At 41.8% G+C, this 72,089-nt stretch overlaps 1 protein-coding gene and 1 long non-coding RNA gene across 5 annotated transcripts in view; both read right to left on the reverse strand.

The window, feature by feature from the left end:
* LOC120398531 overlaps positions 1-438 on the reverse strand; it is a 13,182-nt gene extending 12,744 nt beyond the window's left edge. Inside the window, exon 1 of one of the 2 annotated variants that reach the window (XR_005594505.1) lies at positions 278-438. This is a non-coding gene — a long non-coding RNA (uncharacterized LOC120398531). Of the gene's footprint in view, positions 1-196 lie in introns of both variants that reach the window. The other variant, XR_005594504.1, reaches the window with a different exon arrangement.
* A 14,876-nt stretch (positions 439-15,314) lies between these two features.
* Positions 15,315-35,407, reverse strand: NAPG (NSF attachment protein gamma). 3 transcript variants are annotated; one of them, XM_039525734.1, is made up of 13 exons: positions 35,257-35,390; positions 33,856-34,023; positions 33,597-33,664; positions 31,911-31,995; positions 30,920-30,937; positions 29,562-29,592; positions 25,073-25,182; positions 24,864-24,930; positions 24,294-24,364; positions 21,291-21,369; positions 19,525-19,604; positions 18,315-18,444; positions 15,315-17,154 (listed from the first exon to the last, which is right to left on the reverse strand). In XM_039525734.1, the coding sequence occupies exons 2-13, from the start codon at positions 33,861-33,863 to the stop codon at positions 17,005-17,007; spliced, it is 897 nt and encodes a 298-aa protein (XP_039381668.1). In that variant the 5' UTR covers positions 33,864-34,023; positions 35,257-35,390; the 3' UTR covers positions 15,315-17,004. The 3 variants fall into 3 exon arrangements, with proteins under 3 accessions (XP_039381668.1, XP_039381667.1, XP_039381669.1); XM_039525733.1 differs by lacking the exon at positions 33,856-34,023 and having other exon boundaries at positions 35,257-35,407; XM_039525735.1 differs by lacking the exons at positions 33,856-34,023; positions 35,257-35,390 and adding an exon at positions 34,528-34,653.
* Between the last annotated feature and the right edge of the window lie 36,682 nt (positions 35,408-72,089).

Below are 72,089 nucleotides of genomic sequence, written 5' to 3' on the forward strand. Positions count from 1 at the left end.
CTTATTTTACCACCTAGACTCTAAGCTTTATGATGAGTGGTTATTGAAAACCAGTTTCATCAAACAAAGGTTCTTTTGATCCCAAGAGATTAGCTTCATAGCCAGGTCAATATATAACTCAGATCTTACCCAATAATCATGCTGTTTGTTTACAAGAGAAAAACATTTGAAATGGTTAAGGAAATCATATACATACAAACAACTGAAAAAGTTCTTATATCAGGTTTGAAGCAGCGATAGAATAAACTGCTAGTTTGTAAGTCTCTCTGGAAATTACTAAATAGCCTGGGGGTCATCAGTCCTTGTTTAGAGCTTCCTTGTTAGAAATCCAGTCCAAAGAAATGAAGACAAAGTGGAGATGTTTCCAGTGTCTTTTATACCCTCTGCCATGTGGATGGAATTTTACTATCCCAAACAAAGCCCACAGCACAGTTTATAGAAAAGTACAGGCACAAGACAGAGTCCATAGATCACTCACCCTTACAGGGCTTGCTGACTCACAGGGGCAAGCCACTAGCTACTTGGAGGCTAATGCATTTGCAGGAAGAGCCATCTGGGTGGAATGAGTTTCTTCTGTGGCCCATTATGAGAATTAATTGCCTCTGATGGGCCATCAAAACAAAACTGTCTGGCTTCAGTGTAGATGTTACCTGGTGTTACCCCAGGAACAGACACATTTGAAATACTGGTACATGGTCAATATTCATAACTTTAGGTATAAAAATGATACATGCATTTAAACAGGATAATCATATTTGATGTATTTAATGGAAAAGTTACAATCTATGACATACTTTGTATAAGATTTGTTGCAGTTGTGTAACAGCGGTAGCAACAATGATATACCTGTTCATATTTCAATCATACAGCATCACAGCCCCTCTAATTTTTCTGTCTTACTTAGACCTGAAGGTGAAGTCTTTCTTACAAAAATATATGGCTACTGAATGGCAGATACAGAAAAAAGAGAGTGGGAGAATTAAATTATTACTTGTAAAAAAATTTCTCTTCTTCAAAAGAATAGGTCCACAGATCCTCAGTATGGAGCTGTACCTGTAGACGGCAGAATCAAAGCTGATTGAATGGCTGATTAAGAACTAGCCCCCGCCTTCTGAGACCCTCCCCCTTAGTATTGAGATACTTCTAAATCTAGTCCCCTGCCCCCTCTGGAATCTGGATCGTGAAACAAAAACCAAATCTCTTGTCTTGCATCAGCTCAGCACCTTGCAAAAAAATACTCAGCAACAAACAAATTTTAACTACTGCAAAGCACTTTAACCATGAGTTAAACACAGCTCCCTTAATGGATTGTCAGAGAGGGCCAGATCTTTTACCTTTCCCTTCTAAAGGGGGACATTTTTCAGGTAAACAGCCACAAATTCTGCCATTCTTTCTCAGGGCGAGGTCCACAGATTCTCAGTGTATTTTCTCAGTACTGGCCCACCTGCAGTACAAGCAGTGTTCTGTTAATCTGGCAGTGGTGGCATGGCTGATCACAGTGTAAGTGGGGTCTGAGTTAGCCCAGACATTTTTGTACCATTTTCTGTCAGCTTCTTCATTCCTCTGATTTTTCTGAGATGTTCTGCCAGAGAAGCCTGCCCAGACATGTCACACTGGAAGCCACTGCAGTCAATAACCTAGGATCAGAGGTTTTTAGTAATCTTGCTGAAGAACTCCCATCCCATCCCCAGCAAATAATAGCTCAGTAAGGCATAGAATCCTAAAAGGTTGTTTGGCTGGTTCTCTCATTGCCCTGACTGTTACAGCTCTGTTGCAGTTAAGGGTGGAGGGGCAGGAATTGGGAACCAAAATCAGATGGGGAATCCTGAACTTCTGCTAACAGACACATTTTTTGACCTTGCCCTTTTGAGAGTGGATAGAAGGGCTGTAAGTAAGGTGGTCAGCCACATGTTCCCAAAATACCCGACATCTAGTACTTCTAAGATTAAGCACCAGCTTTCTCAGTTTCAGGTGAGGGGAGGGAAGGTGCTCCACCGCAGGTCCCGGCCCCACCCCCACCTCTTCCCAACCTATTCTGCCCCCTCCCTGGAGCGTGCCCCGCCCTCATGCTGCTCCCTTCTCCCCAGCGCCTCCTGCATACCACGGAACTGCTACTTGTGGCCAGTGGGAGGCACTAGGAGCATAGGTGGCAGGTTTGTAGAAATTTTGGTGGTGTCCAGAACCCGCCCCGCCACCTGCCTAAGGCTCTGGGAGGGAGTTTGGGTGGGGGGAGGAGGTCTGGGGTGCAGGCTCTGGGATGGAGTTTGGGTGCAGGCTCTGGGAGGGAGTTTAGGGGCAGGAGGATGTGTGTGAAGGGGGAGGGGTTGCACGCTCTGGGAGGGAGTTTGAGGATAGGAGAGGGTGCAGGGGTGAGGGGTTTGGGATGTGGGAGGGGGTGGAGGGCTAGGACAGAGGGTTGGGGTATGGGGTGAGGGGCTGAGGATGAGGGGTTCATGATGCAGGAGGGGGCTCAGGGCTGGGGCAGAGGATTAGGGTGAAGGGGGATGAGGGCTCTGGCTGGGGTTGAGAGGTTTGGGGCGTTGGAGAGGCTCAGGGCTAGGGCGGAAGGGCAGGGTAAGGGAAGCCTGCCCTGCCATTAGTGGATGGGGGGCACTAGGTCCCTGCAGCAACAGTTGATGCCAGGAGCCAGCAGAGCAGAGTCAGTGTGAGTTGCAGGCTCCAGGAGACGTGAGTGGGGATGGCAAGTAGGGGCCGGTGGACACTCGGGGGAGGTGCGTGGTGGCAGCATGTGGGGCCAGGGGTCCAGGCACCATGAGTGTATATAACTTGCCACCCCTGGCTGGGAGGCAGAAGAACAGATCGGTGGGGCCACTGGCGCTGCTGGGGGGAGACGGAGGACTGATCCTCAGGGCCACTACTTTTTTTTTTCCCTATGGGTGTTCCAGCCCCAGGGCACCCATGGAGTTGGCGCCTATGCTTCCAGGAGTGATGTTGGCCCACCTTTGCTGACATGATGGTGCATGTGACATCCCGCAATAAAGATGGCACACACACCCCATAAAAGCATGCCATGTTGTCCCTCCTGCATGATCTCATACGTGCAATGCATACAAGGTCACACCGCACAGAGGGCATCATTTTTAAGAGAGAGAAGGGGCAGAGCAGCATTTCACATCTGATACTGGACAAAACCACATCCAGCTGAGTACTAGAAGTGTATGGGGGACCAACCTTTCAGAAAGAGGACCATCCAGTTTAATACTGGATGAGTGGCCTCCCTGATGAGGGCTTGGCTACACTTGCAGCTGTAGAGCACTTTAAGTTAAACCAGCCTTCGGAGAGCGCACTAGGGAAAGCGCTCCAGTGTTCAGACCCCCCCCACCCACCCTCTCTCTCTCTCTCTCTCACTCAACATTAGCTGCTTGTTTTTTCCTCAGACCAGATGGTACATGCAAGTGTAGCCAAGGGTGCCTGTGCCTCACAAGATGTCACCCTCTGAGGAAAAAGCATTTTTGGCACCAAACTCAGGAGCGCCCTAGCCCGGAAGGAATATTTTCCTTAGTGGGAGATTCTCTTCTTCTCCCGTCCCTGCACAATCCCCAACTTCCCCTGGGTCTAGGGGCTTGAGACCAAACTGCCCAACTAGGAAAGGGGGGTTGGATGGTGAGACCTACGATGCCGGAGGTGCATACCCAAAATGGTCTGAGCTGCTGCTCCTTGCTCCATCTGTGGGGAACTCCTGGGGAAGGGAGGAGGAGCAAATCCTTTCCAGTGCCTAAGGATGAAAGGAAACCATTCCTTTTGTACCCTCTGGTAGGGGATACAGAGCCGGAGCAGCACAGCCTTAGACTCCTCTTATTTGGGACCTTCTCTGCCATTCTCCTAGCAGCTGGGTTGGGGGGGCTGATGTTCTGGCAACTCCAGGCAGAAAACAAACTGCCTATTCAAGCTTTTTCTTTCCTTCTCTTTCTTGCAGTAGGTCCTAGGTGCCACTGCCCTGCCAGTAGCTAGTGGAGGCAGGACAAAACTGAGGAGGTCTTCACAAGGTGGGGACTAGCCACTCATCAGCCATCCAATCGGCTTTGAATTTGGTTCTGCCCACTACAGCTACAGACAGGTGATGACCCTCAATGAAGTTCTTTGGACCTAACCCAGAAAGAGAATTATAAATTTAGAGACCAGTCTGGACAGAGAAATACTAAGATTACCAGAGTATAAGCAGAGTACCCCACTCTATACTCTGAGGTTTTAGATACCAAATATCTCCATTATCAAGGCCTTAAAATATTCTGCACTGCCTTAGTAGTCCTGCACATCTGCCTTAAGAATGCACCTTCAAAGCCCACACAGGCTAACTACTGTATCCTTACATGCCAAAATGTGTGCTCTGGGCTCCAGTAGCATGAGAGAACCATAATTCATTCTTTCTAGCTGTTCAACTTGGAAACTCATTTACTGTCAGAAGACTGGTGCCAGAGAAATACTGGACAGTTTTTGTCAGTAAAATAAGACACGTGGCATGTACAAGACATATGGAGCACTGTCCACCTTTACACTTTAAGAGTTCTTTGCTAGGCTATTACAAACACAATTACTCTGGGACAGTTGTTGAGAAATGCAGCAAAGAATCCCTGGTTAGAAAGTTGTCAGTTGTACAAAAAAATATCCCTGAACCCTGCTGTAGGGTTTTCATCTTTAATTCCTGAATTGTGGTGTGTTGGCAACAGAGGAGTGACACAATTCTTGAGATGCCACAGCCTGGGATTTCTTGTTTGTGGAGTTGTGTGCATGTATCATGCATGTAATAGCGGCATACCTCTCTCTGTTGTGTAGACATGGCAGCTGCCTCAGTTTTCCACCACTAGTATAGCCTTCCTGGGATGGAAGAGGAGAGATCCAAGTGTAGATTCTGGTCACCATTGTCCCAGAAAGCTGTCATAGGCTGGGCCTTTTCTCTTGTGATCAGATTCACAATAATAGAGAGAGTTTAAAAAGGAAGATTAGCAGACAACTCTCCCTTGCCTACAAACCTCATCTCCTGCTTGGTACTGCTCCAGTGATGCAGTAGAAATGGAGAACTACCCTAAGCAATCAGTCTGGGACTCCCCTGCCAGTAGGAGAAGAATCGCCAGTGGTGTAAAGCTGGAGTAGCCAAACTCCCAGTACCTGCTTAGGCATAGGGGTCATGTTAAGGCAGGGGTCGGCAAACTCTGGCACGCGGCTCGCCAGGGTAAGCACCCTGGCGGGCCGGGCAAGTTTGTTTACCTACTGCATCTGCAGGTTTGGCTGATTGCAGCTCCCACTGGCTGCAGTTCGCCGCTCCAGGCCAATGGGGGCGGCGGGAAGCGGTGCGGGCTGAGGAATGTTCTGGCCATGGCTTCCCGCCACCCCCATTGATCTAGAGTGGTGAACCGCAGCCAGCAGGAGCCACAATTGGCCAAAGCCGCAGATGCAGCAGGTAAACAAACTGGCCCGGCCCGCCAGGGTGCTTACCCTGGTGAGCCACGTGCCAGAGGCTGCCGACCCTTGTGTTAAGGCATAGCGGGAGTGCAGTGAACTCTGGAAATCACCAGTGGACAGAGTGATCACTATAGAAACATTTTAGATACTGTAATTTAGAGTAGCCCTTTGGCCATTCTAAATTGCCCTGGGGGCCATTTCAGCCAATAGCTAAGTTTAGGATTAGGCAAAAAGAAAAGACAGCCACTATCTCCTCCCTCCACTCCTGGGTCCTCTGCCAAAGCACAGCACAACTGTGACTAATGATCTGGCCCTTTATCTGTGTTAAGTCTCATACATACAACATACAAAATTAGATATTTTTAGAATATAAAATTCAAGTCATAATGGTAGAGAATTCCTAAATCTCAATGGGAACATTATCTGTAGTAACATTAAGATCTAGCCACAGTGACTATTGTATATTATTGTATAGTTAACAATGAAATATCTTGATTCAGTTGTGTAGTAATCAAATTGATATAACAAACACATAAAACGACTTGAAGATAGGAAGCTGGGACGCAGTTTAGAGGATAAGACAGACAGGGGAAATCTCTCTTACTATGCCATCCACAGAACAACAAGAAAATGTAGAGAACCATTGATCTGTCCAAGCATGCAGCACTTGATTTGTGAGATGTTCACAACAGGTCCCCCATGCATATCTTTTTTTTTGCCAAATTAATACTCCACCATAGGAAATTAAAAAGTGAGCTATCCTAGCTGGAAAGCAATGGTCCCTTTCAATACTTACACACTTCACTATATAAAGTTGACACAGATTCCAAACTCTGCAACACCATCTAGTGATCATAAAATAGTAGTGCTTTAGTGAAAATTACAATGCTTAGGATTGATTAGTTCAACATGTGCAATTAAAACGATAAAAGTGAAGTGCAAGCAAAACAATTTTAAAATACTCATTAAATTCACATACAGTAAGCGATGGCTTTCGAGCCACACAGAGCTCTTCCTCAGGTCTGGGAAAGGCAATAAGTGTCACAGCTAAATGCAAGGTCGAACAGATAGTTTAGCATAAAAGTAGTTAGCACATATTCTAAGGGACCATTCAAGGCGAAGTGGCCCTTTAACAGTAGTCATAGGAAAAAAAGGATAAATTCATAAAATTGCTAGGTTTCAAAGTGGTAGCTGTGTTAGTCTGTATTAGCAAAAAGAATGAGTACTTGTGGCACCTTAGAGACTAACAAATTTATTTGGGCATAAGCTTTCATGGGCTAAAACCCACTTCATCGGATAAAAATTTTTTGATAAAGTTGCTAGACACTAAAAATCACAATCTCAATAACCACAAGGGTATTAATGGGCCATTTCATCTTGAATAGTCCCTTAGAATAGGTACAGAGCCGGCCCCAGCTTTTTTGCCGCTCCAAGCGGCGAAAATAAATAAATAAGCAAGCCAGTTGAGCTCCTGCCAAAGAAGAAGAGACTGAGTGAAGGACCTGCCGCTGAAGCACCGCCGAAGACCCGGACCTGCCGCCCCAATACCAGATGGAGTGCCACCCCTTTCTGTTGGCTGCCCCAGGCATCTGCTTCCTTCGTTGGTGCCTGGAGCCGGCCCTGAATATGTACTAACTATTTTTATGCTAAACTATCTGTTCAACCTTGTATTTAGTTGTGATACACGGCAAGAGCTCTGTGAAAAGAACAAGGAGTACTTGTGGCACCGTAGAGACTAACAAATTTATTTGGGCATAAGCTTTTCTCTGTCACCAACAGAAGTTTGTCCAGTAAAAGATATCACCTCACCCACATTGTCTCCTTAGATTCTTGACATTCAGGCTCACTAGTCAGGGGGTATCCTAACAACCAACCAAATGCATTAGCTGATACCAAGGCAGAGCAGTAGGCAACAGCAAGGATGGGAGATAAGTGTTAAAAAAGAGGGAAGAGAGGAGGTGAAGAAGGTTTAGCTTCCCCAGACACATGGATACTTGTCTTCTGTAGGACAGCATATGCTCCAGCTAAACTGAAGATACTGCAATTCAAGGCAACCAAAGCACTGGGGACAAAACAAGGTTTTAGAAGATGCTTCATTTGCAATAATTGCTATACATGTTATTTTTTCCTCAAACACATAAATCAGTTGTAAACAGTCTAAAAGGTATCGTTTAATAGTTGAGAGAAAGTGAGAACTCTTTGGTTTATCCAGTCTTATTATAGTATTGGCTTGGCCTCAGATCAGGAGTGCACAAGTAACACTAAATCTCTGAAGTGGGGGTTGGAATTTAAACCAAGCTGATAGATTCAGCCACACCATCCTGGTAACACAGATAGCAGGAAATCTAAAGCAGCTTTTGAAAATCTGTAACAAGTAGATATTAGACTAAAGAAGAGAGAAAGGGAAATTCCTCCTTGAGATGACCCCCCACTGGGAACTCATTCGTGATGTCCTGATAGCAGTGGGAGGCAGGCCTCAGAATGAATTATAGTACACTTTAATGTGCAGAAAATTAGAAACCCATTTGTCACTAGACATACAGGTTAGCTAATGATATTTTGGCAGTGTATTTAAAACCAAATCTCTTTTTTAAAAATTATGTTTAAAGGGGATGGATTGCTATAACAAAGTAAACTAAGACTATACAAAATTCACATGGAGTATGTTTATTTTTATATTAATTTTACCCCAGAGGAAAAGAAGTAGAGCTTCACATTTTTTTGGCAATCACTTGAAATAACTAAAATAGGCTCCAGGTTACTCCTGTTTCTGATTTATTACAGTTAATTTTATAACCTGACAAGAGGATAAGCAATAGCTTACGTATTGCCACCACAGGATTGCATACTTTAATATTAAAGTGTTATCAGCATAAAATATGGCCTTGTATTCTTATTGACCTATTCTTAATCCAGACATGAGACTGTTCTCACATAGCATTGTTCAGGATTGCAGAAGAGACATCAAATAACCAAGAAAACAGGGGTCCACCTAGCAACTCAACCTAACTCAGAATGAGGAAATAAGTTCATTAGTTATGAGAGGCTTTTGCATCTGAACAAAGCAATTTACGAAGCTAGGACCAACTTAATCTAACCTAAGAAGCCAAAACCAGATTTATTTAGGGTCCAGAAAAGCCAACCTTTTTCATCATGGGAAAAGCAATAGCCAACAGATCCCTCAAACCCCACCCCCCACCCCCATGTGTCTACAAACTAATGCAGATTATGTGATTTTGAACAAAGCCAATCTGGTTCAGATATATAAACAGAGGGCAAAAACAGTTTCTAATCATCAAACCAAAATCTTAGCCAAAGTTTTACTATCCCAGTTTGTTACAGATGTAAGTCTATAATTTCCCTATCCACCTGCAGGGTTTTTTTTAAAATCAACTGAAATTCAGGCCGTGTGTAAAGTAGATTGGTGTGGATATTAGATCCAGCTTCTTTACGTGTAAAGCAAGTCATTGTCATTCTGAAAATTATGCCTCACATTTTTTTAGTTTAATTGTTCTCATCTACGTAGCTGGGAATAAGAATTCCCTCTCCTGCAGGAATTACTGGACTTCATTATTTAGGAGGCCCAACTAGATAATCATAATTTATCCCCTTCTGGCCTTAAAGTCAAGTTCTTCTGGACAACTGCTAACATTTTTTACTATGTTTTTCTGTACTTTTCCAATATCCTTGCTCATGACCTGACCCCCAGGACACCAAAAAAGTCATTCGTTATTACAGTATAAACCTCTAATATTTTTTAAAAAGCTTTGCTTTTACTCTGTGCTAGTGCTTGTTCACAGCACCAGATGGATGATTAACTTTGTGCTACATAGAACGTTGAGCCTCAAACGTTCTTCAATCTTGTGTGTGTCAGCACGGTTAGTTTTTTAAACCATCACAAAGCTCAGTTTTCTATAAGATCATGGTGAAGTTTTCCAGCAGTTACAATATGCACCTTAGAGGCTTTTAAGATCTGAAATGTGCAATGAAAAGATCTTTGTTCACATTCTATATTAAAGAGGGCTCAGGAGGAAAATTCCCCCATAAATTCTCATGGTAATGTTACAGTTCAGGTAGAAAACCCTCCTCTTCAGTAGTCATGTAGGGCAGGTACCAATGCTTCACACTGAGTAATTAACAGGGCAGCTGGGTGCAGTTGCCATCCTTTTATCACAAGGAGTTAATTTGACAGAAGACAAGCATTATTTGTGGAAACTGCAAATGTTCAACCCAGACAGACCCTGACTATAGAGGTCTCATAGGATAGCTGTTGTGATGGTGGCTTTATACCCCTCAACCTGTGGTATAAAGTCATCATAATTGGATGTTACCTCGTGTTATTACACCTCTAAGGGAAATTTGACCTTAAGCATTAGACAGCATATTCCAACAGAGAAATGGTTTTTATACACGAACACCACTGCAAAGTATGGCCTTTGCACAAAGCCATGCAAAAGTGTCAGAGTATATGGAGTATTCACTCATATTTTGCTGAAATAGTCACTCCACTGACAATGCAAGTAAGATTTTAATTTAAATAATGTATTGGCAACTTATATTATTAGAGATAGGGATACCTCTTGGTCATTAAGTAATTAAGTCTGCATTAGTGTGTGTGTGTGTGTGTGTGCGCGCGCGCGCGCGGGAGAGAGACACATTGCTACCTTGTCCATATCCACATACGGAATTTCAATTATTTGTGAACAAATGGAAAAATACAAAATGTACAGACTGACCCATGTCTTTCCCAGAGACAATTGTATAGTGCCATAATTAACCCCCACCACGGTTGCTTAGCCTCCTGATACTGAATTCAAAGTGCCCTTGAAGACTTTTAAAGGCACCTTTGCTTCTGTTGTCAAGTACACTGGGCAGGAAATGTTTTTGTAGCTGACTCTAGTTAAAATTTGCCATGTATTTTTCTTATTTGTCTCATTCTTAATCAGACACGGTAGAATCCGTATAGTTAAGAGATCATGCAATACAAATAAAGTCAGAAACAAAATCAACTGACATGATTAATATATAATCTTTTTATCTGAAAATTAAAGAAGTAAAACAGGAATTTTATGCATTTCAGGAGGATGAAAATCAGCACCATTTGCTAGCAGGAAAAAGGTTAAGAGCGAAATGCTGAATCTTCTAAAAAGGTGAAACTCGCATCTGATTTGTGTGTGTTAAGTTTATAGGGATAACCAGCTGCTGAGGGAATAAATCACTGCTGAGTGTTTTAATAAGGTCCAATGAAAGCTGATTTACTAAATAAAACTACAAATAAGAAGGAACCTAAATAGCAGTGTCCACTGCCATTCACACTGAAGTCAGAATACCTAGTGAGTCCCTTGTTCATAGAAAAAAGCTGCAAAGTCATTTTGACACTAAGAAAAAAGAAATTCAACCCGAATGCCCATTTGTTCCAATCAAAGCAGCACATATGGTTCTTTAAGCTCATCTCTAGATTTGAAGCTCTGATCTTACATTAGTAAGCCACATTGGAATGAGACCAGGACACTTTTCTGCATACAGCTTTGAATATTCTCACTTGTTGTGCTTGCTTAGCACATTAAGATTACTAAGTATATCTGTTAGATTTTACCTTAAAAAGTTGTTTTTGCCTGTTCTGCTTTGTCAGATATTTACAGGAGAACAATACATATTCAGGGATTTAAAAAAGAGTTAGGCTGACTAAATTAGAAATGGTTACTTACCAAAGTAAGTTTTGTTCTTTGAATGTGTTGCCTCCACAGACCCACACTAAAACGGTGTACCCTGTGCCACACACAGCAACAAGAAACCATTTCAAAGCAATTAGCCTACAGAGGAGGAGTGTGTGCATGAGTACCAGAGCCTCCCACACAATTGCCCTCAGTTCCTTTTTAAGCATGGACACGTCCTTTAAACCAGGGGTCTCAAACACGCGGCCCGCGGGCCACATATTTTCTGTGACCCGCGAGGTCCTCGCAGCCTCCCTCCCCCCACCCCCCGCCCTCCTCCAGCATTTATCTAGGTGCAGGGCAGGGCAGGGAAGGGCGCCTGCCCTGCCCCTGGTGCGCACCGGGCCAGAGCCCGCCCGCTGACCTCCTCCTGCAGTCAAACCCCCTGCCACACCCCTCCTGCACCTTAACCCACTGCCGAGCCCCCTGCCGCAGTCCGACCTCCTGCCGTACCTTGCACCCGTCCTGAGCCCCCTGCTGCACTCTGCACCCCAATCCCCTGCCACACCCCTCCTGCACCCCCTGGGGGCAGGGAGGGGACAGAGTTAGGGTGGGGATTTCAGGGAAGGGGTGGGAAGAGGCGGGGCAGGGATGGATCTTCATGGAAGGGGTGGAGTGGGGCGGGGCCAAGGGTGGTGTGGGGGAAGGTGTCAGTAATATGGCCCTCGGGCCAACGTACTAGTCCTCATGTGGCCCTCGCGGTCATTTGAGTTTGAGACCCCTGCTTTAAACCTCCAAAGCAGAAGGGAGTGTGTACTTGTGTTACAATAGTGGTTGGATTCTCTCAGTGAGGACATCTTTAACTATTCAGGTTGGTCCTCCCACGCCACCAACATTCTCAGTTCCATTGGGACTAAGGCACATCCAACTAGCCCTTGCAACACATGTCCATCTAGACACTAGCTTATTCTTTCCACCGCTCCAGCCAGGTGAGCTCTGTTTCTATCTAGATCAGGGGTAGGCAACCTGTGGCACGTGTGCCAAAGGCGGCATGCAAGCTGATTTTCAGTGGCACTCACACTGGCCACTGGTTCGGGGGGCTCTGCATTTTTATTTAATTTTAAATGAAGCTTTTTAAACATTTTAAAAACCTTATTTACTTTACATACAACAATAGTTTAGTTATATATTATAGACTTATAGAAAGAGACCTTCTAAAAATGTTAAAATGTGTGACTGGCACGCGAAACCTTAAATTAGAGTGAATAAATGAAGACTCGGCACACCACTTCTGAAAGGTTGCCAACCCCTGATCTAGATACTTACACAGTCCTCATTACCACAGTTGAGCAGGTTATCAGCAGCAGAGGACTGGTTTGAAGAAAATGAAGCGGAACTATTACCTCTCATCAACAGTAAGAATACAGCCTATCTGCAATGCAAGAAGCCAACAGACAGCACCAACGTGAGACTTCGCTATGCAAAAACCAAGATATAGCGAGGAAGCAAATGCTGTGCAAATCATTACTGAATCAAGCTCTGTGAAGAGATACACACAGCCTCAGACACAGGAAACCTCAAAGTCATCTATGACGGCCTGAAGAAAGTTCTAAGTCTCACTTTCAACAAGGTTACCCCTCTTATGTCACACAGCAGTGAAATCATTACCGATAAAAGCAAGCAGTTGTCTTGTTGGGTTGAACAAGCTATACGCACAAGAAAGAATCACCACCAGCGAAGTGCTGGACCAAATACAAACTCTACAGATCATGCCAGAGCTAGATGTGGAGCCCACCGTAGAAGAGCTAAGCAAGGCCATTGATGTTGAGTCAAGGGAGAACAGCAGAGTCAAGGGAGAGAATTAGTTCAGGAGTGGGTGGATCGGCTTATGTGGCCTGCATCTTGCAGGAGGTCAGACTAGATGATTATAATGGTCCCTTCTGACCTTGGATTCTATCAAATGGCAAGGCTCCTGGAAAAGATGGCATCCCAGCAGAAATCCTCAAGTGTGGAAAAAGACAGCCTGTTACCACATCTTCACCAGCTGCTGCTTAAATGCTGGAAAGAGGGTGAGGTAGCACAAGAGATGCATGACGCAAAAATCACTTTGTACAAAAATAAAGGCGGGGAAAAAAAGGGCAACTGCAACAACTACAGGAGTATCTCGCTACTAAGTGTAGCGGGAAAAGCTTTCACAAAAGTCATCTTAGTGCGCCTACAACAGCTGGTGAATCATGTCTACCCTGACTCAGTGTGGATTCAGAGCTGGAAGATCAACCATACACATAATATTTTCTCTGCGTCCACTCCAAGAAAAGTGCAAAGAGCAAAACCGACCACTGTACATTGCCGATGCATTCTTTGCTATCTCTTTAAAAAAAATTAGCTACACTCAATCACGTGAAGAATAACTTGATTTGGTTTTACTAATACAGTACAAAATACCTTTTAAAAATGAATTCTCCTTCTAGCTTAAAACAGTATTTTTTTCCTATAGCATTATTTTAAAAACAAACTATAAACGAAAAGTTTTCTTCCCATTTCTAGAACACAAATGAAATGGACAGACAGTTCTGTCATCCTAAAAATTACAATACAGATCTAGCAAATGAAGTCAACAGAATACTATTTTTAAACTCTACAAGGGGATTCAGATATTCTATATTATTTATGTACAGTATGTAATGTGCTGTCATTCTTCTACCATCTTTCATACAGCAGTATGACACTTGCTACAATTGTGTACTATTTAGAAGAAATGGATTCTTGCGATTATCCAACAAAGGAATTCATGCTGAAATTGGAAGTCCAGCTGATCACCACAAGAGGAAAAGCTAGCATAAGTTTGTAATTTCAAGTTTTATTTTTATATTGGTGAAACACAGAACCTCTTCCGAAAGAGGCAGCATCTGCAGAGCTGTTACAAATACGCTTCATACGCTAATACACCTCACAGGTTTGGAAAAAGTATGGATAAAGCACAATTTCACATTGCATGAACATTTTACACTGCATCTGGGCATACAAATTCAGTCATATTAAAGGTAATTTATAGATCTGACTTCACATACAGTGAATAATATTTCAGCATCTTCATGCAAACTTACTTTTATTTTTAAATAGTTGGCATCATTTTTGGAAATTTTTTTTTACTGCAAAACAGTATATTTTAACTTTAACTTATTATTTAAGTGATAAAATACAAAAAAGTACCAACTGTTTTGGAAAGTAGAAACAAACATTAAATATATAATATAGACATCTGTTTACAATTACACATTTACTAAAGGCAGTAACATTCCTATTACACTTTCATTACCTAAAACAGGGGAGAACAGATAAAAAATAGACTTTATCTAGTTTTCAACAATAGCCATCTTTTCATATTTCAGTCTTGAAGGCAACATTGCAATCAAATATTAAATTTGTATTCTCTTTGATGCATACAAGTCCCTTTCATTTTAATGAGTTTTGCTTGCATAGTACAAAGATTTTTTGCCCTTAACGTTTCTTAATCAGTACACGAGTTTTAATTGGAAAACCGCTATCAACATGGAAGGAACTGTCTAGCTAAAACCTCACCATAATACTTAGAAAAATTAGTGGTTAGTGTCTAAAATTGGTTTTGGACAACACAAAAAACAGAGGTTACAAAAGTACTTTGTTTCAGAAGTGAATGCATAGACTTGTAGCCTTATCTTACGTAACATGTTAGTGTTTTATCACTGGGGTAGTTTAAACAAAAACGGCAGTACTTTGTGTCTTACTAACATATACAAGCACACTAATTTTCTTCACTTATGCATGTCACACTCCCCTTCCTCAGATATCCCAGATTATGTGTAACAGGTAGCCCTAAATTCCCAGTGTAGTCAGTAAAGTTCTCCTCACACAAAAGTACATCAATGATATCCTACAAGAGCCCCTCTTCTAGAGCATAGTGTACGCCCATGAGCAGTCAAGGAGTCAGAACTTATTGAGTTCATTAGAGTAGTAAGCTACTCCAAGAGTTACATTTATTAGTACTGTTCAAAGGACAAGTTGCACATCTTCAAAGCCCTCTCACCAGTCTTGATAGAAAAGCAAAAACACTCACACTTGCTAAAATTTTATCTTTGATATTTTATAGAAGTCAAGGTGTGCAAGCAAACTTCCAATATCCATGTCCCTAGTATAATGTGACCAAAAAACCCAAAACCAACACACACACAGGGAAAGCTCAGCACTAAAAAGGGTATTTTCAAACAACCTCACATTTCAGATCCAAGCTTCAGTCCATTACTACACAATTTGGACACACAATCAGTTTTTAAAAACATCTATCCTAGCATAACAGACTAACATTGATTGATAGACGCTCCCGTTGATGGGAGCATCTATCAACATTGTATGTCATACTAGCTTTGCCTGACCAATGTGGTACCTATTCAAAATTTGCACATTCTTTCACAACGTTCCTAAATCAGATATCAAAACTCAAAAAAGCTTTTTCACACTTGTACATTTAACAGAATTGTTCCAAGAATTCTCAAAAATTTCTGAAATAATTTGATGGCTTAACACGGTAGAAGCATGGTATTAGCATTTATACCTTGCTTCTGGTCTAATGCTCACTGCAATTTAGGAGTCATGGTGCACTGTGCACATCATGAATCCCTCCCATCAGATTCTGGATGACCTCATCCTATAGTAGGCCTTCATGGGTTCTTCTGTGGAAATTTCTACAGAATTGAAGTCTATGATCACCTGTTGGGCATAGAATAGTCAAACTGGAGTAGTCAAATTTAGTTTGATCCTGAAGAATATGCACTAGATTTTTGTGATGATTTACACTTAAGTTCTTCAAATAACTTTGATGTGTTGTTAATGGGAACTTTGGGCCAAAGCTACAAAATGCAAAACAGACCACTTACTGGCTACATTATGCTTTAAATAACTGTAGAAGAGTACTGCTGATTCCAAATTCAAATAAAACAACTCAAATTTTTGAAGAACGGTGTTGAGATATTTCCAAAATATCACTTTCACTTAGATTTTTGCTGATTTCTTTTTCTGCAAAGGCTTTATATTCAGCAAACAGCACATCTATCTGCAGTCTTTTTTTTTTTTTTTTTTAAATTGATTATGGTTGGCTCCTTTCTCCTTTGCAATATGTACATTACAAACAGCATCTCAATCTGCATGCAGATGTAACACCAAAGATCTATTGAGAATATTGTTTCTTTATATGAAAGGCACCTATGGGAAAATAATGGGGCTATCTGAAGAAACTTGCAAGGTGGCTTCATATCAGTTGTCTTAGTATTTTCCAAACCCTTTTACGCTTCTGGATAATGCTTATAAAAATAAGGCATTTAAAACAAATCCCTCTACAGGTTAAAAATGTTTTCAGAATAAATGGAATGGTCCACACCCAAGAAGCTTAAACTTGTGCAAATATCTGATCTGGTAAAGAGTTCGTCTTCTTTATTCAGATATTCAATGTGCTAAAAACTACACCAAGCTGAATAACCTTTAAAACTGCCAAAGTGGAAAGAAATCAAATATGTTATAGGGAACCAGAAGAACCAGTCAAAATATTCTAGAATCCAATGATTTGAAACTAGTTGTTTCAATACTTCTCCCCAATCTGATTTAGTTTCTTTTAACCCATGTGCTTTTTAGAGAACAGACAACATTACTCAAATATTTCAATCAGAGGAAGGTAGTGCACTCAGGACGTTCTTACCATGTATGGAATGGAATCCAGAAATGCTTCAAGAAGTGGTGGGTTATCATGCTTTTTTGTAATAGTACCCAAAAGCTGTCAAGTCTATATTAGCATTCCAATATCATGATTGCAATGAAGCGCTGGTAATTCTATCATCTGTGAATATGCTCAACATCCATAAACAGCAAGTCTGATATTTAACATTGAACATGTTTACAACTAGCATAGTCCTCCAGAATATTCATCATCTTCCTCCTCAGCATGGGAGCCAATAGCAGCCGGTCCTCCTGCTTTGTCCTGTGTAGTAACTGGTGATTTCTTCTTAGTTCCCCCTCCTGGGACGGCCAAACTAAGAGCAAGCTTGGCATACTGACAACAACAACAACAACAACAACAACAAAATGATGACAGGTTTAGTGTCCACATTGTCATAGGGCCAAATCCTACTTGCCTTTCTTTAGCTAGAAAGAATCACACTGAATTAAATGGCACTACACTCTTCAGTAAAGTGAGCAGGAGTTGCCTTCAGTCTATTGACTACACTCAAAATGCAACAATCCATTATTTTGTAACATTCTGTTCCAATAGCATAAAAGAGACCTAATGCATGTACTATTCTCTCTGTGCTAAAGTGATTAAACATGTACTATGATTTCTGCTCCTTTATAGAATAATCATTGCCGTGTTGCACAGTACAGAAGTACTAGAAGTTTAAGATAAGCAAGTCTCGTCAATGCAGTTTTTTAAATGGGCAGCACTGCATTTTGTAACTATTAACCACCACATAAGTGGCCTTTTACAGACGCTTTTTCAATTAAGATGGCATCATATTTTCAGATTTTAAAGTTATATTGGATGAAAATTAATATTGTTAGAAAACCTACACTAGGATGATCAGAAGTTTCTATTACTGCCTTTCTGTCTTAAGTCTTCTTTCTACAGTTTGCAAATATGCAGGTATTAAAAAAAAAAAATAGTATTTTCTTGAAAGGAAAAAAAAGACATCTTTCTTTAAAATAGCAAATGGCCATGGGAACTCACTGTAAAATTACAGGACCACTCTTGAGAACTGAGCAGTGCTTGCAACTCCTCTTTATATCAATAAAAGTTGAAGGTGCTTAGCATCTCTCAGGGCCAGTCCATGGATTTCTAGCTAAAATGGACTTGTACGAATAGTACCGTATTTCTGAGCTGAAGCATTGACAGCAGAGTTTTCAGCCCATGTTGAGGACTGAAGGGAATTGAACTCAGATGCTATTCAACAGCATTCCAGCCAATTTTTCAGACAGACTTACGAATGCCATAAGAAGCTGTTCATTCATCTGACCCTTGCAGATAAGAGGGAAGATCAGAGGAATGTGGAAATTTACAAGTGGTGAGCAGTAAAGTGGAAAACGTGAGAAGCTGGAGGGTGGGGAGAGCAAATCCAGGACAAACATACAATAACTTCAGTTTTTTCCTGCCAAAACAGTTCTCTCTTTCTTACCAGGAAAAAGGTTTATGAAAATCCATATGAAATGTTAACTTACATCATTGTCCATATACTTGAAGAGTGGTAAGTTACAGACATAAGAAACTTGATCCTGGTCCTGGTTGTCATATCCTTCTAGAAGCTGTTCTAGTGCTGCACAATCTTCACTTTCACTGAATCCCGGTATACTAAAGGAAACAAAAGTTTGTTTAAAACATTTAACTTATCCACTCACAGCACTCAACTCTTTGTCTATGTTTACATATCACTGATTAAGAGTAGAGGGACAGGCAGCTGTGTTTATATAATGTTATGGTATTGCTTAAAAATAAGTATCAAAACCCAGGCTGAATACAAATGTCTAATGGCCGTGAAAATGTATTTTTGACTGTATGATCATCTAACCATGTAAATTATAAACAGATCTCATCTATTTTTTTTAAAACATTTAGTTGTCTGCTTGGGACTAGTTGTCTGCATGGTCCCAAATTGCAGAAGTGCCTTAAACCTCATGAGTTTCTGTTAACTAGTCGTAATATTTTTTTCTTTTACAGTGCATGTATGGAACCATAAGTGTTTGAGATTAGGCAGGGTAAAGACTTAGGTTAAAATGATCCATTTTTAATTATCTTCGGATATTGTGCATTTTGTATTTTAAGTCTAGAATTTTAAAAGTGGCAAGAAAATGGTAACACAAAATAAAAACAGTAGATTCAATTGGTGACAATCAAAAAGTCCTTTATCCGTACTGAACAGTTACAAGAGCTAATCCTTCTCTGTTCAGTGTATGAAAGAGACAGATACTAAAATGAGGAAGTAATTAAAATGAATGATTTTTTTTAAAGTGAAAACTCCAACAGCAACAACTCTGTATTGTTTATTCAGCTTTTATTAAAGCTAAGCAAATAGATAATCTGGGAAAAAGGAACAGAAAATGGAAGATTAGTGTACTGAACAAAATTCTTCTTAAGCAAATAGTAAAGCAATATAAATATTTTCATTGTTTATTTTAAGTTTATGCATGTCTTGCTGTTAAACCAATAGTATATTAATAACTACAACTGATCATTTGAAAACAATAACATTGTTTTTCAAATGGTAGTCTTCAAAAAACACTGCATTGTTGTCCATAAACCAAACCAACAGAGTACAGGCTTCAAACTTGTGGAAATATAGAATTGCCACATGGCTCTTTCATAAATATTGATATGAATTAATTTTCAACATAACCAAAATTTAAGGTTGAATGAGGCAAATATATGCCTTACCTGTAACTTTCCCTAACACATCGTTCTGCAGCAACATAGTCATGTCTATGAAGATGAACTAAGACTTGAGCGATAGTTTTCTAAAATAAAAGAAATGACTGATCACTCTTTAGTAACCAAATATAAGATATTTTACTTCTATTATGAATTCAATACCAAAAGTCCTGTAGATTGCTCAGGATAGGTATAAAAAGAACACTAGAACCAATGAGGCAGTCAATTGGTCTACACTGTTCCCTGCTCCACATTCCCAAATGAAAAAAAAGTGATGGGCTCTGAAAATATTGATCTACATCAGCTGCGGATCTATCATAAGAACATAAGAATGGCCTTACCGGGTCAGACCAAAGGCCCATTTAGCACAGTATCTTGTCTGCCAACATTGGCCAATGCCAGGTGCCCCAGAGGGAGTGAACCTAACAGGCAATGATCAAGTGATCTCTCTCCTGCCATCCATCTCCATCCTCTGACAAACAGAGGCTAGGGGCACCATTCCTTACCCATCCTGGCTAATAGCCATTTATGGACTTAACCACCATGAATTTATCCAGTCCCCTTTTAAATGCTGTTATAGTTCTAGCCTTCACAACCTCCTCAGGTAAGGAGTTCCACAAGTTGACTGTGCGCTGTGTGAAGAAGAACTTCCTTTTATTTGTTTTAGACCTGCTGCCTATTAATTTCATTTGGTGACCCCTAGTTCTTGTATTATGGGAATAAGTAAATAACTTTTCCTTATCCACTTTCTCAACATCACTCATGATTTTATATACCTCTAATCATATCCCCCCCCCTTAGTCTCCTCTTTTCCAAGCTGAAGAGTCCTAGCCTCTTTAATCTTTCCTCATATGGGACCCTCTCCAAACCCCTAATCATTTTAGTTGCCCTTTTCTGAACCTTTTCTAGTGCCAGTATATCTATCTTTAAGATGAGACCACATCTGTATGCAGTATTCGAGATGTGGGCGTACCATTGATTTATATAAGGGCAATAATATATTCTCAGTCTTATTCTCTATCCCCTTTTTAATGATTCCTAACATCCTGTTCGCTTTTTTGACTGCCTCTGCACACTGCGTGGACATCTTCAGAGAACTATCTACGATGACGCCAAGATCTTTTTCCTGACTCGTAGCTAAGTTAGCCCCCTTTAAAAAAAAAAAAAAAAAGTGGTGTAGAGGAAGAGATCAAAGTGGACCAATTCTGTTGTAATCTTAGATTATCAGAACATAGAATAATTTTCTCTTTCAGTTCTAAATTTGTAAACCTAACAAGAATTTTGAAACCACAAACCAATTTTTTGCTTATGTTAAGCATATCTCGTCAGTAAATCCTATCATTTGTCCAAAAAAAGTTAACACATTAATTCAAAATATTTAGCCCTACTTCCTGTCATCAACACACATTTATAAAATAAATTAACATGTCTCCCATCCCACATAGCCCAAAGAATTAATTTAACTGTATATTTGTAGGTTCACCTACACAGATATTTTATCTTTAGCATTTTCAATACAATTATCAGAAAGCACTAACAACCATTCTGATTATCTGTGACAGCTATCGTCAGCATTTTCAAGACAGTTAAGGGGGTGGGTGAAAGGAGGGGATAGCCATCCAGGAGGTGCCCATCCAGTAAAAAGTTTATCCTGGACTGCAAGGCAAACAGTGCCATTCAGTTAGAGGTGCTGCAGACCCACAGGCCAATCAATTTCCCTTTGCGCATTTCTATTTTATAAACAGGAAAGAAACATTCACTCAGGTCTTTACCTTATAACATGTTGCATAATTTTCAATTTCTTTATAAATATTTTTTTCCTTCTGAATAGACAATGCAGCCTCATCTAATCTAGAAACAAGAACAAACACAGAAGGAAGTGTAAGAAAGCCGTGTAAAGAAACCAGTGATTAGAGCCTTCTGATGTGCGTATTTTAATATTTGTATTAAAAAAGGCACCGGAGCTGTAAAGATATTTCAGTAGTCCACATGAAGCCTATTAAAAAGGAGTTCATATTTGCGTCTTCTAAACAATTTTTTTTCTCCTCACTGAAAAAAGCCACCATTTTTGTTTAAATCCACTGGCATTAAGAATCAAAGTAATCTAAACACTAAAGCATCAAGTCTTAAAGTTTTCATTTGGTCTTCAATCTTGAGGGCATCACTGTAACATTGCAAAGGTTAAAAAAAATACATCTTTCAAAAATCCTGTTATTTTTGAGTTACCAGGTAGAATACTAGAGTAAAATCCAGAAATCAGTGCTTCAGTGTGAAAGCAATAAATGCCACATGCCAGAAAAGTTTAGTTTTATGTTAATCAGAGCATCAATAAATTTATGTACTATTCTTTTCTAGCATTTCTGTCCCCGTCATTGCCAGGTCCCAGACCTATGTGAAAACAAAAGCTGTAATCTTTGAAGTCAACCTAGCTCATTCAAGGAAGTCACAATCCAGTGCACATTACTTTTTTAAATAAAAACATTCATGGTGATGAATTGTGGGTACCCAAAACCGCATAAAAGATGTGGACAGGGCTCATTCCTGTAAAGAGCTGAGCTCTGGTCTAATCTGGCATTTAAATTCTTGCTGGATCCCACCAGGATGTTCAGCACACTATAGGTGTAAATCCAAATAATGCAAAAGAGAAAGGAAATGGATTATTTACTTGCAAATATCTTGGTAATCAGTTATGATGAGCAAGGATCATTTCAGGCAGTGAAAGTGCACACAGAGCCAATATTTCCAACCAAGCAGTTGTACATGCACAAACTGTTGAAATATAGCAACTATTTTACAAGTAACACAACACAACACTACAGCTGTTGAACAGGAAGTAAACACTGTATCCAACTGAAACTTCAGAGTAAATTTAGGTAGGAAGTACATCAAGGCTAATGATCCAAGAGTTCACACTGGATATTTGAGGACAGACGTGGTGAGGATCTTCATGATACATCTCATCCAAAAGGTGACACTTTTAGCAGCACAGTATCAACATCAAGCTGGAGCACTAGTTTGGCACTGGAAGGGACAAATGTCAGCTACTGAAACATCAATTTATCTGAGAATGTTTGGCACTACCCTGATTCTTAACCAAAAAAAAACAAAAAAACAAAAAAAAAACCCACAAACCTCCCCGTATACCTACAGTATAGATTTTAAACCACACAGACACGCTTATCATAATCTACATATAAAATTAATGAAACTCAAACTTTAGTGGGACTGTCCAAGTTCTCCATCCTTTTTATGCCTGAGAAATATACTTGCAATGTGAACACAAATGTTTGTAATAAAAAGGACAAGAGTGGGTCTTTTCAGACAAAACAGTAGGTGATTTCAGGTTGCAGAAAATAACAATAAACCTGCCTAATACCCTGGAGAGGCATTTTTAAAGTTTTGCATACATTTAAAATTTATCAAAATACTTGCTAGTGTTTTGTAACATGGATGTAAAAACGATGCCATTTAAGAGAACTTAGGAACTCCACCTTCATGGTCTACTATTTTACATTTTTAAGCATAAAAGAATTGTTCGGTTTTGGAAGAGGCATGTAATCAAGAAGCACAGGATTTAAAATTTCATTAGCCACTCTATTAGAGGTTCATATTACATTTGTCAGCTATATATCACTAACTTCATACTCTAATTAATCAAGCTATTTTGGATGCAATTTACTATAACTGAATGTACTGAGGACTTCACATGGCAGCTAAGTGATTCAACATATCTCACAATTCTTGGCAATCATAATTCATTTCTCTACCAAAGTTTTTCTTTCACTGAAACTCACAAAAAAATAAAAAAAATTGATATTTTAGACTACTCTTCTTCTGACATCCACAGAAGTACAGTAGGACCTCCTTGATCTGCTCACACAAATTATGTCTAAGTCTGCTATTGTGATTGATGATGAAAACACAACAAAAAAATGCTTCATAACTGATTTCCACTTTAATTATATTCAAGTTACATGATGTTGCAAACCCCAAGTGACATCAGATACAACGTGACCTCTATAAATCAGTATGACAATCAAGCTAGCCTCACAAACATTAATGTACACATCTCACCTGCCAGTCCTTCCACCCCTGTAATAAGGGTTTTCCTTGTTTCTTTTTAGATTACCATTGTTGCTCGCAATTACAGCACACACTCAAGGCTTGACAAAATTTAATTAGGAACACAGACTCAAAGACAGCCTTATCGTGAGCTATAAGTTGTAGTTATGCTAAATCATGGTAAAATTTGGTACTACTAACCAATAGTATTATAAAAACAGGTGAACCTGAGGATTCAAAGTCAAACTCTTCACCCTTGATTCAGAATCAGACACCCATATATGGGTTGCTTTGGTTGGGTAAGTCACTTAATTCCCCTACTTTAGATTCCCTCATGTGTAAATTGGGTAGAATATTAAGTGCTTACTACCAAGCGTTGTGGGGAATAATTCACATTGATGAACTGTAGAGATGAAGCACACCAGGTTCTCAGTAATTCATAGATCTTCTTCACTGAATTATTAGGAGGAACACTAAAAAATTTATAGCACCAAAAAACAAAACAAGAAAAATCACAGATGAGTTTTTCAGCACTCAGGTATAGCCAGCAGAAACAAACTGGATCTTAGTCTTGACGGGCATCAACATAATCTTCTGTTTCCAGATAGTGACTTTTGAAGAGGCAGTACGTAGATTCAGTGAAACTCAGCAGTAAAGATTACAATAATATTTAGAGGAAAACTTAGGTTTTCAGAATATAAAAAGAGTTATACCTGCGTCCTCTGACTAAAAGTCTTGAGGCTTTCCCTAGTAATTCTACAGCCTGCCGTAAACGTTCTTCATTCTAAAGGAGCAGAACAAAAACAAAAGGTTTTACACATTTGTGGCTTTAATTCTATGCAACTTCTCTCTCTTTTTTTTTTATAAATGAAATACAAACATAAGGCATGAGCTCAGGTTAATGTGGGGTTCTCCCATGGCCTTAGTACTTTTAGTCAGCAGAGCTCCCTCCCTCTGGGCTGCCCAAGAAGTGGGAGGAAGCTGGATAGGAGATTAAATTCAGATCCTATACGGTGGGGGTGGAGTACTGGTAGGGACTCTTACCCTGCACCTTTACATTAAATATCCCAATAGGATCTGCGTGACTTCCTGTGCAACATTATTCACCCACTGCTGTGACAGAGAACAAGATAGAGCTCAAAACTCAACCTCACCTTACAGTTATCTGTGTGCAGAGTTATTTTAGGCTGACTGACCTTGAACACTGCTTCCTTCTACTCAATCATTATTTCCTTGCCAATCTTTATTTCCTTTATTGTTCAAATTAAAATGGTAGTACTTACTTCGAACACTGATGCTGTCTGCTGATAGAGTTGTACAGCCTTTTCTGGGTTCATACTTTCTATTAGCCTGAAACAAACACAAGCCAGCATTATTATTCTTCAGCTCAAATAGTAAAGTTTTCTCCTAGTACAGGATTCAAACAACAGTCTGTAAAAAGAAGACACCAATGTTTTGTGATTTGTCCTAGCTACCAATATTGCAGGCTTACTTTCCAGCCCGTTCCAGTGCAATAGCTGCTGTGTCAGGTGTTCCATTCTCCAGGTACATCATACTGGCCTTCTCGATCAGCTGAACTGCTTCAGGAAGTTTTTGCATCTCCTGTAAGAAAAAGTTGGAAGAATAACAGTGTCAGGAACTATGCTAATATATAACAGACCAAATGAAAATACACCTCTACCTCAATAGAACGCTGTCCTCTGGAGCCAAAAAAAAAATCTTAGCTCGTTATAGGTTAAACTTGCTTTGACCTGCCCGAGTGCGCAGCCCTGCCCCCCTGGAGCCCTGCTTTACTGCGTTATATTCGAATTCATGTTATATCGGGTCACGTTATATCGGGGTAGAGATGTATTCTGTATTGCATAGCGTTACATCTGTAGAGTTCAGCTCCCAGCAAAGAAAGCTACAACATCCACAGTACAAACAAGCAACAAGAAACCCAGCCTACTTTCCCCTCCATCTGCCTATAATAAATCAGAAAAGTTGGCTGATTTTGTTCTTTGGATTAGCCACATGATGAAATATCTACATGAATACTCACACAGTGCAGCTACAAAACCAGAGCAGACAGTCTTGTTTCCCTTTGTAATGTTTCAATTTTAGAATAAATAAATCAGTTCCCTGGTAGCCAAACGTTACAATTTGTTTAGAGGGCACATCATCAGAAGTGGACATATATACAGACTTTTTGTAGTACTTGATTTGAACCCTGAAATAATGATTCTCTGAAAGTCTGTTTAACTGATCAACATCTGGGTTACAAGTTCACTTTGAGTTCCCTAAAAACTGGCTTATGGTGGTTAATTAGCTTATTTTACTATACATTGATTTTCTATCCCCTAAATGATGTTTTCAACTATTGGTTAAATCCATTCAATAAACTGCAGAGCTATCAAGTCATTATTGCATGCAAAATCACTAACAGGATTTTGGCAAATGTGATTAGAAAACTAATTCCTGTTGACTACAAGATTTATGTTGAGCTAAAGCAGAAGGGCTAAGGTATGGGAGCTGTCACCAAGAACTACAGTATGTCAGCTTACTGAAGAATCATGAGGTATATAATGGTAGTCTGTTAACAGTGCCTTAGTATGTTAAAAATACCATTCACAGTGCTTATGTTGAAACTATAGGATATTCCACTCATCAGCACCACTGGTTTGATGAAAAGAACGAGGAAATCCTAGCATTAATTCAACAGAGAAGAACTGCATTCTGGCACTGGCAAAATGATTCCTCTAACCAACGATAACATGAGGCTTATCACCTGCTCAAGGCCAAAGTCCAAAGGAGGTTACGTGAGATCAAAAATAAGTGGGGGCAAGAGAAGGCCTCTGAGATCCAGAGTTTCATAGACCAAGATGACACGAGAAGCTTCTTTCAAGCAACAAAAAGCTATATGTGGGCCAAGCTCCAAAGGCCCAACCCCCTTACGTTCCCAGATTGTCCTTGAGGAGGGTGGAGCCAATGCGGCCATTAAACAAGGCTGGAAGGAGCACTTGGAAAGCCTACTAAACCGTGAATCCACGGTCTCTGAAGACCCCATCAAGTCTATTCCACAACGCTAAGCAATGGCACACCTTGCTGATCCCCCGTCTTCTGAGCAAGTCCGTTGTGCCATCACCCAGACAAAAATATCACAAGGCACCAGGACAAGACAGCATCCCAGTGAAGGCTTTTAAAGCTGGTAGAACAATGCTCCAGCACAAACTCTGCCAACTTCTCAACAAAACCTGGACCTGTGAAGAAAAGTCCACCTGACATTAAGAACGCCAACATTTTTACAATATTCCAGAAAGGGGACAAATCTTTATGCAGGAACTACAGAGGTACTGCCCTCCTCTCCATCGCAGGGAAGATCCTTGCCCAGATCCTATTAAAATGCCTTCGCTCCTTTGCCAAGGAACACCTTCCCGAATCACAATGTGTCTTCAGGCCATCCAGAGGCACAACTGACATGATCTTCATGGCATAACAGATTCAGGAAAAGTATAGAGAACAACACCAGGAACTGTTCATAGCATTCATCAATCTAACCAAGGCCTTTGACTCTATCAATCATGATGCCCTATGAAAGGTGCTGTGTAGGTTTGGCTGTCCACAGAAATTCATTTTCATCATGGTGGGATGACTGTCACCATTCTGTGCAACGGCTCAGAGACCGAACCATTCATCATTTGCACTGGTGTCAAGCAGGGCTGTGTCACTGCTCCAAATACTCTTCTCCATTTACTTTGCCATGATCCTGATTCTCATCCATGACCGCCTTCCAGATTGAATCAGGATTGAGTATCATATGGGTGGTCAACTCCTCAATCTCCAACATCTCCAAACAAAATCTAAAATCATGAGATTTGGTATCACTGACCTTCACTATGCAGATGACTGCGTCTTTCTCGCACACACAGAGACCGACCTGCAAAGTACCCTAAATCTTTTTGCAAATGATGCCTATCACAGCCTGAGTCCCTCCCTCTCTCTCTCAACATCGGGAAAACCAAGGTACTCTACCAGACCTTACCTGCATAAACTATTCTTTGTATTCCACAAATCACCATCAGTGGAGTGCCCCTGGAAAATGTGGATCATTGGCAGCCACCTCTGCAAAACAGCCAGCATTGACACAGAAATTGAATACAGGATCTGCTGTGCCAGCACATCCTTTGGAAGACTACTCAAATGAGTCTTCAATTATAGGGATCTGCAAACAGGCACCAAGATCATGGTTTACAAGGCAGTTGTTATCCCCACCCTTCTCTACAGATGCGAGACCTGGGTAACCTATAGATGACATCTCAAGTGGCTGGAGCGCTACCTCAGGAGGATTCTCAGGATCAGCTGGGAAGACTGACGCACTAACATAAGCAGTATAGAAGCACAGGTCATGAAACACCAACTCCATTGTGCTGGCCACTGTGTACGTATGCCTGACGCTCGGCTCCCGAAGGTAGTACTCTTCTCTCAGTTAAGTCAGGGAAGAAGGGCTCACAGAGGACAGCGAAAGCACTTCAAAGACATACTGAAAGTACACTTTAAAAAGGGAGGCATCAATCCAACAAACTGGGAAGACTTGGCGCGGAACAGAACACAGTGGCGCCACACCATGCACCAAGCCAGAGCTCACTTTGAGGAGAAAAGACACGCTCATGAGACAGAGGAGTGATAAAGGAGGAAAGAAAGGGCACAACAGTCCAGCCAAGAACTATGTCTTCTCCAAGATTACACCTGTCACTTCTGTGGGAAAATCTGCAGGGCATGAATTGGGCTCCTCAGACACTTAAAAACTCAATGAACCCCCTTGGGAAGTATCCTCGCATCGAGGGATAGCCGAAGAAGTTAACAATGCCTTAGTATGTTTACTGCAAGGTAATTCTACCTTATGGCAATTCCCAAATGGCATGAAGTAAAATATTATGTACCATGTAGGCTGTCCCATGCCAAAACTAGCAAAAGCTAATGAGTTTGGCCTATATAAAGAAGATTCTTTTATTGATGTATGTTCTTTATTGCATCTGCCTTGGAATGAGTACGGCAGATACTTTGATGGATGGAGCAGGAAGCTGTCTTGTTACACCATAGCTTCCAAGCACTTCTGGATCCGGTGCTGAAATGTTATTTTGCAGCTTCACGGGAATAATCAATTAATCCAAACATACACCTATGCCTCCTACAGGAAAAACTCTCAAACATTTACAAGAACTCATTCATTTCTGATATTTTTGGCGTGTTGTACACAGCGTAGAAAGTCTGTGAAGCTGGAGCAGAGCTATAAAATAGGTAACAACTCCTCCCTTCCCCTAGAACCTAGCAGAACTACCTCTGCAGAAGTCAGATGCCACAGTGAGAGAGAACATGTGACTGGTTGCTCTTTGCAACACCATCAACCCTGCCAACTCCTAGGAATTCAGAAGTTAACAATGACCTTGTCATCATTAGCCATTTTTCTATTAGAAAAATTTCATGGAAGAATAACTCTAGAGGCAGGCAGAGCCAATATAGAAGTACAGGATCTACACATGGATAGCCCTCTGATTCTGTGGAGCGTTGGAAGGAGACAGAGTAGAGCAGTGTCCCCTGATTATTCTCCCCTCTCATAAGAACAGAAGGAAGAAATCTCAAATTCAAATCTAATTTCCTGCCCCTTTGAGGGTGTCTCCCCAGTAAGTGACAACAGGACATATATTATTTACCTGAACTCAAAAAATAAGCTGCTACTATGACGTACATTTCTCTTTTCTTAATACATACATACTAAACTCAATCTCCCTCCTCCCGATTTTGATTTATCAAGTTTCAACCACGAAAGAATGTTGCATCATTTAAAATTCTTGGGGGAAAAAAATAAATGTCAACACTGGAAGTGCTAGCACCACTTTAACGCTAATGCTGCAAGCTGAAAATTGCATATATTTTAAAGTACAACTGTCCACAGGAGACTTCTTATTGTTATAAAACAAACACATAAAGTGACCAGTAAATACCTTTAACATCATGCCAGCTTGTTCATAAGCTCTGCAAAGAGAAAAGAAAATTAGGTTTACTCACAGTGTTATGTCAGTGAGTTGAAGTGACATGTCTTGCTATGTAGACAGAGTTACTATACATCAGCTAATGGTGAATCATAACGACGCATACATGTCAAACATTTTACATGGCTTTTATTTAAAAAGACCGTTTCTCACTTGTGCGCTAGTGATAGATATTAAAAACTCATGCTGTATCTTTGGGAACCACTTTATTACATTCATGAATAGTTTATGTATGATTGTACTCAACTCCATGGCGGAGCCGCTGTGGTAACACTTCAGGAACTAAAAACAGTGGACAATGATTGAGGCCAGTCACTAACACCGTAAGCAACTCTAAAGACATACCACCCCCAGTGGTAGTCTGCATATACTGATTCAAACTGGGTTTTCCAAACACTGAGCAACAATGAAAGGACTTTGATATAAATAGCTGTGTTTGTATCAGGACCTTCTTTTGATCTAGCAAATAGACACACTTTTATCCAAGGGGGCTCCAATCCTGCTGAAGGGTTGGAAGAATGATGGCCTACCAGAGCCTAGAGTGGACCACAAATTGGGGATAAAGGTGCAGTAATCCTGAGACCGTGACAGTGTTGTCTTCTATGGATAAAGTGCTTTTGACCATATTTGGAGCACTGAAAAAGCATTGTGTTTCCCAGCCCAGACCAAAGAAACCTTCCTGCGTCTATAACATGTACTGTGTGACACAAATTTTGCACCAGTGCTTCAAACTAATCACACAATCTTTTCACTATCTGCCATGAGCTGGAGGAATGGGAGGGTAGGAAATGTCTAATTGTGTTTCCACTACAGACTAGACCACAGTGGCATGAAAGACATTTAACAAAAAAACAAAAAAACACACACTAACAGAATTAAGAACAGCTAATATTATAGGGCACCATTCTGGTGATTAGAGACATTGAAGAAATGTCAAGTGTGTGAAGAGAAATCAAATTATTTATTACCTTAATCATACATGCAGTAAGCAAAACCTCAAATGAAATAAGCAGTTCCTGAGTAATATTCTATTGATGATCAATCAAGAGATACTGGAACTAATCCTGAGAAGTGCTAAAAAGTCATAATTTCCATTTACTTCAATAAGATTTGCAGAGTCTCAAAAGCTTTCCAGGATGAAGCCAGTAATAAGTCTGATCATGAACCAGTGAAAATAATAGAACCTTTGCCATTTATTTAAATCAAAGCAGACTTAGCCCCAAATGTATGCATCTTTTAAATAGTCCCATCTTTGGATACACATAGTATACTGGGAAATGCATCAAATTAACTGAGGAATTTAAACTTACTTGGCAGCATGGAAGAGACTGGATGTAACAGAGCCAAAGTTAAGGATACAAGCCATAAAAATCTGACAGGTAATTATGTATCAAAAATAATTTATTGGAGGATTAAGCAAACTGAACTTTTATCTAAATACTAGTTCCAAAAATAACATTTATACAGAGGCAAAACTAATCTGATAAGTGTGCATGCTAGTGTTTGTTTTGTTTTAAATAAACCTAAGGGCAAAATAAAATTCAATATATCCAACTATGAAAGAGCCGACGAAACTAGATTACATACATTTATTTAAAGAGTTTTGGTTACTACATTGTGTTAGATAGCGTAATGTTAGCTAACCTTTTAGCAGTATGTTTAATGTGTATTATCCATTTCTAGGCACCGCGTGGCAAAAACCATACAAATTATTAACTAGAAGAAATCTCCCTTAGGGAATATGTGTGCTAATTTTTAACTGAAAAACCATGTTACAAACTAAAAAGACAAGATCCCATCTAAGTCATCTACTTGCAGCAAAAAAACAAAAACAAACAAACAAAACCCCCTCCCCACACACCAGAAACAAAAAACCCCTCAAAAACTAAAAATATCAAAGAAATCTAAGGACTAAATCCAGTAACAGAAAGCAAACACTAGAATCTGTTAATATGATTGTTAATCAAATAAATAATAATAAAATAATAATAATGTGCTGAGTGGCACCTGGGCATCCCAATCATAGACCAGGGCCCCACTGTGCTAGTGACTGGCCAAACAAAATAAGAAGACGGTTCCTGCTTCGTAGGGCTTCTTATTTTTCATTCACCAGATTGTTTTCTTGGGAGCTTGAATTCTTTCTTTAAAATGCATTTTGGAAGTTAGCTAAGAAACCTTTTAATATTTAGTCTGTGTTTGTCTCTTACATCTTTCCACACCACCCCCTCCCTTAGTCCAGTTTGATTGCTAAACAGTTATTCAATTCCTTGAATACTGAACTAACCATCAGTGAAAAGATACGCTCTATTATTTGCATGTGCTTCAGCTTCCCTCAAATAGGCGTCCTTTGCCTGGTCAAACTGTTTGGCATTCTTAAAAGCAACGCCTACAAAGAAGAATTAAAAAAAAACAAAAACGTGTTTATGTTTTGCCATTTTCCTTCTTTCATCTATTGTTCAAGACACACAAGGCCAGACTTTTAAAAGGTATTTAGCCACCTAAAAATGCAGATGGGCATGTAGTGAGATTTTCAAATGGGAGGTGGCTGCCTAGACCCCTTTGAAAATCCCACTAGGTGCCTATCTGCATCTTTTGGCCCCTATATCTTTAAAAATCTGCCCCATAATTAAAGTATTTAATTACATTCTTTATCAATTTATTATACTTTATATCAAGGCTCATAAGAATCATTCTTAAATTATTAGTACTTTCTCCCTCTATACAATGTAGGCTAATCGGATTTTCACTATAGTCAGCCCCTCAGTTTCCCTTCTAAATCAAGATCCCCATCAACAACGAACTGCACCTGCAATAAATACCAGCCTTCATAATTAGTTCTGGGCACATTATAATATAAAGAAACCTAACTAACCAGCTAATGTGTACTCATTTAATCAGGATTTTAAAAATCAGAGCAGACTCAGCTCAACTCCACTACTGGGGAGTGCATGCACGCACCCACACACATCCTTTTTTCCCCCCTAGTTGCTATCGAAAACCAAGAATTTAATATTTAAGTGAGTGACTGGGAAAATGAAGTGTATTTAGTGGAATAAATAGATTTTGGAAGGAGGATAGCGTGCTTAGACAAAAATTAATCTAAGAGAATTGGGCTGCTACATTTTATATTAGTGTGACCCTTTCCGGAATACATGCAAATAAGGAGCAGAAATCCTCAAGACTTAAGCTGTCAAAAACATTCAGTAGAATTTCTGCTCAGAATCTTACTGAAAAGTCTCAATACTGAGAGATTTAAATTTAACAAAATAAAACTCAAGACAGAACACTGAGATAGTTGTCAAAAATAAATCTGAAGCATGAGTGAGCACCAACATTTGTTTATTTGAAGATGCTGTTATAAGACGACTGACAAACGTTCCCAGGGAGCTCAAGGGAAGGGAGGTGGGAGTGGAAAGAGCAAAAGGGAAGATAGGAGGGACAGGGGAGAAGGAGAAATGGTGCAAAAAGAGACAATTTCCACTATTTGCCTCTATACAGCAATAGGAGTTTCCCTTCCTCACTCAAAGGCCAATTCTTTTGCCACTCCTGGCATTGAGCTCCCACTGAAGACAACAGGGATTCCTATGCAGAGTGGACATGAGCGCGCGCACACACCCTATTTACAAACAAAAGAAAAAAATAAGTCTAACTATGCCTCACAATAAAAGTTTTTCAATTTTGATCAAAAGTCCATTTAACTCTGTGTTCAACCATTATTTTGAAAGCAACATAGTTAAAATTGTAATTTCCACTGAGATTCAGTTTACATGTTATTAGTTCTAATAATTTCAAATAAATATTCAAAACACGTAAGCACAATTTGAAATGTATTTCATAGTAAATTAAAAAGATTTGGTTCTTTATTTTATTCCCCGCCCTCAAAACTACAGATTTACAGACAATGACGACATCTAAAATATTATTTAAGATTAAATTACTGGATTATTTAAACCTATAAAATGCATTTCCATATATAGTCATACATACCTGCCTTTCCATATTCAGTAGCTGCACTATCATAGTCTGGTTTCCACTTTAAGAATCCAGTTTTCAGGCTGAAATGCAAAATCAAGTCCATCAATAATGAATAAATGGTTGAAACAAAAACCTCTTCTTCCTGCTCTCAACATATATGGTTTTGTTTCTGTTGTTTTAAGAAGTGGAAATGTGGGAGGAAGAGGGGGCAGGCCCGCAAGGGGCCACTGCCTCCCATCCCCCTTGAAACTTCACTAGAAGCCATCCTCACCCATCCATGTGAGATGCAGAGAACTGCCAGATACTATGGGTTGGTAAATAAGGAACAACATTTTCGGCCCCACTGCTCCGTCCGGATCAGACCACGAACAGATGTTTAGACAATTTTGGACATCCTGTAATTTCTCCCTCTCTTTTCAGGATAAGCCTCGGATTATTTCTGCTGAGTGGGGAGTTTGGAAGGAAAGCACTTTTATTTAGCAATAGTGGAAAAAATTGTTTCAGGATGGAGGTTTTGGAATTAAAAGTTAACTATCATGTGTTGTACTTCTGACAGTTTATACTGTCTGTCTACAGCAGTGGTTTTCAACCCTTTTTTCATTTGCGGACCCCTACAAAGTTTTGAATGGAGGTGCGAAGCCATTTGGAAATCTTAGACACAGTCTGCAGACCCCCAGAGACCACAAGTTGAAAACCACTGGTCTACAGTGTTTGTCTCTCTTGGCTACTTAAATCACAACCTCTTTGTAACAATGATTAAATCTAATGCATTTATACTGTTCTCAACACAACCGTTTGCTTGGTAGCCTTCTGGTGCTATCATCCTATATATAAACAAACAGCAAAAGTAGCTATATGTAAATGATTTGCTTTCAAAATAAGTTTGCTGTGAGCACAGTTTCACTGAAACTGCTTGAGCAAAAGCCAAGCACAAGTCTCCCAACTCATCTCTTCTCAGTTTTTATTTCGGATGCATTTCTCCTTCATCTTAGTTCTCCCATTCACCTGGCTCGGCTTCCCTTTTCTCTCCATCAGCCTCCCAGTGTGTCTGTCTCAAACTCTTCGGGAGGCTTCCCGTAGGTGTGAGCAGTCAGTCATTCTAGGGGAGGGGCCTATCACTGCCCCCATCTAGAGTTGGGGGAACTCTGAGAGCTCAGGGCCCCGCTATCCACGCAAGGTAATGCTGTGACCACACTCCCCGCTGTTAAGGGGGCTGTTCTCACCGCACCCTGTGTTACAGGTGGAGAGCTAAGGCACAGACAAGCGACGTGCCCACCGTCACACTGGGAGTTTGTGGTGGAGGAGCAGGGCCCGTGAGCCCCAGGCTAGTGCCGCCCCGCACCCGCTGCCAGGCTCCCGGGGGCAGGCGTGGCCTCCAGCCCTCCTCACGTTGGAACCCCCCAGCCCCCCAAGCCGCCCCTCCCCCCGCGGCTCCCGACCCGCGCACGGCACGCTGGGAGCTGTAGTTCTCCCCGCGAACGCGCCCGGGAGGCTGGGGCCGATGACAGCCCGGGGCCACGGGGAACCCGGGGGAAGCGGCTGCTCCGCGAACGCCCGGGGCCTGGAACACGGCCCTCTCCCAGCAGCGAGCGGCGCAGCCAGTCTCCAGCCCGGCCCGCGGCCCCCTCGGGACCCTGGGCAGGGACAGCCCGGCCTCCCGCGCCGCGCTCACTATTTCTCCGCCTTGGCGACGTGCTCTAGCGCCTCGTTGATCTTCTGCGCCGCCATCTCGCCGGGCCCGTCTGTGCCTGACAGGAACCGCCGCCGCTGCGCTCCGCCTGCGTCAGGAAAGGACGGACAGCTACGGAAAGCCGCAAGGGCTCATCAGCATACGTAGGGGGCGGGGCCTGATGCCACGCGCCTGCGCGGGTAGGGGACGGAGTGGATCGGGTTCTAAAATAAGGGGGCGTGGCTACTGGTTGATTCAGGCGACGGACGCCTGGCAGCGGCACAGGGAACGGACAGCAGGAGGTTGAGCTGCGCGCGCAGCCCTGGCACACAGGCGTGAGGGCGCGCGGCCCACGTGCTGGAGCAGGGGCCTTGCGAGAATGTGTAGGGGGCCAGTCATCGCCCCGGGGCAGAGTGGGGGGGGGCCGCTCTTAGCCCAGTCGTTGCTGGCAGGGCCTGCGGCAGCGGTGTCAGGGACAGTGCTGCGGCTCTCTAGTCTGCCCAGCTCTCCCCTTGGCTCTTATGGCCTCAGCCGTGGCTGGCCTCATCCCCCTTTGGCTGCCTCTCCCACGGCTCTCTTCGCCCAGGCAGGGCTCCCAGACCTGCTGGGTGAGTGGTGCTCCCTTTCCTTTGTCCAGCCCCACTCAAGTCCCCCTTCTGCCAGGGGGCCTCCCAGGGTGCTCCTGGCCGCACAGCAGGATAACCTCTGACCACTCCAAGGAACAGCTGATGCTGGAAAAGCCAGCTGCAGGGACTCCAAGAGGGGACTTGGTTTGTGCCAGCTCTGCCTAGCCCCTCATCTTCCCTTTCAGGGCAGGCAGGGGAGCTCAGCTGCCAGGGTGGTACCGGCCCCTTCCTCAGAAGTCTGGCATAACAGAGAAAGACACAAAGCTAATGTCAAAACCTACCTTGTTGTCATTTATAAAACATAACTTTTCCCCCTCTTTATTGTGTGTTTAATTTCCACAGGGATTTTGCCTGGAAAACAAGACCGAAAAAACCCAATCAACCCCCAAAACAATGTAGTTGGGAGTCAGTGGCCATGTCTCTGTCACAAGCAGACTGCCTCGCTGTGTCCCTGCTGTGCTGGGGTGACATCAGCAAGCCAGGTCTTGCCTGACCTCAGCTCTGAAAATCTAAAATCAGTTAGCAGATATATAGCAAGACTACCTACTATCCAGCCAGGCCCCAGTAAAGTATTTACTTCTTGACAGTGCTCCACAGATATTCAACCCCCTTCATTCTCTCCCCTCCCCCTCCCCCTCAACTCTTTCCCGTAAGTCAGACACGTGCCAGAGTAAAGAAAATAGAATGGATGGAGCCATGATTAAAAGCCCAGGGAGATGGTTACTCTCCAGACCTGCATCTGGTACATTGCTGTCTCTGGAGCCTAGAGGAAAACAGGAGAGAAAAACTATATAGTAACAAAACAAAGAGTAGGTCAGGATTCAAAATATCCCATCGCATAAGGGTCAATTAATACCCAGAAGTATTATAAGAGTCAGGCCTGGTCTACACTAGGAGTTTATGTCGAATTTAGCAGCGTTAATTCGACTTAACCGTGCACCCGTCCACACCAGGAAGCTAATTAGTTCGACCTAGAGGGCTCTTTAGTTCAAATTCTGTACTCCTCCCCGACGAGGGGAGTAGCGCTAAATTCGACATGGCTATGTCGAATTAGGCTATGTGTGGACGGAAATCGACCTTAGTAGCTCCGGGAGCTATCCCACAGTGCACCACTCTGTTGATGCTCTGGACAGCAGTCCGAGCTTGGATGTTCTGACCAGCCACACAGGAAATGCCCAGGGAAAATTTGACATGCTCCGGCGCTTTGTGGATGTTCTGCAGGACCGCAGGCAGGAGGACAGAGCACCCCTGCACTGTATCTGCAACCGCCCTCCCCCGCCACAAAATCCCAAACCCCCCTCACCCAAAGTAACAAGAAGGAGGGGCGACAGGGGCCATGAAAACTGTTACTGCACCCCTGCAGAGTGCACAAATACAAGAAGGCTCTCATTCCCTAAATGTTGAGAATTCCTTCCCTTCCTGGCTCACCGAAGCCCCAATCCCAGTTTCATCCCCTAACTGTGTAGCTGATTATTAAAAGTAGTTTGCTGTTAATTACTATTTCCGTCAAGTTTTTCTACAGAAGACTGTCTGTGAAGGGGGAGTGGGGGAAGGGGGTTGTTAATTGCATAGGACAGTCACCTTTACCAGGGTACAGACACGGGGGCAGGATCAGCAGCAGGTCACACACACAGTGCAGTCAGTAGGCACCCTGGTCGGTCTGGGAGGTATTTTCCATGTTCTGTGTGGGTGGGGAGTATGTGACTTTGTGGCATGGGAGGGCGGTTACAGAACTTATGCAGCGGTCCTTGTCCCGGACCACAGAGCCACGCAGCAGGGGAATCTGTAACCGTCCTCCCCTGCCACAAGGTCACGTAGCCCCCGCACACAGAGTCCCGAAAAGGAGGGATGGCAGGCTCCATTGAAACAACCAGTCCGGCACTGCAGACCACTCTAGGAGCAGCAGGAGCCTATCATTCCTCGAGTGTAGAAGCGGTGTTAACATCACTGCACACCCTACCCACCACAGTCTGCGTCCCTGTTTCAACCCTTTAACGCGAATTTATTAATAAAGAAAACATTGTTAATTAACAATGTTCCATTAACTTTATTTTTAAACGTGTGTTGGAAGGGGGGTAACTGTCATCATTCAACGTACTTTCGGACGTCTCAAGGAAGCGCTGTGCATCCGGGAGGCTTTGAAAGCTAGGTTCCTCAGGGAGCAGGGTAACCTGTGACTGTTCAGTTTCTTTACAGAGAAGCTGAACCTGCCCCTGCTTCAGTTACTGTTGACTTTCTTCTGCGGTTACATACCCCGTTCACCACGTTTCCCAAGACCACCCTCAACACATTTTTCCCCCCAGCATGCATTGTGGGGAAATCCCAGAATTCAAATGGGCAGCGGGGACTGCAGGAACTGTGGGATAGCTTCCCACAGTGCACCGCTTCCAATGTCGACGCTTGCCCCGTTAGTGTGGACTCACAAAGTCGAATTAGTGTCCTTAGTGTGGACACACAAATTCGACTTTGTAAGGTCGATTCCACAAATTCGAATTAAGTTAAATCGAACTAATCTGGTAGTGTAGACATACCCTCAGAATCCACTGACTATAGTGATGGTTTTTATATTAAAGGTTATAAGTTAGTGGGTCATCCTGCACACAGCATCCTCAAAGGTTCCAACTTTCTTACAAGCATTCGCTGGTAGCATCTAGGAGTATAGTGGGTTCTGGGTGGCAAGATTCCTGTAGCAGAGAATGATTCAAGAAATGTCTGTTCTCCCTAGCTATGGCAGTCAGGACAGAATTTGGTCCTAAAAGTATGACCTATCCTATTTACTGCGCCTTTCAACAAATGTTTGTGTTTGTAATGAAGTGAATTAATGGCAATGAGAAATCACAGAGCTGCTGTTTTGTAGGCATAAAATAACCTGAAATATTTGTGAAGTACCCAACCCCACTTTTAGTTTTCCAACACTGTTCTGTTCTCTGGTTATAAAAAGCTGATCAATTCCAAATGAAATTACTTATGTGCACGTCTGGTGATGCATTACTGGAATGACCAGACCAAAGATTTCCAAGTGTAACCCTTCTGCCTGTCTGAGTTAGCAGCAACAAGAGCCAGGTTCAGTATCTTGGGGTTCCGTTGCAATAACGGAATGCAAAACCGGCTCGAGCCCCCACCCAGTGACCTGGGACAATTACATACCACCCCCCGGGTGCCTCTAAATGGCAATACTTCCCCTCTCGCAAGCATGGAGTCTGAGTGTAGCAAAATCCTTTTAATAAAGGAGGGAAACAATGCGGCATTATGTTGGGGGAAACACCACAAACAGGATTCATGACACAAACCATGAGCAAAAGACCCACCCTCAAGTAAGTTTGGCAGTTCCTTTTCCTCTCAGGGTCTTAAGTCCAACAACCCAAAATATCACCCCAAAGTCCCAAAAGTCCAACACCCCAAAAGTCTCTTGAGTCCAGGAACCCAAAATTCACCCAAAAGTCCAACAACCCAAAAGTCTCTGTCCCTGGTCAGTGCAGCCCCAGAGTTCAAAAGTTTATCTGCAGGGTTCTCTCCCCACCCAGCCTGGGTGGAAATGGGGGGTGGTGGGGCACATGGGTTGTTAAGGGGCATCTTACATGGTCCAAAGCCAACTATCCTGCCTCTCCATGGGGTTCTGCTTCAGCCTTCACCATGAGCCGCTCCACTCCACCAGCCGTCCCATGAGCTGCTCCAGCCATCCCATGAACTGCTCTGCCTGGCTTCACTCCACTCCACTCCACAGCTGTCCCGCAAACTCCACTCGCTGTCCCATGGGCTGCTCCAACTGCTAGCCATTTAGCAATAGATCTTCAGGCTTCCCCACTAGTTAACACAGCACTCAGTGATCTCAGCTCTTAGTAATTTTAGCTCTTTAGTGATTTCCACTTGTAGCAGAGGAGCCTCAGTGGCCCAAAATGAATTCAGCATAGCAGTGTGTAATTAGACTCTTAATAGAATCAAAATTAGCTCTGCTATTCAACAGTGGAGAAAGAAAGAAGTGTAATTAGTGTGTTTCGGGCCCTCAAAAGGGACCCACACCACCATGTGCACATACTTGCTCCCAGCCTACACCTCCCTCTTTCAATTCACTGGGTTTTGGAACCCATGTACCTTGTCTAGCGAGTGCTACTTAGTTGATGGTGAGTCCCTCTGTCATAAAACAGTTCTACTGGCCTTGATTCACATAATCAGGGTAACAACACTTTATTCTTCCAGCCCCAATAACAGAGAAACTGGGGATCCCACAGCCGCCAAAGTGACCCTTTGGGTGGCTGTGGGCTCATGCTAGGCAGAGTGGGTGTGGCTATGCAAACAAGACCAGCCCCTAAAGTTCTTTTCCACAACTTGCCACAATTCACCACCAGATGTCAGGGTAGAGCCCATCCTGACTCTGCTTACACAAGGATAGTATTTAATGAAACAGGATATTCCTGGGTAACTTTTATTGTATAGACCCAGAAGTTATAAAATGGAGCTGTTGCTCTTCAGTGGATTTTACATCTGGGAATGCTCATATCACAATCTCTGATGGTGAGCTGTATATTATTAACTTGTTTAAAAATGGCCAGGTTCTCTATGAAAAAATGCACATTTGCTTTAATAATATAGGAAATAACAAACTATAGCCTCACACATTCCATTTCACTTAATGTAGATACAATTAGACCTTCTGTTAGATCTTGTTAGTTGTAGAACATTATTGCTAATACACCAGTAAAACTTATTCCCTGCCTAAGTCTTTACAGCGGCGTTTCAGGTTGTGAAACCTACTTTTGGCTTAGAGAGTATACCTCTTTTTAAATGGCCTCTGACCGGAGCACTGGAACGGAGGGACCAGGGGGGCCATAGCCCCCCAACTTTTTACTTGCAATAAGGGCAAGCGATGGAGGGGAGGGGAGAGAGGAGAGATCTCTCCTTGAGGGGAAGAGGCAGTGCAGGAGCAGAACTTTGGGGGAAGGGGAGTGCAAGAGTGGACCTCGGGGGAAAGAAGTGGAGCCACAATTCGGGTGCTGTGTGGGCCCTCCCTCCCCCCACTTTTAGGAAGCTTCTGCCGCCCCTGCGTCTGACTCCTTTTCTTCCCTGTGCTTCCTTTAGGGAGTTTCTAGGTACCATCACCCATTGCTCCCTGGGCAGAGAATTGTTCAAAGTCATTGGCCCTGCTGGAGTAGAACCATTTGCTCTTGCTTGCCAGGCATAGTTTCTCCATTAGGTGTCAAGTTCCTGCTACAACAATGCTTAAAGTCACACTAAAAGTTAAATTGAAAATGGAGTTTGAAATATAACATGGCATTCACAAAACCAAAATAGAATTCATAAATTGACACAGACATAATCCTCAAACTGTCAGAGGGTCCTCAAAATGAATAGTGCTTGAAATGGATCCTGGAACAGATGCAGGAAAAATAAAGTTTTTGCCAAATTAAGAATCCGGATTATCTGTTCCTACAGGTTGGCAAACTGGACAATGAATGGTTCTTCCAGATGCCAATGCCCGCTCCATAGCCGTGAGGAAACGTTTCCTCTCCAAAGGCCTATATAAACTCCACCGAAATCAATCAGAGTCTTTATATGCTTTCGATCATGTAGCTCATCAACTACAGTCTGGCACTGCCCCATGCAGATTGTCAGAGGAATGAACACAGATTCTGTTTTTAGCTTTAAATTTGTAAGCACTGGTTCCATTAGTGTTCTTCAGCATAATTTGTTCAACAAGGCTCTGTGTAGTTGTTTTCTCATCTTAGCTATTTGCTTCTGGGCCAAGAAGGTCCTGGATAAAAACCCTCTTCTGACTCCATACTTTTGGATGATGAAAAAAGTGTTTACTATTTCTGCTTTATAGTATCTGTGCCTTTGTCAACAACTTTGTTGTGCTTATTTCACTTGTTAACTGTTCAAATTGCTTAAGTGTACCCTTTATAGTCTCAGCTGCAATTTACTGAAATGGAACATTTAACTCCTGAGCATAATGCATATTCAAAACTCATTTATTTTTAGTCAGGCATCTTAACATAACAGCATGAGTTCCACTTTGTGACTTCTTGTATTCAGTGAGTGACAAACAGGCCTATTTCTCTCTGCACATTGTGCACTTCAGAAACTGCAATGGATTTAAAATGCTTAAGATGTCCAGTGACTTAATGCAATCATTCCCTTAACTGTTGCAATCATAAAACATCATTACTGCATAGTTGCAGGATGTGTGCACAACAGCTCAAATTATGCACATTACAATGGTCACAAACATTGTGGCAGCTGTCTTTGGAATCTGCTGTATTTCTACAACTTTCAGGAAAAAAAACATTTATTTTGGAATGGTCGTCCCTGTGGATATGCTTTTGTAGGCTTTGCAAGGCAAGTCTGCAATTATTGAACTAAATTCAGTATCAATGCAGTGGACAGCAAGGTTTACTCAAGGCTGGGCTGCATTTCTCTAAGTCCCAACATCAGAGACAAAGGAAATAGATCCTGCAGATTTCATCAGCATTAAAGCTTGTTGACCCACAGTCTCATATGTACTGTCAGATAATAAAGTATGGGAAAGGATTTGATAACATGGTTCCACAATTAATGAAGCTTTCATCCTCTACAATAGTATATGTCTGCATATCAAATATAAGCATCTAACTGAAGGCAATGAAGGTGTTTCAGGACTCATACAAAATACATTTTTTCCAGTCACCTGTGGGCAGGACACTCCTCCATAATCCACTGAAATGATTTTAGTGTTTAATGTTTTCTTAAATCTCAGAAAACAGTGTTTCCTTCATATGAAAGAATAGCTGCTATAAAGACATTAATATTTTAACTACACTTGAGTTGGGCCCATCTCTCTTTATTAATAGTCTGGAGGAAAATTTAAAAAAATCCAGGCAGATAAGATACATTAGGTTTTCTGTGCCACTTTCCTACCAAGGCATATCCTCTTACCTCTCAGAAAAGAATCCACGGAGGGAGGAGGGGGTTGTAATTAAAGCACTGGTTGGGACTCAGGAGATCTGGATTCAATTCCCAGTCTTGTTACAGACTTTCCATGTGAGTCAAATTACTGATTTGCTTTGTGCCTCAGTTCCCGATCTGTACATTTGGGAATAAAACTTCCTTTGTCTATCTTGCCTATTTAGTTTGTAAACTTTTCAGGGCTGGGACTGCCTTTTATATTGTGTTTCTACAGTGCTCAGCACAGTGGGGCTCCAATCTCAGCTGGGGCCTCTAGGCATTGCCACAATACAAAAATAAAATAATAAATAATAATAATAGTTGCTCAAATGAGGTAGTTTGCCATTCTTCACTGACAGTGCTGAGGACAACCGAATAGGGGATACCCTATTCGGGTCCAAACTAGAACCTAGATGGGGAGTAGTGCTTCTGCCCTGTCACCAAGTGTGGCACAGAACAGTGCTGCTGTTACAAAAGGTTTGTAACTAAAGGATGGAACAACTTGGCATCAGATCAAACAAGGAGAAAAAGAAAAACAGGATTTCAATTGGCAAGCCAATTTCTTACTGAATCAACAGGCAGAGAGCTAATTTCCATGGTCTTTTGCTGGCTTTCATGTTGGGGGACTATTTAAAATGGAAGATTAAGTGACCTAGCTCAGGAGTGCCTGGTTGGTCCATAAAATTTATTGAGTTTGCACCAGCTGCCAATATGAACATTTAAAGTGTGTGGATACTAAGCTTGGGCTCTTAGTTTGTGTCTTATGGGCATATTCTTGATCACAAAGGACAGTTTTGTCTACCAAGATGCTGGAATTTATTAACAACATTCAAGAATTTGAAGGCTGTGATCTCAGGAATTTAGCCTCTCTGACACAATAGTGATAAACTACCAATATATCATACGCGGCTCATTATACCTGATGACCAGCAGTTAAAACAGAATAGCCTGCTTGAATCCTTCAGAATAATAAGTAGTGTCATCTCTGTGAATACCTTTTGAACTACAGATAAAGCTTTCGCAAATATGCTACATTTCCTTTCCTATAGTATCTATTTAACCAATTTTTTTGTTTTGGTTTAGTGGAAGTTTTATATTTTACATGCGCCTCATAAAACTAATATTTATAGTGACAGATATTCAAATAATCCTCCTTTCTTTTCTGTTTGTCTTATTTTGATTAAATAAGTTGCTTGGCTTTACTACTGTACAGTTTAATATATGGGACACATGATTAATGACAAGTCTGAATGGAAAGAAGTGGGTGGGGGTGTCTCAGTAACGGAAAATGTTAGATAGTGTGTGAGAGTAATCTGGCAGATCAACTCAGCTACTTTTGAGACATCCCCATCCCAGATAAGTAGTTACACTTGGTAATCTCTGCACTGTGGCACTTAATTTAAGCATGTCACAACTGATCACAGTGATCAGAAGAACAGGCACTGTGTTAAACACATGAATGTCATCCCACTTAATTTCATGCTCTGATCTGAAAGCCCTGATAGCAAAATATCAAACCGGATGGACTGAAGTTGCTTTTGCAAAATCATATTCGCTTTCTTTGCTGCAGGCATTGGAAAGGATATTGTTGATTTGTGATTAGACCACTCATTTCACCAACTTAAAATGTTGTGTATTACAGGAATAAACAGCCTCTTGATTCCCCTAAATTATTTCTTTTAACGTTCAAAGCATTAACAACCGTCTCCCCACCCCAAAGTAACAACAATGATAGTCACTACACTTACAGGTCTAATTTTCCTAAATACATGGGCATCCTTCCCATTAATGTTAACAGAAGTACATAGGGAGGAGGAAAGCCAACATAGAGCATTCTTTTGAGTGGAGTCTACCTCAGCAGCGGCAGGGCTCCAGCAGTGCTTTAAAGGTCCCGGGGCTCCCCGCAGTGGCAGGAACACTGGGCCTTTTAAATCCCCGCCCGAGTTCTGCCACCCCAGGGTAGCGGTGGCAGAGCTCTGCAGCAGCCGGAGCCCCGAGCCCTTTAATTCACCCCTGAGCCCCAGGGCTCCCAGCCGCCTCTGCAGCTGGTAGCTCCGGGGTGATTTAAAGGCTCTGGGGGCTCCCAGCCACAGCCGGAGCCCCAGGGCCTTTAAATCTTGAAAGGTCACGCCTCTTCTGGCTGAGGCCATGCCCCTGCTCAGGACTCTGGCATACTGGTAAGTCCTTTAAGTTACTTTCACCCCTGATGGCACCTCCTCAGTGGGCCCAACATTCAGCAGGCAAACTCTTCTGTATTGTACCTCTTCGTGTTTAGGATTGTCCATTAGGGCCTTTAGTGCATGGCTTCATGTTTAGGCTCTATGCCATGTGATAGGAAGTAGCCATGTACATTTTGCCTGAAAGCAGGCAGCTTTGCTTTGTGTTCCAACTACAAGTATTGTGTTTATTTCCACGCTAGAACTTATTTGTGGTTCTATTTCATGATTACTTGGGTTAGTGAAGACGTGATGGGACCTGGATTTTGTAGTGACATCATTGTGTTCTAGTGGTTAATGTTCCCAGTGCATCACATCCTCAGAGTTACTAGCCACTGATATTGGATAACCATTCCAGTACTGATTTATGTATATTCTTATGCCACTCTGATTGTCATGGTGTCTGGGCAATGCCATATCTGAATTGTCACAAAACCCCCATATTGTCAAAGCAGCATGCAGTGATATAGCCATATAGTTCCCAACAAAGTCAATGGAGACTTGTGTGGTTGAAATCCCCCCTCATTATAAAAACATTTCCTTATATATTAGTCATATGACTTAGTAAGTCATTATGCTGTTTATTGTGGGTATGATTTTCAAAAACGCCTACATGATTTAGAAGCACAACTGGCATTCAATGGAACTTGTGTTCCTAAGTCACGCAGGCACTTTTGGAATTCCCACCCTAGGAAATTTCCACTGCATGGAAATTTCCACTGCATGGAAATGTCAGTACAGAAAGCACATAGGGCCCAGTTTATAATTGTCCTAGAGCACCTTTGTGCCTGCTAAGCACACAGTGTAAGTAATTTCACAGGGAAAAGATTTCTGATACCAGAGGCTCCTTTAATTTAGCAGACAAAGGCATAATGGTTCTTACCAGTGGCTGGAAGTTGAAGCTAGACAAATTCAGACTGGAAATAAGTCACACACATTTTTTTAGTGAAGGTAATTAACCACTTGGACAACTAACCTAGGTTATAGTTATGGCTTTGCCCCCACCGCCAGACTAGCGGCCAGCTGTTGGCCCCAGGATCCCCCAGAGCAGTCACCCCAGGGCCCCAGGAGCAGCTAAGATTTAGTCAGGGGTATTTATAGTAAAAGTCATGGATAGGTCATGGGCCGTGAATCTTTGTTTATTGTCCATGACCTGTCCAATGACTTTTACTGAAAATACCCATGACTAAATCTTAGCCTTAGTTATAGTGGATTCTCCATCACTTGAGTCTGGATATCTTTCTGAAAGATATGCTAAGCTCAGTCAGAAGTTATGGGCTTGATGCCAAAATTACCGGGTGAAAATCTATGACCTGTGTTACATAAGAAGAGGAGGTCAGATATAATGGTCACTTCTGGATTTAAAAATCTATGAATCTACATTATGGGTCAATAAAAGGGCTTTCTAATTTCATTAAAGGTGTTGTAATGAACCCGAGCAAACACAAGAGGGCTCACTTTGAACATATATTTGGAAGAATCCAGGATAGGACCAAACAAAAACAATATGCTCTGTTAGCATTACATAAGCCTAACTTAAATAGTACTGCAACTGAGAGTCGTGAGATCTTCTTAGCTGTCTGTTTGCTATTAGACTTTCCATACAAAATCACTTCTCTGGCTATTATTGTTTTGTGTTTTAAAAAAGTCAGGGTTAGAAGTTAGAAGCTTTGGAATAAAACGTGCAAGATCTGGCTCAACCAGGCCAGTAAAAAAAGAGCACAAAAATGTAAAGTTCCTGTTTTTACCATTCATATTTGATTCTGCCATCCTGTATTAAATATCAGAGGGGTAGCCGTGTTAGTCTGGATCTGTAAAAGCAGCGAAGAGTTCTGCGGCACCTTATAGACTAACAGACGTATTGGAGCATGAGCTTTTGTGGGTAAATACCCACTTTATTAAATAGTTTTTCCCAGATTTTAGCTGCCACAATTATGGCAGCTGGCTTATGCTCACTCCTTCTCTATGCATCCATTTTCCCCCCTGTTTTACTAAAGTAGGGAAGAACTCAGGGGAAGGGGATATTTCAAAATGGTTTGGGTTGTATCTTTTCAGGCACAAGTAGGGTTTAATGGATGTGCATTAGCCCAGGCTTGCAATCTCAGACTGTAAACTTTACAGAACAGGGGACCATGCCTTCCCTTATTTTTGTATAGTTCCAAGTAAAACAGGGCCTGATCCTGATTGGCGCCTTTGGAACTACTGCACTGTACATAATAAATAGTAATTGCCATAAAATGTTCCAGCCCCGGCAAAAACCTTTACCATGATGATGATAATGAAAAACAAATCATGTTTTACTCACCCATCAAAGAAATAACCTAACTGGAGGAGTAGAATTTTACAAGTCTTCTTGAGCTTCAGCATATGCATCTGTGCTTTATTTTCCAGGTGCAGAAGATCTGGGAAGTCCTCCATAGCTGTCCACCCTCTCATGACTTTCTGCCGAGTGGAGATCTCATCCTACCTTTTCAGCCACAAGAAAGGAACAGTGTCTTCATGCAGAAGAGAGAGACAAGGTGAATAAGGAAGACAATCTTTTTGCAACTATCTCTAGAACGCACTGACTTGGAAACAGCTGGGTGCTTCCATGTAATGAAGGTATAGTGTTCAAAAAAACAAAACAACCTGCAATCAGAAGCAAAGAGTTATTTTTAGCATGAATAACTATAGACAGGTTCTTGAACATATATTGGAAAAGAAAATTATCCCAATACAATACAAACATTAAAACCAAACTAAAATCTGCCCTTGACCATCTCCAACAGACAACTCCATCTGTTAAGCATCACCAAGGTTCTAGTATAATTTTGTTTGGCCTTAAATTTAAGACCACCTCTAGCAGGCAACTGTATTATACTGGTGGCTTCAGACAGATGTCACTATAAATGGTTTTCTTCAGGGATATTCTTTTGTCAAGAAATATAAAGCTACCTTTAAATAGCAAGTAATGTATTCATTTACAGGCCCTTTGTGAGGGAAATCTTATAACAAGGGAATCTCTGGATTGCAGTTTATTATTATTAGTGCCAATTATTATTTCACAGTCTATTATTTCCTTTTGAAAAAATCAGCTGGGTAGAAAGTATTAATGATAATTAATGATCTTAGCTCTTTTCTTTTTTTTCTTCTTGAACAACTTCTGTTAGTAAAAAAACAAGGTCAATGTATTACTGAAGGAAGAGCTAATATTTTCATTCAGGTCAATGCTGCAAGGTAAAGAGCAAGAAAAGATTAATTTGTTATGCTTTTTACATGCTGTGCTTGGCAAGTGGGTTATCTTTTATTTATAGTAATTGCTGCTGTTGAAAAAATCCCAGCTGCACGCACAAAGACAGAGAATGGCAGGGCTGCAGGCATTGGTCGAAATGGGCCTACGCCCCAGACTTTGAATCTGAGCTAAGATCAGAATTTCTGCCATGTTTGATGCTGTTTGGATGTGGGCTTTTGGTTCAACTGATTACAGAGATAGCGCACAAACTGCAAAGTTTTGATCCAGATTTGGATGTAAACTTGCCCAAATTTAAAAAATGTTTGGATAAAGGGTTTTGGTTCAAGATTATCTCTGACCTTTAGTGGGAGTTCTAAATTCATATCAGTACTGGGGAAAATGTTGACTTGAGACCAGATTTTGCTCCCCGATGTTTATGTATAATTGCCCATATTGGGTGTTACAAGAGACCCTCCCTAGGATCCCAATATTTTTTCAGATGAGTGTCCCAGAAATATAAAAAGAAATAAGTCTATGTGTAGTACAACTATGGATTTTCTATAAATCCATGTTACAAATGTAGGATGTATATAAAACAGCCAGATGTACAATCACAGATTCTATTTTGAGGAACCACAAAGAACTTGGCATTTTGTTCCCTACAGCATGTCAGCCTCAGCACATCAAAAAGAGACAAACGATGCTAGAACTGAAAACGGCATGGGAAGGATTTCTTTCTGCCATTTTACTACTTAATACTTGCTGTGCACCCACAAAGGGAAAAGATTAAGGGAAGTACAATCGCTGTGACATAACAGAGGTGGGAAATCTGTGTGGCTTAAAGAGCTGGTCAGTGTGGTAAATATGTGTTTGAAAGATTTTTAGCCCACATCTTGGGTCTGAAATTCCTTATCAGTGCTGAGTTTTGCTTAGTTAGGCTAACAGGTAGGGATGGAGTTTGAGGCAGATAGATTGAGTAACTGTTTATCCAGCCATTGGGATGAATGTTGTGGCTGAGCAATGGTAGCAAGTGGTACATAAGGTCAAGCAGCATGAGTAGCTCCAGATGGAAGTAACATTCTTGAGCAGAAGGTAGTACAGTGATGGCCTTGGACAGAATCCTGTGGTAGAAAGAGTATCATAGGGGAGGAGGACAGAATATATGGTTGCATATGACATTGCACAGGGGCCTTTCTTCCCCATGCTTGGACAGTTCCAGATGCCTCCTGCACAATAGCTGAGAGTTCTCATTTGGTGCAATGCACACACCCACACAGCCAACTTGGAAACCAAATTTGTGTCTGAAAATTTTGCACCTACTATAGTCACCGATGGTCCCTTGTAATACGGAACTGAAAGAAGTTAGCAAAACAATTATTTCTCTATTTTTCCAGTTTGTTTACTTTATGCAACTGACAGCACAATCAAGTTGCAAAGCAATCAACTGTTTCCCTGTATAGTCAGTTAGTTTCACCTTTGCTAAAAATATCCCTATAAACTTCAACAGGCCCTCACTGCTTTTTAAAGAGATTAAGAAGAAAAAACAGCAACAGCTGTATTAGAAAATAGACCTTTAAAAAAAAGTGTCCCTTTAAAGCACAATCTCAGCCATATTTTCTTAAATTACAAAAAAAATCCCTTTTAGTTTGAATCCTTGTTTGCTAAGTTCAGGCTAGAGATTTTTTGAATCAGAATAGTGAAGCCTTCAGAATTGGCTGTGTATGAAAGATGATACACCATTAGCTACTGAGTGGCACTGCTACAGTACCTAGTGGTTTAACATTGTATTAGCATAGTAGGTATTAGATGATGGTCTATGTGCCATAGTCTTGCTCAGCACTGTAAACAGGCATCATCCTTCCCTAGTATGTTTACAAGCTGCAAAATCAGCTCCTTCATATGCAACTGTATTTTATCTAGCTGTGAACAGTTTGAAAAAAAGTCCTGTATACATTCTGTTCTCTGGATGTGAAATTGACCCTTATTCCAACACATGGCCTATGGGCCACTTAAATCCCACTTAAGACTTCAAGAGCTATGCACCACTTAAGTCCCATTTAAACCCTCAAGGGCTTAAGTGGATTTAAGTGACATGTAAGCCATGTGCTGGCCTTCTGCACGGTGTTGCATTTCAAACTCTCTGAATAGCATTGAATTGCATGGAGGCTTCATGCAGGAGTTGTGACTTGGTCAGGCTTCCTACATATGCATCTGCACATACACATAGGCATAACATACAAACCATACCCTTCGGCATTTTGGAGATGCCCAATCATAGCTGGCTCCCAAGTGGTTTTCAGCAAAGCTAAAACTGGGCAGTTTGGGGCGCTTCTGTCATGCACTGTTGCAACAGCAAAGATCTGTGTGCATTGGTTTTCTGGACCATGCAGACTATGCCAGAATATAGCCCTATATGTTGTATGTGCTGGAGAGAGTTCTGTACTGGCTTCTGCTCTGTGCAACCTATTGAAGTCAATATCGTTGTGTAAGGTATAAAGGAATGTGGTATTTGGCCCTAGGTTTTTACCACATTTTTGTACAATACAATTTTTATTTTAAAACAAAGGATAATAAAATAAAAATTCTCTTGAATAGGGCTTAGCATTATAAATAAAACCGCTCCAAAATACAAGGAAAACAAAACTGATCCTACATGCAGGGAAATCCCAGAGTAATCTTTAATCTCAGATGTTTAAAGTCACTTAATCTGTATTTGTAAAGTACCTAGGATTATTTGGTTGATATGTGCTATGTAAATATTAGTACAGTGGAATCCTGATTACCCAACTCCTCATCTATCTCAGTCTCTTTTTCTTTGGAATGCCCCTTGTGTCTTCCCATTCTGCTGAATGTCTGTCTATTATATCCTGCTTATCCAAACACAGTTGTCTTGGCCTAAGTGATTTAACTAATCAGGTTACTAATCTATTATTAATTGATATTTTGAATAAAAAGGTTGCCATATTATCACATAACTCATCTCTATTATGCTCACTAGTCCTCTGCCAGGAATCTGCATAGTAGCAGATTGGGGGGGAGGGATAGCTCAGTGGTTTGAGCATTGGCCTGCTAAACCCAGGGTTATGAGTTCAATCCTTGAGGGGGCCACTTAGGGATCTGGGGCAAAAATCAGTACTTGGTCCTGCTAGCAAAGGCAGGGGGCTGGACTTGATAACCTTTCAAGGTTCCTTCCAGTTCTAGGAGATGGGTATATCTCCTATTATTATAGCTGACATTTTACATAGCAACAGCAATACTTCTGGCACACTCTGTTACATGAGAAGTCTCCACATAACAGACTACATGTCTCCTGGAAATTGTGTGTATATCTCCCAGCTGGGTAGCATTCTGTTCCTGCTGAGGAACAATGTGAAGGCTACTTCACTCATCTTCTGCCTTGTGGGGTGTAGAGAGGAAAGTGGGTGGGTCTAAGGTGAAGGGAGCATGATGAACACTATGGTCTTCTGGAGAGGAGGATGCTGTGTTGCTGCTGCAGATGTTGGCCTGAGTAACTGACTTTTGTTCCTCCTTGGAGTAAATAACTTATCAGCTGAACAACCTTCTTTACTTTCAGGCACTTTCTACAGTCTCAGCTTCCCAGGTTTCGCACCTCCCATTACCTTTTCGATGCTACTCTTCATACACAACCCTTCCTGCTCAACCTCTCTTCTACCTCATCAGCTGCAAACCATCCACTCAGCTGCAGATTGACGCTCCTTTAGCAGCATCAGTAACAAAGCCTGCTGTCCCCAACCAGCCTTACAATACCCCTATTTCTACTCAAATGTCCAGTCCCCTATCTCATCTTCAGTTCCCACACAACTACTTTCACTTCCTTCATGACAGCATTAGATTCGTAGGCCCAGATCCTCCAAGGTATTTCAGCGCCTAACTCCAATTTCAATGGGCCCTTAACTCCCAGTCTGATTTGTCCCCACCTTTAGCATCTGTCCTCTTCCTCTTCCTCAACCACAAGATATGGATGGACATAGGGCTCTCCTCCTGCTCTATTCACATATTCTGAGTAGGGAGGGGAGCACAAGAAGTTTCCACATCTCCTGGGCCACACTGTGTTCTGTTCTTTTGGCCTTGACCAGTTCCAGTCTTTCAGCAGACAAAGGGTTTACCATTCTAAATTTGACAGACTAATGCAGAATAAAATGGAACATGTAGAACATTTTTCACAGAATGACACTAGTAGAATCTTGAAGTCTTACAAAAAATGCCATGGAAAGCTTCAGGAAAAGAAAAATTGCCCTGTGGCCATTAAAAGCTTTAATGGCACAAAATGAAAAGTATGTCCACCTGGTAAGTGTAATGGAAAAAAGAGATAATATCAAAGCATGACAGTGTACTTTATATGTGCTTCCCTGACCAGAAACATGTGTCTGGAAGGACAAGGACAAAATTGATTGTTATAAATAATGACTTTGAGTTGAGTGCAAGGAAATGAATCCAGCCTTTATTTCATCTCTGACTCCTTAATAAAGTGTTAAGGAGAAGTCAATTAAATTGACCAGTGCAAAAAGGTAAATCTTGAAGGGTCATTAAGGTAATAAAAAACTCCATTAAGAACCAGGTTCTGCTATGCTTACTCATACTGAGTAGTGCCTCTGTGAACATTTTCTTTGATTTCCGTTGAACTGTTTGTACAGTAATCATTGTGAAAAGATGTGACAGAATTGAGCCCTAGTTGTTTGTCACAAATTCTGTCCCTCTTTTAAGGTATGTCTACAGTAAAGCTGGAATGTGTAAATTCTAGCTCAAAGAGACATACCAGTGCTAGCTCTGACTGAGCTAACATGCTAAAAATAGAGTGCAGCCATTGTGGCGCAAGCAGTGGGACGGGCTAGCCATCCTGAGGACGTACCCATCCAAGACACAACCCTGGTTGGGCTATTCAGTTCTACAGTACTTTTATGCCTAGTCAAGTCCATCCACATTTAAGAGAATCCTTGTGTGCTTATACACATATATAGTCACATACATAATGCAAGATTTGGTTGTTATGGGAAAGAGTCTCTCTCTTTTATTCACCATAGAATTCACTCAGTATCTTATCTCAGATCAGCAAGACAGCCAAGGATTTAATCCCGTGCTACTCTATGACAAGAGTCTTTTAATCTCCCAGCGATTCCAGCTCAGGCTGATAATGACCAAAAACCATTGCCACCTGATAGCTATTCAGTGACCCATCCTGGTGGCTTCAGTACTGTTCACATTGCACACGTTTTCCCATCACAAAAATGATCATGTCCAGAACTGGCATCATTGTTGACAGTCACAGTACAGAGGCCAAGGAATGAATGGGCATGGAGAGGAGCTATCCTCTTGTCTCTGGCAATGATGTCTTCTGGTCTGTGTTAATGAGTGGGATGAGATGGAAGAAGCATATGTTGCTTGTCTTGTACCTGCTCTCTCCAGTATCTAGAGTCTTATCTGTCTATGAATTAACATGACTTCATCACTGTGGTGTCTAAGACCCTCACAGTCATTAATTAATTTGTCCTCAAAATACTCCTGTTAGATAGGGAAGTGTTATTATCCAAATTTTACTGATGGGAAACGGAGAGATTCCTGTGGCTTGCCCCAAATCAGACTGGAAGTCAGTGGCAAAGTTGGGAATTTAATCAAATTTCCTGAAACTCAATCTAGTGTCTTAACGACCAAGCATCATCCCTCAAATCTGCAACCTGTCACAAGAACTATATGCAAAGGGAAAAGATGTGTAATGTGCTACCAGATTAAAACTTTAGTATTGTATTAGAAACTCAGGGCCAGATTCTTAGCTGTACCAAGTTTACACTTAGAACAACAAAGGAGAGCAGGAGCCTTTCTGCTCCTCGGCCAGCGGGGAGAGGAGGGGGTGCAGAACAGCCCTTAGGCTGGCTACAGGAGCCCCACAGGTACTGCTGCACTGGTAAGGGATCACGTTCTGCCCCCACATACACTTTATATAGAGGTAGGGAATGTCACGGAGTCCCCAGGTGATGCTCTGGAACTGCTCCCCACAAAGCCAATGAGGACTTTGGGGAGCCTCCTCTCCCTTGGAGCAGACTGTCTTCAGGGCAAGAAGCTCACACGGCTTCACCTTCCTGGGGCTGACCTTGGAGTACTCAGCATATGTCCCTCCGTGCGCTTCCCACAGCGAGTCCGCCCAGGCGGGGTCCTGGGGAAGCCACAGGGTCCTGCACCCCCACTTCGCAGTCAGACGTGACTCTTAGCCAGCCAGTAAAACAGAGGTTTATTAGATGACAGAAACATGGTCTAAAACAGAGCTTGTAGGTACAGAGAACAGGACCCCCTCAGCCGGGTCCATTCTGGGGCCCAGCAAGCCAGACAACCCCATCTGCCCTCACTTCCCGTCCCCAGCCAGCTCCAAACTGCAACCCCCTCCAGTGCCTCCTTTCTGGCCTTTGTCTCTTTCACAGGCCAGGAGGTCACCTGGTCTCTTTGTTCACCCTTAGCTATTCCCTTGAAGGGGAGAAGGGCCCCAGCCATTTGTTGCCAGGATACAGAGGGTTGGCCATTTATGCACACTGGAGACTTAAGAAATACATAGGGGAAACTGAGGCACTCACACAGTATTCAGAGGAAACATTAAGAACAGTCCCACTTCGTCACAGGGAACGGGTGGCACAGAGCTGGCTGTCAAGGGAATCCTTTAAGGCAACTTTCTGCCTACTTCTTGCTATTAACACAGCACAAAGCAAACTGAGATGGGTCCAAGAATTTAGCCCTAAACAGCTGGGAGGGATAGCTCAGTGGTTTGCACATTGGCCTGCTAAACCCAAGGTTGTAAGCTCAATCCTTGAGGGGGCCATTTGGGGCAAAAATCTGGCTGGGGATTGGCCCTGCTCTGCTCTAAGCTGCAGGTTGAATTAGATGACCTCCTGAGGTTCCTTCCAACCCTGATATTCTATGTAAAATATTATACAGCAGATTATAATTATTATCAGGCTCATTTGAGTTCTATCCTTTATGGTATGATAAGTGACAGAGCTATAAAAATGATGTCAGAGTCTGTGAAATGACTGAGGAAATACATTCCTACAGGCTACAGTATTGACCTCTGTAAAGTGTGTATGATTGACCATGTTACCCTCTGGAGCCCAAGAAGCTTACAATGGATGTAATCCCTAGTAATGTTAAACAAGAGCAAATGTTGCGTAGGGTAACACCAACATACAATAATGGGAGTTTAGACTGAGAAGTCCAACAAGTACCTGCCTTATAGTGAACCACACAAAATACTGCACTGGGAACATATCCTTTTTTTTTCATTAGTGCTACATTATAGTGTGTTTGTTCAGGAGTTATTTTATCACAGGGCTGATTAAATGTTCCTTATTGTATATAACAAATGTCATCACCATTGACATATTTACCTTAAGGACGGAGGATAATCCGAGTTAGTTTTGTTCCTATCGCTCTCAGAGCTAATATCCATTGAAGGGAGAGGAACTTGGCAGTCTCCCATTGCCAACCCGCTTTCTCATTTCACACCTCTTGCTCTCAAAGATCTGAGGGGAAATATCAATGGCTTCTATACCACAGTGACTGATCTCCTTTGATGTACATTGGTCATGTACAAAATAGTCCAAGAAAACAAAAAGACAATGAGTGTTCTCTCTTTCTCTCTCCCCTCCCCCCCTCTCCCAGGTGTCTAAACCTGTTAAAGGCAAAACAACATTGTATTAAACAAAAGCCTCCTTTGCAGAGCTAATCCTTAATGGGTAAGTTTTAACAGGCCTCCTGTATTTTATTAACACTGCAGATGCATTTTGATGAACAGGATATGTATTTAATGAACCTGTCTGTCCTTTGAAAGGGTCATTGTTGGGGATATTTTCTTTGTTGGGTCACTAGAAGTTTCTTTCCAGACATTCCTTCCCCAGATAGTCATTTTAAAAAGTGGCATTGTTTAATTTCAGAAAATCAGGACATTTTTCTAACACCACAGTGGTAGGATTGCCTTCAAATATCTCTTGCATCAAGTGACCAGAGTGAAAGAATGAAGAGAAATGGAATGAATGGAATTACTGTCTGTATCAGATTAACAACTGACTGAGGAGAAATGGGCTAAGTGGCATGAACTGATACAAAATAAATCATTGATGTAGCAAAGTTTTTTGTAGGGGCCCATGGGAGCTGATTCCCATTGACTTCTCCTTTGACACTTGTAGCCATAATATTTATAATAACAACAGCATTTACTTCATCAACTGTGCTATATCCCCTTATCTTGTATATTTATGTCACCCTATCTTCTCATACTTAAAGTAAGAAAATCCCTTGCACTGTCAAAAGTTCTGTATTTCTTTAATAAAAAGTTAGTAACTTTAAAGTTTTATTGCATGGTTCAGCTGTGTGATTCAAAGACATTTTTTAAGACCCTTGAGCCTTCACCAGTTATTTTATGTGACTGTTAACAGCTTGCAGTCAGATTACCTTCATCTGTGTTCTCATCTGATCTTTCCAGAAAGGTAAAGTTGGACCAGGTCACTACTTGGATAGGGGACCATACAAGGAAAAACAAGGAAGGTGTTTAATGATTTAGTAGATGGCAATCTTCCCTGGGAATCACTGTTCTCTCAGGGTATGTCTACACAGCGATAAAAAAACCGCAGCTGGCCAGGGTCAGCTGACTCAGGCTTGTTGGGCTTGGGCTCTCGGGCTGAAAAATTGTTGTGCAGACATTTGGGCTTGGGCTGGAGCCCAAATGCTGGGACCCTGCAAGGGTGGAGGGTCCCAGAGCTCAGGCTCCAGCCTCAGACCAAACAGCTACATAGCAAATTTTTAGCCCCACAGTGCAAACCCCACGAGCCCAAGTCAGCTGACCTGGGCCAGCCATGGCTGTGCTACGGATCTTTCATCCCTGTGTAGATGTACCCTCAGGGTGGTATTGGTGCAGCGTGCTGCAAGGGGAATATCAATTTTCAGATAAAACATAAATCCAAAGCCCTGACTAGAGCTGAAGAAACCTTTTGGTTAAGTATAACTCCCCCCCATTTTACATATGGGGAAACCGAGGCACAGAGCAGTTGAATAATTTAAACTTTCTGGGGCAGAGACTGTCTTTTGGTTATCTGTACAGTGCTTAACATAATGAGGCTGTGGCCTTTCGGTGCTACTTCAACACAAATTGGGATAATTTACCCCAAGCCAATGGTAGAACTAGGAATAGAACTCAGATTACTTGAATTCCAGTCCCATGAAGACTCCACTGGATTATGCAGCATCTCTTTTGTCCAGCTGAAACTGGTTTGTATTTTCCCTGGGGAAGGGAGAGGTTAACAAAGCCTGGCTGAAGAGGCTGACCAGCAGCAGTAAGATGCTGATGTCTTGCTCATTGGCCAGGCTGACTGCAGATCGAGTCACTTTAATAATGTTTTTTTCCTTCAGATTATTGTCTTTTTCAATACAGCATCATAAATCTTGACTGTTCTCCTTTGGACTGGTTCCTAATGCATGTTCCTTGTTTAGGAAAATCAAGTGCATTTGGAGGTAAAGTTAGCATTTTCCTAATATTTCCCTAGCTTTGTTGTTGTTAGAGCTCTGATGTGGGAAGACCTATTGGCCACAGGCATAAGCCCCCTCTTTACACACAGCTGGCAAATGAAAACAATATCAGAACATCTCCATGACACATAAGGCTTTTATATAATGATGTTTTATATTTTACTGCAGTTTCCTTTGGAAATGCTTAAAACAACTCCATCTGTTTCCTTTTAGTGGGATTTTGTGTTCTTCAAGTCAAAAGGAGAGGACAAAACTCATTAATTTTGCATAATAATTACACTGTCCTACATAAATATCTGTTGGACTGATTTTTTTTTTCATGGGAGATGGTGATACATAGTCTGTGCAACATGACAAGCGTTACTGTGACAGGGAGCATAGCTGTGACCCAACAAAATAGTATCAGGATTGGCTGGTGGTTAATCCTGTGCATCGCTGTTGTACACGACAGAGACTAATGTTTTAAGTCAATAAGATTCTCCAGGAGCTACCTACATTTTGTTGACCTCTGTGAATTCCAACCTTGATTTACCTTGGCCAAAAAATTGTATTTCATCTGCAAAGCGTTCATTTTAACAAAAAATAAAATAGCATACGTGGAGCCTCATCCACTAGTCCCTCCCACCCCTTCTGAAGATTGGATCTTTAACTTGATATGACTCCTTGCTGGGGCCAGACCGGCGTTGTGTCTGCAAGGTATGCATTTGCAACAAATACACTGAGAAACACATCATAATCTAGATGGCGTTTGCCTCTGGATGAATACAGGATACACAACATTCAAGCCCTGGGGTAAAGCAAACACCATGTTTTTCTTCATCTATACCAGAAGACAGTATAACCTCATTACCCTTCTGGGAAGGCCTGGAGGCTTTGGGCCTGATTCTCATTTACACCAAATCCCCTTTTATACTACTTTGCCAGTGTAAAGAGGCCTTAAAGGAGTTATAAATTATATTTATTTGCACTGTCAGGCCCCTTTATACCAAGAATCAGACCCTTGTTTTGTTGCTGTTTGGGGAGGAGGGGGTTTGCTGTTTTTATTTGCTCTCTCTTGGAATTTTTTGAATGTTTGTTATAATTTGTTTTTGGCCAGGGTGCCTATACATTAAAATGTATTATTATTAACAACAAATATAAGGGGAAGCTCTCGTATTTAAAGGACACTGTGTTCTGTATTTTCCAACCTGTAAATAGCTTCCATCCATTTGTGTTAGCTAAATAGAGTTTGGCTAGTGTGTTATGCAAGAGTTGCTTCAAAACAGTTGTGCCTGCTCTTTGTGTTGCTAATTCCCTGCACAGGGTGAAGCTACTCTGCTGCCCTCTGCTGCTGAAGTCACTGCACTTACATATGGGGAATTGGTCCTTGGTCCCACTCTCCAGAAGCCAGATTATTGCTCTCAATTACACAGATATGAACACTGAACAGAATGTGACCCCCCCCCCCAAGTCCTCACATGGAAAGAAGATGAAACTCAGCTTTATTCCACAGAAGGAATTACATAACAACATAAGACTTGCCATACTGGATCAGACCAAAGGTCCATCTAGCTCGGTATCCTGTCTTCTGACAGTGACCAATGCCAGGTGGTCCACAGGGAATAAAAAGAACAGGTAATCACCAAGCAATTCATCCCTTGTCACCTATTTCCAGTTCCTGGCAAGCAGAGGCTAGGGACACCATCCCTGCCCATCATTGCTAATAGCCACTGATGGACCTATGCTCCATGAAGTTATCTAGTTCTTTTTTGAACCTGTTATAGTCTTGGCCTTCACAACATCCTCTGGCAAGGAGTTCCACAGGTTGACAGTGTGTTGTGTGAAGAAATACTTCACTTTGTTTGTTTTAAACCTGCTGCCTATTAATTTCATTTGATGAGTCCTAGGTCTTGTGTTATGAGAGGGAGTAAATAACACTTCCTTATTTACTTTCTCCACACCAGTCATGATTTTATAGACCTCTAGCATTTCCCCCCTTAGTCAGCTCTTTTCCAAGCTGCTGATGAAAAGATTAAATACACACCACCCATTGTTCTTTAGTCCAGAGTCTCGATTGTGCAGCTCTTCACATGAATGTGCAACAATATTCAGTGCCCTGGAATATTGGAATCAGTAGGAAGGATGGCTCAAACACAGCTGTAGAGTGGGACTGTGTATACAGAGTGCCATGTATGTCTTCCTTCTGTAACTGAGACTAACACAGCACCATCACCCGTGAAAAGAAAGCACATTTGTGCTTGAAACATTGCAGCAAGGATGTAAAAAGACATTGGGTGTGTGAAAGGATTTCCCAGGTAACAATGCCAAGGTGATTTGCCAGGGAAATGTCACCTTGGACTGAGCAAATTGTCACTGAACTTTTGTGACAAGATCACATGGTTTTGTTTGTTTGTGAACAAGTGTTTGTTTAATAGTTGTCTTATTGTCACCTTATCAGATTCTCCCTTTTTTTGGGCTGTACTACTCCCCGGTATCTCTACCATCCTGACATAGTAATGGACAAGCATCCCCTATTTCTCTCCAAACAGTTTGTGTTGATAAATTCCAGTTCAATGTAAAATTACCAAAATAAGTGAGAGCTGCAATCTTTTTTGTGTAACTTATGTGAAAACTGAACATAAAAGTGTTGTATGTCATCAATTAAAATAGGCCTCTTGGCATTTGATTTCCTTCTGGCACTAATACAAGTTTGTAAAAGTAAAAAGCTAGATTCAGTTCATTATATGGGGTGGTGAGAAAGACTGGTACATTATATCTGATAACAGAGGGCAACCCCCCCAAAAAAACCTTAAAATGGCACATTTGTTTCTTATTTAGCAGTTAACAAAAATCTTTCATTTTATGTCTTCCATTAAGGGATGTATTTGTTCAGATCTACACATATGAGGGCACTTCCTTTGTATTTCCTTTTTAGGAGTATTGAACCCTTAAATATTTCTCCTCTCTTTCCTGGCCTTTCTTCTGCCCTCCCCCTTCATTCTGCTCATGCTTTTCTGCTAAACACTAGATACGCTGTAATGTTGCAATAGGCAAATCAGTCAGTGTTGTCCATTTGTTTCTACAAACTGTAACACAACCTGGAAGATTTTACCTCTGAATAACAGCTTCAAAGGGTGATCCTTTTGTTTATAAACCCAAACATTAATTCTTTACACAGTTTCAGGGTTCAAGTGCAATGGTGAAAATACCATTCAAGCCCTGTGGTTTGTGTGTTTGTTTAGTTTAAAGGCACATTGTCAAGTAGTTTATGCTCCAAAACTGACCTTCTTTAGGACTGCTATAATCTGTTTCCTGGATATATCCAAATCTCCCACTGTGGCACAAAGACATTTTTTTAAAACTTCACACAATACTGCAGAGCAATACTTTTGCTCGGATCATGCTGCAGTATATAAACTAATCATCCCTGGAGATTAGGAAGACTTCCCCTCCCCCACCATAGTATTGCATAAATTGGGAAGATGCTTTGTGATGAGTTTCCCATTCTTCTGGAGCACCTGTTATAGGCCATTGCTAGAGGCAAGACATGAGACTACGTGGACTGATCCCGGTAGTTGCTATATTCTAGAGACACAGCCATGAAGAAAGATCATTTTCTTCCCAGAGCTGTGCGGACATCATTAACACTAATGATATGTAAATAAGGAATATATGAAACAAAGCTAGGTTGGCTCATGTTCCACTATTCCATAGTGGCTATAAGGGAGAAAAGTTATAGGCAATGGCATGTTCAAGAATTACAAACAATTAAGGGTAAAAACTGATCCCTACATGTCCATAGTTTGTTACTCTGTACAGCACTTTGTTGCTTGTAAAAGGTATTATATAAATCAACAAATCCCTCTAATAGGCTTATCCAGCTATTTGGTATTATGTTAACATTCCCACACGCACAATTAAAGTTCCATCTTCATTTACGTTGCACCAGATTTAGCTATGCTTACTCAGGTTGGCCCCCAATCCTTGCCTGTATCCAGCGCAGCTTAGAAGTGGAAATGGCAGCAGCAAAGATTGCTTTAAGCCTCCTTTGTATCTTGCTGCCTTAGAGGTGGCCCAATGTTGGTCCAGTACCCAGCATAAACTACAGCAGACAGCTGCCAAAAGTCCTGATCCCAAGGGCAGATGGGATCAGGGATACTTTGGCCATGGACCCGACTCAGGGGTCTATGATGGTGGGTGGTTTAGAGCCAATACAGTGTCTCTAGGAAAATCTGGCTTACCGGAGGAATACTCCATGGTATGGGGCTGCTTTGTGCTGTTGGTGTGGCACAAGCAACTGTAGCAGGGCTAACAATCTGACCGGGGAGTGGAGCCATGCTCCGTGAGCAGCCCCATTGGAAAGTAATACTCAACATCAATGAGTATGGACAAAGCTGTTCGGAAGCAAGCAAGCCAGGGAAAAAAAATCATCCCTCAAGCATTCCCCTCAAAAACAAAACAGAATCAACATTCTCTTTTTTTAGAATATGATCCCAAAAGTACATTTCCTCAGGCAGGTGTTCGGAAGTTTGTAATTCTAAATGTTGCCTTTCCAAATCATGTAAAAACTTGTCTTAATTTTCATAGATACTCTAAATGTCCTCAGTAAACTTTTATAATATGAAATAGGTCCAGATTCTGATCTCAGTTAGGGCTTGATCTTGCTCCCATTCAAGTAAATGGAAAAACTCATTAACTGTAATGGTGCAGGGTCAAGCTCCTAAATCGGCATCAATCCATTGAAAATTATGGAGTTACTCTTGATTTACAATGGTGCAACTGAAATAGAAATGTGGACCATAAATACCAGCATATGTCATTAACTAGCCTGATAGTTTCATGCTGACCTCAATTGTATGCCTTGTATCATAACCTAGGCCTAGTTGTGTACTGACTCTAGATAGTCTGGGGGACTGGGAATGGACTACTGAGCCTTTCACCTCTAGATTATCTCTCATTGGCTCCACTTCTTCCCATTGCATCAAACACAGATTTCTTGTCTGACTCTGAAAGGAAGACCTCTGCTGAATAGCCCCACCCTGCCTTACCTACCTAATATCTTATTATAAAGTCAATTCCTGCCTTTACTCCATCAATTATGCCAACCTCCGTTGCCTGCAATGATTTTCAGGCCTTTTCCCATGCTGTCCCTTATGACTGGGAAGAGCTGTCACCTCATCCTCCTTCAAGACCTTGCTCAAAACTCATTTCTTCCCTAATGTACACATAAGCCCCTTTGTTTTCAGTTTAAACTGATTTTTACTGAAAATGTCCTGGGTTTTACAAAAAGCATTATCCATTTTTTACTCTACTTTTGTATCATTCAAATATATAAAAATAACTTGTTTTATTAGGAAAATACAATACATTGCATGAGATATATGTATTACAATTATACATTAATCTGTGTGCATCTGAAAAGCTGCCTGTTGAAGTAAGGCTATGTATTGGTCTAGAAGATACACCAATAGACCAACAGGCACTCACACAAGCTCTGAAGTTTGTATGTATCTGAATGTACTGATGAATCGCATGCCCACCATGAACACATTTCAAACTGTGAGCAGATAATGGTTTAAAGATCTGACACACTAGAATGGGAAGAAAATGAAAACCCGTATCAGAATACATTTCAGAACACAAGGAAGTACAGTATTCGAAAGTTTTAAAAAACAAAAACAGGAGAAAAGGATGAAGTTGAGTGTATGCGCTGCAAATGGCGTGTCCCAGTTATTAAATGTAAATAGTTACAGGCTAATAGTTCTAAGTCTACAACAGCAAACTGTTTATTCAAATGAAAAGTTTTATTTGGGGATTAGAGAGATATTGTTTTCTTAAACTCAGAGGTGGCATTGCATTTTGAGTTGTGTTTTAGTTCTGCTGCAAACTACATTGATGAACAGAATTCAAAGCATTAATCTATTCAATACTTTCCGCTCCATCTTTCCATCCACCAAAATAAACCCCAGTATTTACCCAGAAAAATTATTAATAGTGTTTTGCACTGATTTTCACCTGTTTTTCTTGTTGTGGTCATAAACAGTGATAAATTCCCTGGAAAAATTACATAAAATACAACTAAAAATGAAGGGCTCTATGTATACAGTATACTGCAACCTGATTATGGCTAAGCATGTGGAGGGCTGTGATTACTATTAGTGACCAGTGAAGAATTGTGCGCATTCTATTATGTGTAATTATTGCCCTCTTTTGCCCATCCCATCCTGCTTGTTTGATTCTATCACCTCTCAGATCTTCTTTCTTAGATTGTGAGCTCTTTACGAGAGGCACTGTTATTTGTTATATGTTTGTGTAGCACTTATTACAATAAGGCCGTACTTAGCGGAAGTGTTTAGGTACTACTGCAATGTAAGTGTTACATTACATCCAAAATGGTATATGAAAAAAGTTAAGGTTGCAAAGTCAAGCAGTCAAAAGGAAGAAATGCCAGAATGAAAGTTGCTCATGAAACCTTAAACCTGAATGGTTAATGTTTGGCAAAGGTATAAGCAACTGAAAACAGGGCTTATAATGGGAAGCCTTAGGCAACCTTAAGAATGAGCAATGGTGCCAGATCCATCTATAATAATAATATTCAATGATTAATGTTATAATCTAATGGCTATTTGGTGCCCTTCTTAAAAGTAGATGGTGCTCTCAGTTCATTTCCCAAATGTCTGTGCCACAAGTGGCACACTTACTTGTGGGTTCAGCAAAAGCCAAAGTCTGAATGAGCAAGGAGAATTAATTACATTCGCACCTCCTAGCGGTGTCCTGTCTAGGTCCAGTTGAGCCACAGTGGTTGAGTAGTTTGGGGAAATTGCTGCTTACACTGCATGTCTGTGGGCAACGACAATTTTAGTCTCTTGGTGTGTGTCAATCCACCACATTGCATGATTATTAAAATCACAAAACAAGTCAACTACAGTTATTAGCTCTATTATTTTACAGTGTCAGCACACCTTGCAGAGAAGTGAAGGATTGGAAAAAAGGAAACCATCGGTAGGAGGAAAAGTAAAAAATAGATCATCGATAAAGGAAAGAAGAAATGGAATTACTGTAGTGTGGAAAGAATTGAAAAAATAGGGACCAACATTAGCAGTATGCTTAAGAGGTTAGCTTTCTGGAAGAGAATTTATTATCGTGATTTGATTTGAAAAAAAAAGTGCTGTTGGCTCTATCTCTTAAGTAATGCAGAATTAGGAACACAAAAATAATTTTCTTAAAATTGCACATTTGATTATATTTAACACAGATAATTTAAACTATGAATTCTGAAAGGTTCATTCAAGTCAAGGGACCTCTAACTACAATGAAGGCAGCAGGTTCAGGTCTCTATTTTGTAAGAGTTTATTGACTTCCAGTAAAAACTGCAGATAAGTTTTTACATTATATGTATTTTTGTGACAGCTGGATATGAAGAAAGAAGGGTGGGAACTCCAGATTATGAAGAAATGAAGAGGAGTCTCCTTGCTGGGGATGTGCCAGAGATAGAAGAGTCTAGGGCAGCACTATATAAGGCAATCAAAGTACTGAAAGTGGGAGGTTAAGAACAGATAGGCTGGGTACTGTGTGTGTTTCTGTAGTCTAACCTTCTTCCTTATAAATCTCGTCTTTTGCAGCTTTGATCACTTTGCACAATAGTTCTGGTTCCTAAAATCATCTTCTTTGGTGTGATTCCAGAACAAGACTTACTGTGCACACTACAGCCTCTTTCGCCCACTCCCTGGTGATGGCTATCTCTGTTAATAGTCTCTAAGGCCTGGTCTACACTAGGGTGGGGGGTCGAACTACGGTACGCGACTTCAGCTACGCGAATAGCGTAGCTGAAGTCGAACTACCTTAGTTCGAACTTCTTACCTGTCCAGACGCCGCGGGATCGAAGTCCGCGGCTCCCCCGTCAACTCCGCCACCGCCATTTGCGGTAGTGGAGTTCCAGAGTCGACGGGAGCGCTATCGGAGTTTGAACTATCACGTCTAGATTAGACGCAATAGTTCAAACTCCGAGAAGTCGAACGCTATGCGTCGACCCGGCAGGTAAGTGTAGACCTACCCTAAGACTATCTGACAAAATGTGGGCCAAACCCTGAAGTCCTTGCTCCATTTTAAGTCAGTTCTTACTCAGACAAATCTCCCCTGGGACCAGATCCCAGTCCCAGCGCAGAGTACAGTGAGTTCTGGGCCTGCTGGGCTTCGCAACCAAGCAGCTTCTCCATCACCAGTGGCTGGAGAACTCCCCCATGCCTGCCCACTTCCATGCTGTACACTGCAAGACTCCATCCCCTGGCCATCTGTGGCAGTGGGCCTCAAAGGTATGTGTCCGGGGAGGTGCTGACTCTCCCACGATCCCACTGGAAGGTGTGGTCTCCACAGCTGACTTAGAGCCAGAAGGATACTGAAGCAATTGGGCAACCCTCTTCCCCCCAAGACTCTGAAGCCTGCTGACAGTTCTGATGTGAGCTGTAGCCATGAGCACATCCCGTTTGAAGACACTTCCTGCCAGGACAATTGTTGGGAGGGAGGTATTTTTCCTCTACCCCGCACCTCCCACCAATTCCTCACAATCCAAAATGATTGGTAGGGTCAGACTGAGCCTTCAGTTTCCCCAACCTACAGCTCCATGGGATTTATTCAGACAAATGGGCAGGACCTCCAGCCAGTTGAAGGGTCAAGGAGCGCAGTTGCACAAGTTCCCCAGCCCTAAGCTTCACAGGTGTGTACAGTGGAGTAGCTGAAGTGCTGATCCATCCCCTAATGCCATCCATCCGCAGGCCCAATCGAGCTGGCACAGAACTGCCATGCACAGGAGTGAGGGGAGGAGGTCTTCAGTATTTTGCCTTAGTAGTTCTCTCATACTCACTTTTCCTTTGCCATTCTTTTTGAAGCTATATTTGATTTTCTGTGATTGACAGGATGAATATTTGTCCCCATGCATTTGTTTATATTTAGTTGCTAAAATAGATGGTTCCACCTTGAGTTAAAAGTGTTTCCAATGTTTTTTGAAGATAAAATCAATATCCTGCTTTCTTAGAACTATGTTATGACTTTGAGGGGATGAAATATATATATACTTAGAGTGTATAGCTGTTTACTCTTACCTGACAAGCTTCTGCTTACTAAAAGCTATACCAGTGTACAATAAAGTCAAGTTAATATCCTGCTTTAGGATATTGATGAGTCAAATACCTCGGTAAGATTGAAAAGAAGATTAGACACCTAGGAGAATAAGAATATAACCTGCATTTATGCTGAGCAGGATACAAATAAGTTGGGGGGGGGCATCAATCTTCATGCTTCAGGGCATAAACTGATCACCACCTGGGGTCAGGAAAACATTTCCTTTGCCATGTTAAAATATAGCACAACTGGCTGGGTGCATCATGGATTTGGGTTTCTAACTCTGGATCATCTATGATAGGCCACTGCCAAGTTGCAGAATACAGGTCTAGATGGAGGGTCAGTTGATTCTGGTGTACAAAGTCATATGTACCTTGGCTTATGTAGTACTGATGTAACATTGCTTTTGTTCTTGATCAGGTTTTAACACATGCCTAGCTATCTCTAATGACACCCACCTTGTTAGGTCACATATCCATGAGGTGCTGAGAGCCTTCAGTTCTACTGACTTCATTGGGATGGAGGGTGTTCAGAACCTTGCAAGATCAGGCTCTTAGTGACCCTGCTTGGCTTAATCCTCATTGTTTTGCTTGAGTAGGGACTTCAGGATTAGACCCAAAGAATGCGGGGGGAGAGAAGTTCTATAAGCACAGACCCAAAATAATTTTGAAATCAATAAACAGCTGAGTGCTTCTGGGAAGAAAAAATTGAAAGGCTACTCTAGAACAAAATGCCAAAGAAGGAGAATGTGCCAAGCGCATTCAGAGAGGTTGAGGCTCTCAATGTAGCTGTCATGTATGTGTTACCAGCTCACAGCTCAAAAGAACAGAGAAGAGGACAAAAGGAGCTCATGCAACAGTGAGCTATACTTCAAAGCAAATTAATTAAATACAATGAAAAAGAGAATAAAGAAGGAATGGATAAAACTGCTCTCTTATAAAATAAAAATGTGGAATGGCAACACTGCCTGAACCCACCAGTAAGCAAGTACTAACCCAGCAATCTGATAGTGTAAATAATGTATAGGGGAAGCAACCCCAAATTGTGTCACAACAATTCTCTTTATTATCTGCTACAGACCTACAGAAAACCTTACTTAGGGTTCAACTGGGCCTTGTAAGCACAGGCCGTAAAAACAGGGTGACCAGATAGCAAGTGTACCGTCAGTACCCAGCCCAGGTCAAGGAAGCTAATGATCCACCCAGCGGACCGAATTTGGTGATGAATCCTAGTCACATGCTGCCTAAGGCACATTGTGCATAGACTAAGAATAAGAACCCCATTCCCGATTTTTCACACTTTTCACATAGTTCAATTGAAAACTGTGAATGTGAGGCTTTGGGGCACATGGTTAGCAAGCTTAGCAAAGTGTGATCCCATAAAGGTCAGAAAAGACGTGCAAGTACTCAGGCTAATCACAAGCATGTACAGATCACTATCAACCAGCCCCTCAATCATCCACTGAATTTTATTTTGTGCTGCTCCACTTTAGTTTTAGAAACCGCTCCCTTCTTTAGCTAATACGTAGATTGTGCATTCAGTTTGCAATGGCCTTTATACTCTCGCTTATTAATACAAAGTCAAAAGCAGAGCTTAGAAAAGATTTGTTGCCACTAAATGATAGCATGCTGAAAACTTACCAGAGTGACTTGTCCGGGGAAAATAGAGACTATGCCATTTTGGTTTGAAAAACTGAGTACTCCTGATATCTTTGGACCAGTACTCAGTCACCCCCTTCAGAGTGAAAAAGGGTGTGCAAGAGGAAAAGATATTCCAGAATGACTCCACTCCAGGAAAGCGTAAACTGGACTCCCTAATTCCCACAATTGTATCAACATTTGCAATGGATCTAGAAGTGTTTCTCAATGACTGGTCCATGGACTGGCAGCGATCCCTGAGATCTCCCTGACACAGTTTAGGAAGGCAGCAAGCCAGTCCCTGGTATCAAAAAGGTTGAGGAAACACTGGCTATCCCCTTTTGGAGTAAAACCCAAGGAAGAAGCTTTGGAGGAGGAAATTTTACACCTTGTCTATATGTACAGCAGCGCTGCAGTGTGTGTGGTGAAGACGCTCTGTGCCAACGGGAGAGAGCTCTCCCATCAGCATAAGAAACCCACCTCTACAAGCAGCATGTCAACAGGACAAGCTGTCCCGCCAACACAGCACTGTGCACATGAGTGTTTATGTCGGTGTAACTTATGTCACTCAGCGAGGGTGGAATATTCACCCCCCCCCAAGTGACATAAGTTTCGTCTACATAGGCTGTAGTGTAGACATAGCCCTAATGATGAAACATCCTCAGACAGTTCCTTCCTTATTATTCCTTTTGTGCTGGGTTTTCCCTTCATGGAATAGACCACAGCCTGTCCCCAAACCCCACCTGTGCAGAGGTTCTGGAGTAGACCTGCATGGAGAACAATAATTCTGTTTCACAAGAGATGTTCAGAATTTCAAAATTCCCTGAAAGAGAATGAAAAAAAAAAACCACACACACACAAAAAACCAACAACCCTGTTTTATAGAACTGAAATATTTTGATAATGTAGATATAAAATTCTGCTAGATGGGCTGAAGAGGATCCAGGAGCCTGGAAGCACCATCACCCAAGCTCCAAAGCTCCTGGCTTAGCTGGGGCTTTCAGGGCTTCCAGGATCTCAGCTCCCTGTCAGCCTACCAGGTGGGTTGCCAAAGAGCTGGGATCCCGGAAACCTGGGCTCCCCAGAAGCTCTCCAGGGAGGCTGTCATAGAGCCAGGGAGGGGAGCTGGCAGGAAACCAGGCAGGTTTGCACCAAAAATCTGCCTGGCAGGAGAGTTTTGTTGGAGCCCTGCCTGGGTTCCATCGGACCTTTGTTGAATAGAACTATCTCTGCAAAACATTTAGATTTAGAAGAATCTGCATTCTCTGACAATAAACCTTTCTGTTGGAGAATTTCCAACCAGTTCTACATCAGGGTGGATGTGGTCCACTCCCAATAATTGATGAGGAGATGTCAATACCAAGAGAGAGAAAATTGCTTTTGTAGTAAGCCAGCCACTCCCAGTCCCTATTCAAGCTCAAATTGATGGTGTTAAGTTGCAAATGAATTGTAGCTCTGCAGTTTCTCTTTGAAGTCTGTTTTTGAAGTTTTTTGTTAAAGAATGGCTACTTTTAAATCTGTTATTGAGTGTCCAGGGAGATTGAAGTGTTCTCCTACTGGGTATCAGTCTCTTCAGGCAGTCATTCTAGCATTCTTCATGGACATTAAATTCACACAAAACAATGAGAGAGAGAGAGATTTTGCACAATGCTGAGGTCTCATTTTGTAACAATCCTTGGGAAAACATACAAATTTTGGGCCCAGTCCTGTCCTCAGAAGTGCACTTGTGGCTCTCATTGGCTTTGCTGGGAGTCCTGCACATGTATAATGGGTCTGGATTAAGCTCACTGGGCACCTGCTACTTAAAGAATCACAATCATAAAGAAAGCCACTAATATCAATGTCCTCTCTTCTATCTTCATACAACAGATGGTGTTAATCTGAAGATTTGCATTCATTAGAGGACTAAAATCATGAGGTAACTTGCTTCCAGCAGCACATTGGAACAAAATGTAATGCTAGAGAAAAAATGGTGAAAATGAACTATTAGAACAAAACACACCTCCCATCAAACAATCTTGATTGAAATTCTTCTTATCTTTTAGTATGAAAAAGTATCTCCCAGTTAACAAGCTTTCGGGCTAAATTCTGCCTTCGGTAACATCATGTAAATCTGGAGTACATCCACTGAGTCACTGGAATCTGGAATCACTTCACTGAGACATTTGAGTCATGACAGGGTAAAACTGGTGTTAGGAAGATCAGGCCTAGTCTACACTGGGGGGTGGGGGAATCGATCTAAGAGACGCAACTTCAGCTACAAGAATAGCATTGCTGAAGTCGACGTATCATAGATCGACTTAGATTGATTTACTTTGCATCCTCGCAGTGCGGGATCGATGGCCACCGCTCCCCCATCGACTCCGCTTCCACCTCTTGCCCTGGTGGAGTTCTGGAGTCGACGGGGAGTGCGTTCGGGGATCGATTTATTGCGTCTAGACGAGACACAATACATCGATCCCCAATAGATCGATAACTACCCACTGAGCCAACGGGTAGCGTAGACATATCAGAGTCAGACTCACCCACCAGTGTGACACTGGCGTAACTACACTGACTCACTGAAGTTGTGTCAGATTTCATTGGCATTACTTCAGATTCACTTGTGTAATTGAGGTCAGAATCAGGTGTATAGTAACTCCTTGGGATGGGCAGACATCAGGCGATATTGGTGTGATCTCTTTTCGTATTTCATGCAAGGAAAGCAAAAATGAATAATTAAAAAACCCCCGCACTATTAGCTAGTGTGTCTGAGAGAATCCTGCAGTTGTGCCTTATCTTTTCATAACTGCAAGTCAGCACATTTAAAATTTAATTATTTAGAGAAGGAGGAGGGGAAGGATGCCTTTTGAAGAAAGTCCCACAAGTTTCCAAACACTTCAAGATTTCATCCTGGCAATCAGCCAGATGCCAAACAAAATGCTGGTTTCCAGCAGGGATCTGACAGGTGACCTTTCTAAAGTTTACACGCTAAAGTGAGAGCTGATGTTCTGCTGCTTATTTTTCTGCCTTTTAAGTTATTCCTTTATTGGAACCATACTGAAGATTTCTTTCCATGTAACGAAAGATAAGATCTCCCCCTGAATGTTTTGGGATTTTAGATGTGCTTTTCTTTTATCCATAATCATGTGGTGGATTATAATTCACACTTTCAGATGAAGAGATGTTGGGTGGGAGCAAGAGACATATATATACACACACACACACACACACAGAGAGACTAAAGGTAAGCAATATAAAGCAGCAATGATAATACAGAGCTGGACTGAACACACACACAGGCCAGGAAACAATCCAAGGTTCCCACAAGGAGTTTCCTCACCATTCTTCTGCTGAGAGGAGAATCCGTCCTTGCAGAGGAAAGCAAAGGTCTGGCCCACAAACCCTGTGGATTCCCCCCAGTGTGGCTCCATCGAAATTATATTACCTGGGATTTCCCAACCAGTATCTTTCCCTGGGATCTTCATTTAAGGGGGCAGGGAGCCTTCACCACAGAGGGGACTCCCAGAGGAAGCAAATACAGGTTCTGGCTGTATTGAACTACCTTTATCTCTGCTGGATACAGGTTTCCCCCCTCACTTCCCTTGCCCCCTTCACGTGTAGATTCCCA

Source organism: Mauremys reevesii, linkage group 2 (genome assembly GCF_016161935.1).
Source record: "Mauremys reevesii isolate NIE-2019 linkage group 2, ASM1616193v1, whole genome shotgun sequence".
Taxonomy (NCBI): Eukaryota; Metazoa; Chordata; order Testudines; family Geoemydidae; genus Mauremys; species Mauremys reevesii.

Coding starts and splice junctions, on each gene's coding strand:
- NAPG (XM_039525733.1), bottom strand. CDS start 35,312: ATGGCGGCGCAGAAGATCAACGAGGCGCTAGAGCACGTCGCCAAGGCG. Junction 33,665..35,256: donor GTCGCCAAGGCGGAGAAATA/GTGAGCGCGGCG, acceptor TTTGCATTTCAG/CCTGAAAACTGGATTCTTAA. Junction 19,605..21,290: donor ATTATGCAACATGTTATAAG/GTAAAGACCTGA, acceptor CTTTTATTTTAG/AAAACTATCGCTCAAGTCTT.